This window comes from Delphinus delphis, chromosome 2 (assembly GCF_949987515.2).
Source record: "Delphinus delphis chromosome 2, mDelDel1.2, whole genome shotgun sequence".
NCBI lineage: Eukaryota > Metazoa > Chordata > Mammalia > Artiodactyla > Delphinidae > Delphinus > Delphinus delphis.
In genome coordinates, this window is record NC_082684.1 from 57,463,269 (window position 1) to 57,535,357 (window position 72,089).

Below are 72,089 nucleotides of genomic sequence, written 5' to 3' on the forward strand. Positions count from 1 at the left end.
CTACTACTGGAAATGCACCAAATTATATCTCAGATAAAGTATAAATTTTAAATATTTTCTATTTTTACATAGATAAGTATTTAAGTATATTTCTTGACATTTGCTTTCACCCAATCTCACTCATATTCTCAAGTCTTGGTAATAACTCAGCAAGTAAACTAAAGAGTTAAAAACATCTTATCATGAATGTTTCTTGTGATCTTTTATACAACTTTAGGACAAAGAAAAGGTAGCTAGGAGTTTTCATTGGTAATTCAGTTTTCTGAAGTTGTTATTCATTTTCAAAAGGGATGAGAAGAATAATACTCTTCTCCTACATTCTTTAATTGGTACCTCATCTCCACTATCAATAAGTGATACAAAAATAAACAACAAAAACTAAAACTGAGGAGAACAACCAGTTTAATAATCTACAATATTTGTTTCCTGTTTATGATTCTGAAAATTCTAACAGCTATTTTCCCTCCTTGAGATCCAGTAACAGTTGAAATTTTGTTTTGAGTATTGTAAATACAAGATACATTAGATTTCCATAATCTCTAAGTATTTGCAGGCAGGGAACAATCAAATTACCTTTGGGAGTCAATATATTTTCAAACAAATGCTTTGCCTATAGTAAATACAAGTTTCATACTACTTTCCATCACTACTACCAGAAATTTTCCTGTTAACATCTAGGCATGCCGACCTCCTTATGAATCTCCACCCTCCTTTCCCACCTTACTTCATCTCCAACATATTGGCAATCTCATTTTTAGTACCTATGTGTTGTTTTCTTAACGTCTTTATTATTTAAGTTAATATTCTTTAAAAACATTTTCACATGATGGAAATTAGGTTCCCAGAGCCTCACCTAAATCTTAATGCAATAATATTGCATAGTTAGAAGGTTGATAATTATTCTTATAACTGCATTTCAGTTTCCTCTCATTTATAGATTCGTATTTTTCAAGTACTTAAAATGAAATATTCTTCAACCTTAATGTATTGTTTTATCCATAATTATATTCTAGACTGAGAAATAATATGTTGAAGATAATCTAATAATAGTTCAATTTTTTTCTCTCCAAATGCCATTTCAGAAAATTGTACAATGTAAAATATTCTATTTTCTAACTGCATAAATATTTTTGGTGTAGACATTAACAACAGGTTACAAAAAACTAACTAAAATTGCCAAAGTAATTCATAATGGTATGCAAATTTCTCTAGTACTAAGAGCTTTTCCCTTTATTTTTCATACCAATGTCAAATATTGACATACTTCATGACAATGATGTCACAGATTTGAAAGAATAATCAATAATCATACAACTTAGTTCTAGCAAACATAAAACAAATAACATAAAAGATGCTAATACTTTGCACTTTCTTCTGTCAATCAAATATTCTGACATTTTAACCATAGATTATACACATATTTACAACCCCTAACCTTGGGTAAATTACTCTCTCTGCTTTGTTCCTAAAGAGCTGTTAGAGATACTAAACATCAATGCTGATTTACTGACAATTAAATCTATATAAATTCATTTCTTTTATGTATTTCTAATCCTAAGGCTGCAGGGTACCTCAAAAGTGGGTGTCTTAAAACAGTAGAAATTTATTGTCTCACAGTTCTAGAGGACAGATGTCCAAAATCAAGGTGTGAGCTGGCAGGTTAGTTTCTTCTAAGGGCTTTGAGGGATAATATATTCTGTGCCTCTCTTATATGGTAGTTCCAGGCATTCTTTGGCTTATAGAGGCATCACACCAATCCTTCGTCTTTACATGATGTTGTCTCTGGATCTCTGTCTTCACATGAACATCTTCTTATAAGGACACCAGTTACATTGGATTAGGTGCCCACTCTAATATGACCTCATCTTAACTAATTATATCAGCAATGACCCTATTTCCAAGTAAATCACATTCTGAAGTACTGGAATTTAGAAGTTCAACATTTTTTAAGGGACAAAATCCAATCCATAAAACTGATTTACTGAATTTTAAATGTATCTTAATTCACTTCTTTTATATGTTTTACTAGAATTCTTATACTCTTGTCAAGTACCAAATCCAATTTGTCTATTCCTGGTTTTTAACAGGAAAAGTTACTTGGTTTTATAAAATAGTTAAATGTTATTTATTGCAAATCTCCTAAACTTCTCTATAGCCTACACCTCATTTTCTTCATAGTTAACCAATTGCCACATTGTCGTTCAGAGGAGGAAAACTACTCTTCCCTTCCAAGGATAATTTTTTCACCTGGACATTGACTCTATTCTTTCATAAACTCTCCAGAAGTTTAAGTCATCAATGATTTTTCCATATCTTCACCCTTTCTCTCTAAACTTCTACTTAGGCAAAAATCTCAGCTCTCCCAAAGTAATATCCCTTCAATATTTCTATTCTTTTGTAAATTTTAACAGAAAAATTCTACTAAAAAGAATCTGTAACCACTACTCAGCTTCCTCACTCACCAGATTTTGCTCAACAACTTAAAACGTCCACTGACCCCATCACTCTACTTACTGAGAGTTTTCTTTAAAGCATCACCATTCCTTGAAATGAAAAATGCAAAGGTTTTTCCCATATACTTCATCTTCCTGAAAATCTCCCTAGAAATTGCTGTTGAATAGTCTCTTTTCTAGATCTTTTATCTTGGGCATTATCATTATTCCTTTCTTATTGTTTCTTCTATACCCTTTGTTGACCCCTTTCACCTACTAAATTTTTTTTTTTTTTTTAAGTTTTATCCTTGACCTTTTTCCTTATGTCACTAAACTCACTGCTTTTTTTTTTTTTTTTTCCATCATTTTATTTAAGGACTCTACTGTATGTCAAAAAATGTCAAGTTTCTCAAGTTTGGAAACTTGAGACTGACTTCCTCCTTACCAAGATAACACTTCATGTTTTCTCTATTAATTTTCTATTTGCTTGTTTATCTTCACTTATTTTTTCTGTACAGGTCTGCTTCTTTACAAGAATGTAATCTTTTAAGATCTGGGTCTTCATATTATTCTTGTCTATGTACATTTCCAACAAAGAGTTTAAGTATCCAACAAAGTGGATACTTAAAAATATATGTCCTGAAATCTTTTGATAAAATTGTATATACTAATCACTGTTCCTAATCCTAACTTCACTTTAATAACATAGTAAAAAGCAAAACAGGATAATTATATCTAAAACCAGCATATTAATTTTAATACTCAACTTTTCAGTGGAGAGCCTTCTTTTACTAAGCTGGATAACACTAAAATAGCCTTATCGATTGAAATTTTAAAACATAGGGTACTGCTCATAAAGTAAATATATGGCATGTAATTTATTTTTCAGCATATTATTATAAACACACAGGAAAATATATTTAACAAATTTTCCATAAATGACAAGTTAATTCAAACCTCGTTATGCATTTTTATACATTTTTAAACATTTTTTTGTTAAATATGTAAAGAAAATATTGTATCTTATTTATACATTTTGAGTAATTAAAATAAACTTTATAATTTAAGTTCTGATAAACTTTTCAGTAAGGGGAGTTTTGAAAATTTCTTTTACCCAGCATTTTTAAAATGCCTTTAAACCACAAAATACTATTTTAACTGGTCATCTCATTTATCACAGAAATAATATTTGCTGAAAGATATTGGATATGTTACTTTATATAAAAATCATAATACAATGTATATTCAACAAAATGGCTATTTCATATGTACTGCAATGAATATTCCAGAAATTTATTTTATGTTATATAATTACAGCAATATGAATAAACTAATTCTCACAGGGCCAGTGAATTAATTTAATGTATAAGATTCCTTTGAACAACTGCTTTTTTGCCTGGATATATTATCTAATATTTTAAAGTATACTTCATTTCAGAAAAGCATGAGAATTATATTTATGCCTTTATTCTTAGTATGCTTTCTGTCAGTTCTTACCTCAATTGTTACCACTTTTTATCCTCGTAACACTCACTCTCACACCCTATATCCAGGCATGATAAATAGTATCCTTAAGGCATATTAAGAGCATGTAGTAGTAACCCTTAAATGGGGCAAGCTCATTCCTTAAGAATTTATATTTAAGGTGGATCTGTAACAAAACTGAGAAATCAGGTCATTTGGAAATGAAGAATATCGCCATAGGAAGTCTTCTCCAATGTACATTAGTTAATGCCACATTTTTTATGAAGCAAAAATCTTTAATCTTTTTTTTTTTTTTTTGCGCTACGCGGGCCTCTGACTGTTGTGGCCTCTCCCATTGCGGAGCACAGGCTCCAGACGCGCAGGCTCAGTGTCTATGGCTCACGGGCCCAGCCGCTCCACGGCATGCGGGGCACAAACCTGTGTCCCCTGTGCCTGCATCGGCAGGCGGACTCTCAACCACTGCTCCACCAGGGAAGCCCTTTTAATATTCTTAATATGGTTAAACATGGCAATTAGTCCCCCACACTTCTTTCTTTTCTCTCCCCACCGCCATAGGTATCAATTTGCAAAGAATTCCTAGGCACAGTCCACTAAGCAAAAAGAAGCAAACTTTTGACAAATCCATTTATGTAACAGTGTTACATGACTGAAATCATCCAGGTAACGCATTCTAAGGAAAATGAACCCAGAAGAGTGAACGCTAATGATTGCAAAATTAATTCCTTTGATTAAAAACAAACACACTGTAGGATAACAGTAAAATAAATATTAAATCATTTTACAATCTAATTAAATCTCAACAAGATTTGCCGAGGCTATTGATGGTGTTATTAAATTGTCTCTGAAACTCTTATACAAATTAGAGCTGAACCTGAACACAATATACTAATTCTGAACTGTATCCACATGAAACAGTTGTAATACTCTAATAAAACAGAATTGAACTTTTGTAAGGTCTCTGTTAGTCAAGAGCACTATACTATATAAAATGCATTTGAGGAGATAAAAATTGTTCCGTTTGTGTGTGTGTGTGTGTGTGTGAATAAAAGCTTCTTAAGCACAGAGGCATTCATAAGCATTACATAATCCCATTCATCTCAAATTCTGCTTAAATGATCCAACAATTAAACATAGAAGTACTATGTCTACTTTCATATAATCCCACTACCATTCTAAATGTAAGAGATTCCAATTATTTGTTAGCATAAAATCAACACACACACATACCCTAGTCAATGGTTCATTAATATTATTTAAAATTTTAGTTTTCTAATGGCCTTAAAATTTTATACTCTTTCCTTACAAAGTCTCTAAGAGAATGACTGGATCATTACCCATTCTGTATGGGCCTGAGAACAGAAAGACAAAGAATAAGTGATTTTCTTTGATTCTTTAAGCAAGGAAAGCAAACTGGGAAATTGTTCACTCACTCAGAACTTCATGCCGTTTACCTTGTAATTGGCTGGTACTTCAGGAGATACTCATTTCAAAGTTTACAGTCAATGATTCAGGACTCAAAGCTTAATTTCCAAAAAACTGATTAGTAATCTAATATGTTTCTTTTGCTTTTGGCTGATGATTGAGCATTATTTTCTTTTTCTTTCTTTTCTTTTTTTTTTCGGGGGGGAAACTACAGAAGTAAATCTGACTTAAAATGATTCAACTAACTTATAAAACATGTAGATACAGTTTATGTGTCTGTAGACAGAAGATTTAGCCTCAAATTTAAAACAATCTTAAGTGTTGGTTTTTTTTAAAAATACTTGTTTTGTTTTTTAAAGCATTCGTCTCCATTAGACCAGAAATATAAAATTGCTTAAATAAGTTTTGGGGCTGAAGCAAGGTATTATCTGCTTGTACCCCAGACTGGCAAGAAAAATAGAGAACCAAAAGGATTATATATAAAAGCATTTAAAATTATATCTTATCATTTGTTTAAAATCATTTGACTATTCAAAGTAAAAACAATCTATTATGTGTTTATAAGATACGTAAAATATGGAACAACAACAATCTCACAAAGTGTGTGTGGGGTAAAGGAATTACACTTGTTTCTTACATTGTTCATAAAGGAATATAATATTTGCAGATTGATCAGGACAAATTAAATATGCATAGTGTATTCTCCACAGACTAAAAATTCCAGGAAAGAGGTAAATGAGATATTTGTACACATATGTTTTCATATATATAGTATAAATGTGAGGCATATTTGTGTATATATAATGAATTCACCTAATGTATATAAACACATATATACATCATGTATATATATATATATACATACACACATTTATATAAATAAATAAAAATATATACAAATGGAAATGTATACATGCACACATATTTCCACATTAGGATGCAGAAACCTTTGGGGGGGCATTATTTTGCCTACCACACACATATACACATATATACAAATACATAGATGTACATATGTACACAGGCAAACATACACGTATAGTTGGAAAGAGAAAGATTTGAAAGATACACATCATAATATTAATAGTGGGCGAATTTCTTATTTTGATGCAAAACCCATAGAAACACCAGGCATCAGGTAGAAATGTAGAAACTGACAAGCTCACCATAGATATTTATGGAAACGTGGTAGACAAGAATGGCTAAAACAATCTTAAAGACTTTAAGAATGTCGGAGGACTTATAATACCATATTCACCAATAGTAAGGCTATAATGTTTAAGATTGTGTCATAGTGGCATGGGATAGACAAATAGAGCAATGGAACAGAATTGTATGCTATTTACACGTTAGAGCAATGGAACAAAATTGTATGCCATTTACACGTTAAGTTCAACGTCAAGGACATCAGCTGTTACCTCTCATGATACAGGAAATTCAAGCTGTAGAACAAAATTGTAAACCTAATACCATAAATAGTAGATTGGCAAAATAAACTATATTGTGTATATTATATCAGATTTTAAATAAAACTTTAAGGATGAAGCACATCTATAATCACAAATACAGAAAATGGTTTGTGGTATAGTATTGGAGAAGCAACAGTATATTTCAAGATAGTAATCAGTACTACACTAATGATACTATACTATGTGTGAACCTGTCATGTGTATGAACCCACTGTGTTTAAAAGGTTGCTTATCAACGTGTTAAAAGAGGTCAATTTAATTTTGAGTGATGAGATATCTGAGGCAGTTTTGTTCCTATTGATAGTTTTGGTTTTGCTTGAACATTTTAAGTATGGATTAATTTTTAATCAGAAAAAAATTAAGAAAGCCTTCATTCTGGGTAAAAGCTTAGAGTTTTAATCATATTCTTTTAAAATAAGTAAGATTTTTTTATTGATATAAGTATCATAGGTTGTTATAAATCAGTCAGAAGCTATTTGCACCATTTGTGACAGCACGGAACCAGTTTGGTCAGAATGTATTTGAAAAAGATAGAACTAGGTCAGGCTGCACCTGAGCTGACGAGAATCAGCTGGATCAGAGTTTACTTGCAAAGCACATAAAAGAAACACCAAGTTAAAATTATCACAGAAGTTGTCTAAGATCTGTGTATGTTGGAAAGCAGAGGAAAATATTCCACTCAGGAGAAGGAACAATGATATAAAGGAGGAAGTTTTAGAGAAGCTTTTAGTAAAACATTATATTTCAGTTTATATCATGTATGAAACCTCTAGTAGATTTTTTTAAACCTGCAGTTTTCATTAATGAAACAAAAGATTCAAGCTTACTAAGCATAAAAGCTAAATTCTGATTACAAACTTGGGTGCTTCTTTGTGAAGAGTGTTCACTATCTTATTCTTATAACTGATATTGTAGACCTTATTTGAGCATAACTGTTGAATATTTATAGAACAAGTCAATATGTTTATTTAGAGGAAGAATATGCAAATACTAGTCTCTGTCAATTCTATAATGTTTCTTACAGGGAGAAAAAAGTAGCAAACTTGCTTTGGTAGAAGTCTGGAGGAAAGTGCTTTTACTAGTGATAAACACTCCAAAAGCAATCTCAGGACATTCTGATAAGCCAGAACTTTATTTAAAACATTGTGAAGGGTTATTTTCGGTTGTAGATAACAAGAAACAGTACAGAGATAGCATGAAAGTGATTCCAATTTCTGTTAATTTGAAACAGAAACATGATCTAATTTTTAGTAACAAATTCAATGAGATATTCATGTTGAATAAATAAATCTTCTGTGGTCTGAGTAAATGAAAAAAGTTCATTCTCATCTTTCCCTTAATTTAACTAGTCATTTTTATTCTGAGAAATAGAATTTGCACAAATGTAGTAAAAGTACTATACCCAACATCTGTTCAGGAACAGGTAATTCCACAGACAGACGACTCTGGGTAGCTATACAAAATATGGAAATATCTAAATAATTAATAATATCAATTTAGTAAAAATTACTTCTAAAATTCAAGTCCAAAATCATGTTATTCTCCATATTGTATATCTGCTTTACCTGCAAAAATAAAAATAATTTCACAATGTCCTTCTTTATGCATACATAACACATTTAAACCTCTCAAATGTAACACTTTATGTGAAGCTTTCTGGCTAAGCCAGAAAATAGATGAAACTTTTCAAATATAGTTTTATGCCAAAAAAAAAAAAGGATCCTTATGTTCTCAGATTTCTTTATAGAGACAAATGATAACTGACATTACCATACTTCTGGGAAAATCTAAAACTGTAAGGGGTAAGAAATCTTGTTTGAATTAAAGATGATAAGTTACAAAATTTTTATTAAGCTCATATTTCATCTATATTCAGAAAACAAGATTAATGTAAGATCACTGCTCTTGAATGAAGCTGTCCTAATTAAGTGCAAAACAAGATTAAAATGGATAATAAATAACATTTACTCTGGCCTTTCCTCGTCTATGGGGCCAGAAGTATCTGTTTGATTTATTTCTACCTTAATTCACTCAAATAAAAGTTATGTTAATACATTTGAATTGAAAGGCAGTTCTTGCTAACACTCTTTCATTAATCATTGGATTAAAATCATGCAACCAATGGTACTGTGAGAAAAATAGTAAAATATATGCATTGAAAAACAGAAGATAAAATGAAATGGTATTTTTAAATATAAGAATGAATGGTAAGTTTTATCATTAAACCCCAGAGAAGAATGAGAATTAGCCTTTATTCTTATATCCATGATTATTTGTTGTTTCTAAATCTCAAGGCATTATAAGCCTCATTAATTTTTTCTTCAAGAGGACATGTGTTTTACTCAAACCAAAATGTAATTTATATACTGCAAAGCATTTTCTTACACTCTATCAATAAATTCACTTTGGCAACATCTACCTGTGTTGAAAAGCCACTTAAAGAAATGAAAAATATTTCTGGTATGGCTAATGTTACATCCTCCCTGATGTAGCCACTATGGAGGGTTTCACTCTAGCCTTCTTTTGGCTCACTCAGAGGCCAGTGTCAGGGTTTTCTCTGGGTGGCAGAGACACTCTGGATATGGGGGGTCCTTCTTCATGACTGTCTTGCAAATGTCTAAAATGGCCTTGCTGCTTTCCCCATTTAACAGTTACTATTTCCTGAACTCCTGTCGCTTGATGATTTTGCTAAATAAAAGTACAAAATTATGGGAATCCCTGAATGTTAATACATATTTAGATGCAAGCCTTTTGATTATATTCCCAAATATTCTTTCAACAAATCAGTCATAATTATATATTGTAGTCTGTATATACAGTTTTCAGACAGAACTCCAGGGAATTTTGGACAAAACAGAAATAAGTAAGATTTAGGGCTGAGGAACCAGAAATATTCATTTATACACAGTTCTTTCAAATTTTAAGAAAGATTCGTTTAGGCAGTATATTTCATAGATGCAGCTCATAAATGTGTTGAATACCTTCTCACTATGTGCTCATTACAAGAGGTCCAGTCACATGCCTACTCTCTAAAAGACTTGTCACCTATTTTCCATTCTTGCTCCTATTTTACCTTTCACACAAAATAATTAGTAGTATCATCTGCAATTCTTCTCAATGGGAGAATTTCACTTTACCACAATTTTTCAGGGCCACTGATGAGTGGTGCCATAGTGAAGTAGCTACACAGTTCCACTTATAGATGGCATATGGAATAGATCCCTCTTTATACTAGGGCTGTTATTTTCCTCCTCCATTAACTGATCAGAGGCCATGAGTCTAGTTGACAGAGATATAGCAAAGCAGTAGAACTAGATACCATGTAAGTGAACTACGAATTTGCGCCTTCAGAACCAGTTATAGCCTTCTATTTATGTATCTTTTCCCTTTTATAATGAAATGTAATTACATACATCTAATTTTAGGTTTGATAAATTATATAAATCCCACTCATGATGGCATTTGGGGTTGCATAGTCCCTTAATAGCCATGGTCAGCCATTCAGATTTACTAGGGCCCAGGAGCAAGCCGGGGGATGTTTTTCCCAGAGAAATTGGTAATAGACAACAGAGGACTTGGCCTTTTTCCAAAATTGAAAGGTCTGAACAGTATTTCTCTATTGAGGTTGTAAAGGCTCCACAGATCACCTTGGTCTGTCCCAGACACTTCTACTATCATTGCAGCTGATAGAAAAAGAGGTTCAATTTATTGGGCAACATGTACCACAGATCTGGGCTTCTTTAAAATGGGTTGTCTTACAAGTTGCCAGATAAATAATTGAAGTAGCTTGCCCTAATATGTTATTTGTAGCCCAAAATATTCAGAGGCCCAGCAACATGTCTCATTTTAGAAGATACATCCCAACATATCTCAGACCTTAAAAACTTCATTGATGATTTTGGTCAAACCTCCTTGAGGCATATCTTTTACATTCTGGCACACGTCTTAATAGGCAGATGGAATATTTGCAACTTCCTTCTTTCCAGGTCCAGCTAGCATATGTAATGGGTCAGCTTGTTATTGTGCAGTACCTGAAGCTGACCAAGGAGTCTGGATTATGTTATGAAAGGGAGTAAAGTTACCCTGTGGTCACATCAAGGATAAATAGACTTCTGATTTTATATCACTTTCTTTACTGATTGAGGATGGAAATATAAAATCATTTTCCAGGTCAAAAGCTTTATATCAGTACTAGAGACTGGGGGTCAACCATTAAATATATAAATCTGGAATCACAGCTGTAATTAGCATCAGCATCTCATGAAGTTTAAGATAACCTACTGTCATTTTCTATGATTACATTGGTTGTTACCCCAGGTAAACAAGTGAGGTAATATGGGCTGTGGTAGCAGTCACCACACCTGCATCTTTCAAGACTTGATGGTAGCACTAAATCTCTGCAATACCACCAAATATGTAGAATTGCTTTTGGTTTACATACTGGAAGAATGGGGAAGTTCCAGTGGCTCCTATTTGCCCTTTCAAAAGATTTGTAAAATCTCTTCTACAGGTCAGGGAATCACCTGTGGGGATTCTCTTTGTTACCAATTATTTCTCTTCACACTGTATTTTGATGCTGGTCAAAGAACCAAAAATTCAGCTGTAGTCTCACCAGAACAATATGAGATCTAGGGGTCTCTGAGAGGCTGGATACTATAAAACTCTTAGAGGAAAACATAGGCAGAAAACTCTCTGACATAAGTAGTAACAAGATCTTTTTTGACCCACCTCCTAGAGTAATGAAAATAAAAACAAAAATAAACAAATGGGACCTAATGAAACTTAAAAGCTTTTGCACAGCAAAGGAAGCCATAAACAAAACAAAAGGAAAACCCTCAGAATGGGAGAAAATATTTGCAAATGAAGTGACCAACAAGGGATTAATCTCCACAATATAAAGGGATTAATCTCCATGATATACAAACAACTCATGCAGCTCAATGTAAAAAAACAAACAAACAAAAAAACAATCAAAAACTGGGTGGGAGATCTAAATAGACATTTCTCCAAAGAAGACATACAGATGGACAAAAAGCACATGAAAAGATGCTCAACATAACTAATTATTAGAGAAATGCAAATCAAAACTACAGTGAGGTATCACCTCACACCAGTCAGAATGGCCATCATCAAAAAATCTACAAATAATAAATGCTGGAGAGAGTGTGGAGAAAAAGGAATCTTCCTACACTGTTGGTGGGAATGTAAACTGGTACAACCATTATGGAGAACAGTATGGAGGTTCCTTAAAAAACTACAAATAGAGCTACCATATGACCCAGGAATCTCACTCCTGATCATATATCCAGAGGAAACCATAATTTGAAAAGATACATGCACCCCAATGTTCATTGCAGCATTATTTACAATAGCCAGGACATGGAAGCAACCTACATGTTCACTGACAGATGAGCAGATAAAGATGTGGTACATATGTATAATGGAATATTACTCGGCCATGAAAAAGAATGAAATAATGCCATTTACAGCAGCTTGAATGGACTTAGTCATACTGAGTGAAGTAAGTCAGACAAAGACAAATATCATATAATATCACTTATATGTGGAATCTAAAAACATGATACAAATGAACTTATTTACAAAAGAGAAATAGAGTCACAGATGTATAAAGTAAACCTATGGTTACCACAGAGGACAGGGAGGGGGAGGGACAAATTGGGAGATTGGGATTGACATATACACATTACTATATATTAAATAGATAACTAACAAGGACCTACAGTATAGTACAGGGAACTCCACTCAGTACTCTGTAATGACCTACATGGGAAGAGAATCTAAAAAAAAGTAAGTGGATATATATGTATATATAACTGATTCACTTTGCTATACACCTGAAACTAACACAACATTGTAAATCAACTATATTCTACTTAAAAAAAAAAGAGCAATATGAGATCAACTAGATTTAAGAATCCATTGCCTAAACTCCTTTAAGCTTCATTTTGAAGTTGGACCACAATGGTGAATTATGTCTCTAAGGATTATTATCGATTAAGAGCCAAAGTCAATTATCCACAAAAAGTCAGAATTTTTCTTTCCTAAGGGCACATTCATCCCAACAAGTGGCTGCGGATTACGGGAAGATTTACATGCACATACTTGTGGATTAATGGCAGTGTTGTATTTCAAAGAGGTAGATGTCCCAGAGCCCCATCCCCCATTATTGAAGAGCACAGTGCCTGTCAACTGTCCTGGGTTGACCACTGTGAATTTCCACTACAGTGTATTATCTCAGGATAGGTTTCTTCTATCAGAACTGGAATATGTTGCTTATAAATGTCAAATAAACACCTTTACAGGGTAATCCAGCTATTCCATCTCTAATCAAGTGAATATCACCACAGATTTTTGCATATAAAAACTCTGATCATCACTATTGTGGTAACTGTGCCCATCCCATCTCTGAATATAAACTGTGTCTACCTGGCTTCTACTGTTCCCTTATTCCATTCTCAGGGAGATAAGGAAATCCAACTCTACTGCAGCATTTCCATCATTTTGACCCTACACAGGACTTTCACTTTAGATATTTTCAAGAAGGCTGGTGACACACTCACCAATTTATTTCTGAAGGAAAGGATGGCTTGACATATCTACATTGGACTGTAGACTTTGGGTCAAACAACCTGTGCTTTCAGTAGTCAGCTACCACTAACTTAAATAGAATTATCACTTATCATTCACTTCTTGGTTAAGAATAATTTTATCATTACAAAAGCATGAATGTACTCAGGCCAAATAAACAGTGACATGATGATGTATGTGAGAGTAGCAGGAGTTCGAAACATTGATTCTCATTCACTTAAGAATACAGACTGACTCAACAGAATCATGATTCTATTTTCTAGGGTCTCAGACTGGTGGTTGAAGTTATATGCATCACTGACCTTGCTCAAGGATGTCCTGACATAATCACACTGCCCACAAATGAATACTGTATATTTCATAAGATCAATTCTTAATTGAGAAACACATTAGTTTGGACGAATTTTGTAAACAAGGTTTTCACTTGTAAAATTGTTCCATATAACTAGAGGTTAATTTCTTGAACAATATATATTTTGATGGAAGTTTTTCTTAAAAGCATTACAAGTTTCCTTGTTTTCTTACAAAGAGTATGCTGAACATAATTTAAATATTTCTTCATGGCTACAAATACTAATGAATAAAAACTGTAACTTCTACAATTTTAACACAGCAGTGGTTCTCAAGTGTGATCCTCAGACCAGCAGCATCAGGAACTGGGAAATTTTTGAAAAGCTAAATCTTAGGCCCCACTTCAGATCTACTGACTGGAAAGCTCCCAGTGATTCTGATGCCCATGAAAGCAGGACACAGCTCTGTAGAACTGTTTATGCCTTTGCTAGAGCACAGGCTTTAGGGTCAGGCACATTTAGGTTTAAATGTGGATCCTGCTGATTCTTAACCATGTGATCTTGGGAAATTTATCTAACCTACCCAAAGCCCAAATTCCTCTTATGTAAACTCAGCTTTACGGAATTGTGAGGATAACATGAGCAATTAAATGTAAATGTGTTAATATAGTGCTTCACACAGTAACAGTTTAATGAATGTTTGCAATTTTTTAAAAAAATTATAACATACAGCTATTTTAACAATTCTATTCCCTGATAGTCATTTTATACAGACTTGTCCTCACTTTTTAATGTACATTTTAACACATACTTATCAAAATTCTACAATTTTATTTTTTTTTAATTTTACCATGCAGTTTCTATAAATGAAGAGCTAGACTGGAAAAATTTTAGTCCTGTAAGATTTTGAGCTTACTCTTAGATAACTGAGATAGCCAGAAATCTTAACTCTTACCTATTTTTATATATAAAAAAAAGTCTTCATATAGAATATTCCATTTTATAGTTTGGTATTGTCCCAATTAGGCACATAGGAAAAACATCTTAAGAGAAACTTGATTTCTAAGTGTATGACAATAAAGAAGGATGGAATTCAATCTAAAACAAATTGCAGAATTATAATTGTTCTTTTACTACATTCTTCCATTTTCAAACGCCTGGGAAACTTACAAGGTTAAATAAAGAGAAATTATTTTGTAACAGCCAACACTTTTAATTAGGTTTCCCTAAGGCTTGCAGAGTTAAAGAACTTAGCAAACAAGTGTAAAACTGATTCTTTTTCAGTAGATGGGAATAGAAAGATGTATTAGGTCTCAATGGTGAGAAGAAATTGAACTTCTTTGAAATAAAAACTAAGCAGATACTATTGTTTTGGTTGTTTTCTATCACTGAATGTCAAAAGAAAAGCCTTCCATCAGCAATTCTAAACTTTTAAATGGATTTTGAATCAGCTGTCCAACAAATACAGAAAGCAATACCTTCTGTAACCTTTCATAATTCCAGAGCTGGGAATTAATAGTCATTATTCCTTTTCATTCATGAATTAAAAGTCAACATATTAAATGTGAAGTATCAATATTTCCAAAGATATCTTTTAACAATGCCTGTATTATATTGAACACTTAATAGGTCATTTAAAGAAAAGGATACATGGTATCACAAATTCATTCCATCAAACATATTATTTCAACTTATATTGAATTGATGTTGACTTGGAGTATGTTGTATGTGGAAACCAAGTATGCGATACCATGTTTACTCTTTTTTCTTCTCTGGTCAATGTTGTTCTTATCTTCTATTTAGAAAAAAGATCAAGAAGAGACAGAGCAGGAAGGTGAAAACCATAAATGTGGTTATATTACCGTTCTCATCTTTGGCTCCATGAAAATATCAAGACTAGACTCCTTTGCCATTACATAATTGGCACAAGCCAGTCTTTAAAAATCTATTTATAAAATTAGATTATTCTACTACTTAAGGCAATCACTCTTCTCTTTTGCCTCACACACTTTTTCAACTCTCTAGGGATTTTGTCCCATTACAGAATATTTTTTCTCTGGTATACTTAGTATAAAACAAAAATCACCCATATTTAAGTAGCCTTTGCTTGGCCTACTTACAGTCCCATTCAATTTATTTTCTTTTCCTTATAGCCATGCTTCTAAAAAAAGGAAAAAATATTTTATTCTACCAATATTTTCTTAGCTTCCCACTCACTTAACCACTGCAATCAATCAATCATCAATCAACAGAAATCCACTAGAATTCCTTATCTGATAGTCAGCATAGGCTAACATTATGTTGCAGTAACAAATAATCACAAATACTCATTAGATTAAATTAACAATAGTTTAATTCTCACACAAAGCTGGTAGGGTCCCAGGTTGATGGAAGCTTCACCCATTTGTAAAAGTAACTTCTCAACACAAACTTTTACAATGAAAATATAAGAGCATGGAGAATCTTACTGGATTTTTTTAATTGTATCAATCTAAAAGTGAGACTCGTATTTACCTTTTGTGGACAAAGCAAGTGGTGCCTTATTAAGAGGAAAGTGATACATTGAAGGGAAAAAAACTTTAAACAAAAAGTAAAAAGTGATGATTTTGAAAATTCAATCACATGACAAAATACACTAATATTAAGAAATTCACTGTCAAAAAAGCATGTTCTAGAAAAAAGTCAAGGATGTGGCTGTACTACCTTTCGCAAGTACTTCAGAAAGATCAAAAGTACAGAGCATATAGTTATTTAAAAGGCTTGTTGGGAAGTTTAGTTTGAGGCTTTCCTGTTTCCTCAATCTAAGCAGGGATCTTAGGAAACTTGGGTCATTATCCCTCAGTCACCTCAGTAAAAGCCAAAATAGAGATAATATGACCTAGGAAAGATTTTTTGTTTAATGGCATGGATCCCCATCACATACCAGGAGATGCACAAAGTTACTGAGAATTATAAAGCAACAGAAACACTGCCGGCTTGGATTGAAAGGGACAGAGACAGTACAAAATGAAAGGTCTTTGGACTCCAGAAATTCTACTTGAAGGAAATAGGATGATAAAACTATTCTGCTACAAAACCCCTCTATCTTTCATGAAAAAGGAAGGATGACTCAGAAGATGGAGCAGAGTACTCTCAGGGTGGAACCAAGAACCATAGAGGATTATTCCTAGGCCTCACAACCTAATGGGGTTTTCAAGACTGGATTTCAAAATGTTTGGGAACAGTGACTGCATTTTTCCTTCAGTTTTCTCCCTTTTTGAACCAGAATGTCTATAACTGTTTTCATATGCTTGCTCTCCCACTGCATTTTGGAAACACATAATCTGTTTCTTTAGTTTCACAGGTCAGGTCCAAAGATAGAATGGAATTATAATCAGAATGGATTATATCCAAAGCTTCACTCATACCTGCTTTAGAGGATTAGATAATAAAGCTTGGGAATTTAAAACTGGTAATACTTAGTTAAGGTTTTGGACTTTGAGTTGATGCTGCAATAGAGTAAGAATTTTGGGGCCTCTGGGTTGGGGTGAATATATTTTTCATGTGCTGTAAATATGAATATTTGGGGGCCAGAGGGTGGACTGCAATAAGCAGGATAATGATTCCACGAAATGGCTATACACCCTAACCCCTGGAGTCAGTGAATACGTTACCTTACATGGCAAGAGGGACTTTGCAGATATAATTATGATTTTAATTTTAAATAGAGAGATTATCCTGGATTTTCAGGTAAACTCGATATACCCACTTGGCCTCTAAGAAATGGAAGAACAGAAGTCAGAAAATATGTGAATATAGAGCAAGTAGCAGGCAAAAAAGTGGGAGAGGAACTAGAACCACTTCTCATGTTGAAGATGGAGGAAAGAAATCATGAGCCAAGGAATGTGAGTGGTCTTGAAAGCTGAGCACAGGCCTCACACTGACAGCCAGGAAGGAAATAGGACCTCAGTCCTGCAACCACATAGCATTGACTTCTGCAAACAACTTGAACCTAAAGGAAACAGATTCTCCCCTAGAGACTCCAGAAAGGAATGCAGCCCAGCCAACACCTAGATTTTAGACTTTGGAAAATTATGTAAGATTTGTAGAAATGTGAGGTAATAAATTTGTGCAGTTTTAAGTGGTTAAGTTTGTGGTAATTTTTAAATGGCAATAATAGAAAACTAATGCAAATATACACACACACACTCATTTCTGTGTATAGTATATATACTTATACCTTCACATGTTCTTGTATATAGTAAATGTTTTCAGAACATTTTTAGTAAATGTTTCATCAGTAGTATATGATGAATAGCATTTTTACTATATCTGTTGTGAAAATATCTGTAGACTCTGAGGGTAGTAACTTGTGGAAGTGTCAGACAACTTTATTAGAAACATTGGAAGAAGTAGCCTCCTCAGATGCAGAGCGTTGATCACATTTAGGGTTATAGATAAGCTATCATTAATTCTCCAACACTTGGCCTCATCTCATTTCTTTCCTGTCTACCTCATAGAAAGTGTTACTCTAGCATTTGAACTTCTCACTTTCAATTAACTAATAATTTCACATTTTTGTATTTTAGAAAGGAATTTGAGTAAGAGGAAAATTAAAATGATGGTAGGGTGCAGAATAGTTTCTGAGTTCATCGTAAATATCACAAGAAACTGTATCAGTATAGAAACTGGTAACAATTTTTTAAATAACTCTTTATTTTAAACCATGTTAAATAATTGTCTTTTGTCTTTATAATTTATTTGAAGATTTTTGAAGTCCATTTGCACCAATTTACTTTACTAAACATTAAACTATGTGGTATTTTACTCAGAAATAAAGGTGCAAGATTATAAACTGTCAATCTTACTGTATACTCTTTAATGTGACTCTTTTAGAGGTATTTTCTTTTTATTATAACAGAGAATTGAAAGACAAAAGGCCAGTGGCAATCCATCACTAGTGTGAGAAAAATCCAGTAATAAGAAAACTGTAATAAAGTTAAGTAAGAAAGCCTGAGAGCCTGGCTGTATAGTAATAAAGATAAAATAAATGGGCTTGAGAAAGATAAGAGTTATCTACTTTAGTAAGCAAGAAATGGTCACAATTGACAAGAGAAGATAGCAGTCTACATGGAGAATTAGCCTCAAGTTTAATAAACAAGTAGAGGATTGAAAAAGTTTACACAACTGGAATAGAAATTACAAAGCCTATCTTCATTCTGTGTCAAAAGAAGAATAGTAATTGGCCTGGGATGCTTTGCCTAAGAATATATATTTTCAAATCAAAAGTGACAACTGAACAGCAGACATGCAGATACAAACTAATCAATGCTTTATTTAAAAACATTAATTTTGTTACAACACATTCATCTTTTCTTAATCATTTGTAGACACTTTTGCTATATATGTGATTCTTTCTTTCATATTTCTTTGAACAACTGGTCTTGAAATAAACAGGTTTAAAAAAAATGTTTTTATCCAGATTTGGCCAAACTTACAATCTGATATACAACTATTAAATTTGCCAGTTTTTGCCACTCTGCCCTAAAAATAATTGGAAAATGTCAACATATTTAAAAAAAAAAAAAAGGATATCATGTATCCTTTATGTCAAAGAGATAAATTTTTATGTTTTACCAAAGTTTTTCAAGGGATATTTTATAAAAAATAAAACTTTTCTTCCTGATAACAAACATATTTCACCTGTTGATGAAATAAACCTCTCCAGATGAAAAGGAAAAATAGCATAAAAAAAATAAAAGTGAAACTGGTTTTCTGTCCTCATGATTAATATATTTCATTGTTGATGAGAGAATTATTTCCTGTAATAAAAGCTGTACTGTTTTAGGTTTTATGGATAATCGAAATGTACTTTGGATAATCTATTGTTCTGTACATATTAGGCCGCACAACAGAAAAATGATAGATCTGTCTGCCAACACACTACAGACAAGTTGGTTATTATATTCTGAGGAAATTGTCATCCAAGGGTGCTACCAATCTTTTAGAAGATTTTATTATCCTGTATTTAATGGTAAAAGGTAATTTTGACTGGGGAAACAGAATCTTCCCAGGTATTCATAGTGGACTGGCAAGAACTACTTTATTATTAAATATGAAAACTAATAGATATCATTTGATCAATTCTCGAGTACTGGAAATTATTAATTTTTATATACCAAATCACTGTTCTTCAAAATTATGGTTGTTGTTGTTATTATTATTCCAAGCATGAAGTCAAGTGAGTGATCCATTTACATAAACACATCTCCATTCATTGCTCTTCTAAGCTCTCATTCTGGCTCTTACATATCTGCTAAACCTGTCCATCTGGTCACAATGTTTGCCAGTTCATAGTTTGGTGATATGGTATATATCATTTGAAAAGGATTCTCTATATATTCCTTCAATGCATATAACCTCCTTCAAGAATTTGGTAAAAAATTCACTTCCTCTTTGTGACCATAACCTCCATATGGTTATGGTCACATAACCTCCATAACCTCCTTCAAGAATTTGGTAAAAAATTCACTTCCTCTTTGTGACCTTATTTCCATAACTCTCCTTAATCATTCTCTATTCTGTAGCAGTAGATATTAATTAATATTTATCTCTGATGCCACTTGATACATTATTTTGGAAATCTTCCCTGTCGTTTCCACTGGTCATATTCCTTATTTTAGGTCTATTTTCAACTAACAATAAACTCAAAATCATAATTACATTTCACTAATTATGATGACCTGTTTCCAAGTCCTCCATTTTTTTCTATTGATGTTAGATGGATGCTTTCAAAATATTGCTGGAACTGGGCATATCAATATGTTACACTATCTTCCAAGATCCTATGCAACACTTTAAAAATTTTACTCAGTCTATTAAATAATATTCTACTTAGTTAGATAACAGTATCAGAAGGTATGTTCAACCTTTCATGTTTGTCAGTCACTGCTAGAATGAAATGCCCATAGTATTAGATACAGAAATGGAGGTCATATTCCCAAAAGCTAACGAAAACAAAAGTTTATTTTGTTTAATGCTACTCTAATATAGTTTTATAGGGTTCTCTGGGAGACAAATACTTTCATTTCTAGTTTATGATGACTTAAACTCAATTTTCTGAATGTTACAACTAGAATTAAAATTTTATCCCAGTATATATATATATATATATATATATATATATATATATATATGTATATAATAGAAAAAATAAACAATATTTTGGAGGGCATCCAACAAGTGAAAACGTTCATGAAATGAGATGTCTATTTCTATCTTGTTTATGAAATCCTGCACCCTAGTATATGTTATAAAGGTGACCATTTTTTATGTATTTATTTTAAGCTTAGTATTGGACCATTATAATTTTTAAGTAGTTCAGTAATTAAGACTTTCTATTACCAAGATTTTCAATTTGGAATTCTAATATGGTAGTGTGAATTGTAAAGCATTATTAATATGTATCAAGCTCAAAATAAATGTATGTAATTTATAGCTCAAAATAAATGTGTTATATTATTCACAGATGTTGCAAAAATTAAATTTGTAATATATCAAAACTCTGCTTTTTCATGTTTACTACAATGCTTTCTAAACCTCAGCCAGGCCAACCCACTTATCAACTGTTCCACATATTTTTTAGAACATGTTGACATACTGTTTTGTAACTGTTGCTTTTATTTAATATATGTAAAAGATAGTCTTATATCCAAGTGTGTGGAAAAAGAAAGAATACCAATTCAGCAGTCTTTCAGAAAATGTTGAAGTTTAACCAGTTTGTCATTTGCTGGGCTATTTCCACTGTAGATTAGAAAATTGCAGTAAACACAAAATATTCTGAGAAACTTACATTTACAGAGTTTATCAAAAAATGAGTGTCAACTGACAAGAGTGACAACACTGAATGATTTATACTTTCCATTTCAACTTGAATGAAATTGAGCAGAGACTTCTTGGAAGAAAAATTTGGTTTCATTATAGTTGTACATACTAAAAATCATTGAGAATTTAGCTATCACATATATTACAGGGCACTTATTCAGTGTAAGAGGCAGTAAGGTAGCTATGTAACTCCAGGAACCAGATTGTCCAAAAGTGAATCCATGAAATATAATAAACAAAATCTGGCTTGTGATTTTAGACAGTAAACACATGCAATATATCAGGAACTAAAACATTTCACAAAAGAATTCAAAATTGAGGATTATTATGGAATTACATAAAAATTAGAAAAAGCTTTTGGGACCATAGATGGAATAATGGCAAATTTTTATTTTAAGAGTTAGTACTGATATGTTGCTATTGTTCAGTACCATTTAGACTTATGCATATACCAAAATACATGACAGAATCATATATTTAAGTGAAGAAAAGGGAAAAGGTTTAATTACTAAAATCAGAGAGGCCTGGGTTCAAATCTCAACTCTGGTATATAAATTTGGGAACTTGGGCAAGTGGTTTCTCTTTTATTAGTCTCAATTTTCTATTCTTAAAATAAGAGTTATAGCAACTACCTCACATTTATGAACATGAAAATTAATACACTGTATATGGAGTCTATTATATAGTGTACACAATCAGAAATTTTAAAATACTGTCTCTTTCCTTATTTAACAATTAATCTCCTGAGCACTCTCTCATCTCTAGGCAATTTCTCATTTCTTTTTCCATGATCCAGTTCACATCAAGCAGTTGGTAAGTTTCAGAGTATGTTTCCTTGTCCCTTGGTCTCTGCACAAGCTCTTGCCTTTGTGAGAGACTGGAGAGGGAGCAGTTTGGGGTGCAGGTGCTGGAACTTTGTCTCTGAATTCAAATTCTGGCTGTACAATTATTGACAAATAATTAATCCCTGTGGACCATAGTTTATCATATGCTTGCCACATTAGTTGAGTGTGGATTAAACAAGATAATGTACGTAAATTATATGTAAACTGCTAATAATAGCAGTTTACATATAATTTATATGTATACTTGATAAGTGGGCAATAAAGGTAACTTTTAGTATTTTTAATAAATGCCGGTATTTTATTTGCATGACACTTGAGATCCTAATGTGCTCTTTAACATACACATATGTTTATAAAGTTGGGTATTATAAAGTGAATTTTAACTTCAACAGTTCCACTTCTGCTTCTACTCATTCGGTGCCCATTTTTTACCATGGCTCTTTTTCTCTCTTCACTATGTTTAATTTTTTCCTCTCTACTCGGTCCTTGTTCCTTGCTCTTTTAAAAATTTAATTTATTTTAATTGAGTAACATTGATTTATAACATATGTTTCATTTTATTTGTACTTTTGTATACCTTACAAAGTGCCATCACCATACAGTCTATCCCTTTACCCATTTCACCTTCCCCCTTGCCTCTTCCCCTCTGGTAACCATTAATCTGTTCTCTGTATCTAAGTGTGTGTCTGGTTTGTTCATTTTTTAAAATAGTTTTTTAATATTCCACATATGAGGGAATTCATATGGTATCTGTCTTTCTCTGTCTATATCACTTAGCCTAATGCCATCAAGATTCACCCATGTTGTTGCAAATGGGAAGGTTTCATGTTTTTCATGGCTGAGTAGCATTCCATTATATAATTATATACATATACCACATCTTCTTTATTCATTCATTGGTTTATAGGCACTTAGGTTGTTTCCATATCTTGGCTATTGTAAATAATGCTGTAATGAACATGGGGGTGTGAATATCTTTTCAGATTAGTGTTTTCATATTCTTTGGATAAATACCCAGATGTGGAATAGTTGGATCATACAGTAGTTCTACTCTTAATTTTTTGAGGAATCTTTATACTGTCTTCCACAGTGACTGCACCAATTTACATTCCCAGCAACAGTGTATAAGTGTTCCTTTCCTCCACATCCTCACCAACATTTGTTCTTGCCTTTTTGATAACACCACTCTAACAGGTAGGAGGTGATATTGTGGTTTTGATTTGTATTTCCCTAATAACTAGTGACGTTGAACATCTTTGCATGTACCTATTGGCCATCTGTATTTCTTCTTTGGAAAAAATGCTTATTCAGCTCCTATTCCCATTTTTTAATCAGGTTGATTTTTTGTTGTTTTAGTTCTATATATATTTTGGATATTAATCCCTTATTGGATAAGATATGAAGTATCTTCTCCCATTCAGTAGGTTGTCTTTTCATTTTATTGATGTTTCCTTTGCTGGGTAGAAGAATTTAGTTTGATGTAATCCTATTTGTTTATTTTTGCTTTTGTTTCCTTTGCCTGAGGAGACATATCTATAAAGATATTGCTAAGACTGGGGTGAAAGAGCATACTGCCCATGTTTTCTTCTAGCAATTTTATGATTTCAGGTCTTACAATCAAGTCTTTAATCCAGTTTGAGTTCATCTTTGTGTATGGTGTGAGACAGTGGTCTAGTTTCTTGTTTTGCATGTGACTGTCCAGTTTTCCCAGCACTATTTATTGAAGAGACTATCTTATCTCCATTGTATGTTCTTTTCTCCTTTGTCATAAATTAATTGTCATATGTGTGTAGGTTTATTCTGGGCTCTCAGTTCTTTTCCATTGATCTATGTATCTGTTTTTCTGCTAGTTACAAGCTGTTTTGATTATTATGGTTTTGTAGGTATAGTTTAAAATCAGGGAGTGTTATACCTCCAGCTTTGTTCTTTTTTCTCAGGATTGCTTTGGCCATTGGAGGTCTTTAGTGGTTCCATATAAATTTTAGAATTTTTTGTTCTATTTCTGTGAAAAATGTTCTTGAGGGCATGATAGGATTGCATTGAATCTGTAGATTGCTTTAGGTAATAATGACATTTTAACTGTTAATTCTCTCAACTCATGAGCACAGAATATCCTTTTATTTGTGTCTTCTTCAATTTCCTTCAACAGTATCTTATGGTTTTCAGTGTACAGGTATCCCACCTTCTTGGTTAAATTTATTCCTAGGTATCTTATTCTTATTTTTGCAATGGTTAATGGGATTGTTTTCTTAATTTCTTTTTTCTGATAGTTTATTGCTAGCATATATAAACACAACAAATTTTTGTATATTGATTTTATAGCCTGAAACTTTACTGCATTAATTTATTATTTCTAAAAGATTTTAGGTGGAGACTCTAGGGTTTTCTATGTTTAGTATTATGTCATCTGCAAGTAGTGACACTTGTACTTCTTCCCTTCCAATTTGGATGCCTTTTATTTCTTTCTCTTGTCTGATTGCTGTGGCTAGGACTTCCAATACTATGTTAAACCAAAGTGGTTAAAGTGGGCATCTCTGTCTTGCTCCTGATTTTAGAGGGATATCTTTCTATTGTTCACCATTGACTATGATGTTAGCTGTAAGCTTGTCATACAGCTTTTATTATGTTGAGGCATATCCCTTCTATACATGATTTATTGAGAGCTTTTATCATAAATGTGTGTTGAGTCTTATCAAATGCTTTTTCTGCATCTACTGAAATGACCATATGGTTTTTATCCTTTATTTTAATAATATGGTATATCATGTTGATCGATTTGTGGATGTTGAACCATCTTTGCAGCCCTGGGAATTAATCTCACTTGATCATGGTGTATCTTTTAGATGTATTGTTGAATTCAGTTTGCTAATATTTTGTTGAGGATTTTTACATCTATGTTCATCAGGTATTGGCCTATAGTTTTCTTTTTTGTGTGTTGTCTTTGCATCATTTTGATATCCAGGTGATGTGGGCCTCATAAAATGAGTTTGGAAGTATTCCCTTCTCTTCAACTTTTTGGGAGAGTTTGAGAAGGGTAAGTATTAAATCATCTTTGAATGTGTGGTAGAATTTACCTGTGAAGCCATCTAGTACTGGACTTTTGTTCTGGAAGAGCTTTTTGATTACTGACTCAATCTCTGTATTAATGAACAGTCAATTTAGATTTTCTATTTCTTCCTGATTCAGTCTTGGATGGTTGTATGATTCTAAGAATTGTCCATTTATTCTACATTGTCCAATTTGTTGGTGTATAGCTGTTCATAATATTCTCTTACAATCTTTTGTATTTCTGTGGTATCTATTGTTATTTTTCCTCTTTTGTTTCTGATTTTATTTTTCAGGTCCTTCTCTTAGTCTAGTTAATAGTTTGCCAATCTTGTTTACCTTTTCAAAGAACCAGCTCTGAGTTTCACTGATCTTTTCTACTGTCCTTTTAGTCTCTATGTTATTTATTTCTGCTCTGATCTCTATTATTTTCTTCCTTCTACTAATTTTGAACTATTTTTTGTTATTCTTCTCATTCCTTTAGGTGTAACTTTGAGATTTTTCTTGTTTACTTAGGTAAGCCTATATTGCTATAAACTTCTGCTCTTATTACTGCTTTTGTTATATCCCATAGATTTTGGTATATCATATTTTTATTTTCATTTTTCTTCAGGTAATTAGTGATTTCTCCTTTGATTTCTTCATTGACTTATAGATGTTCAGTTGCATATTGTTCAGTGTCCACATATTTGGGAGTTTTCTCACTCTCATCTTGTAGTTGATTTCTAGTTTCATTCCATTGTGATCAGAGAAAATGCTTGATATGATTTCAGTCTTTGTAAATTTACTGAGACTTGTTTTGTGTCCCAATGTACGGTCTCTGAGAATGTTCCATGTGTACTTGAGAAGAAAGTGTGTTCTGCTGCATTTGAATGGAGTGTTCAGTACAAATTTATCAAATCCATCTGGTCTAATGTTTCATTTAAGACTTGTTTTTCTTGTTGACTCTGTATAATCTATCCATTGATGTAAGTGGGGTGTTAAAGTCTCCTGCTATTATTGTTTTGCTTTCAATTTCTCCCTTTAGATCTGTTGTTAATTGTTTTATATATTTTGTTGCTCCTATGTTAGACATATAAATTAGTCATGGTTATGTCTTGATGAATTAACTGTCCTGTTTATTATTGTATACTGTTCATTTTTGTCTCTTTTTACCTGTTGAAGCTTGAAGTGTATTTTGTTTGATATGAGTACGGCTACACCCACTTCCTTCTGATTGCTATTTGCTGTAGTGTCATCAACCATCCCTTCACTTTTAGCCTATGGTTGTCTTTTGAGCTAAGGTATGTCACCTGGAGGCAGTATATAGTTGGGTTTTGTTTTAATCCATCCAGCTACTCTGGGTCTTTTGATTGGTGAATTTAATCCATTAACATTTAGGGTGATTATTGATAGATGAGGACTTAGTACTGCCATTTTATCTTATGTTTTCTATATCTCCATTGGTTTTTTCCTTGTGTTTCTGTCTGCCATTTTGGTTTGGTAGTTTTTCTAGGATATTTTTCTCAGTATCCTCTTTTTTATGCTTCCTGTCTCTGCTTTATGTTTTGTGGTTACCCTGGAGTTTGCATAAAATATTTCATAGATAAAGTAGTCCTTTTTCTGCTGATAGAATCTTATCCTTATTTACCTATACAAGTTCTGCCCCTTTCCTCTTCCCCTTTTGTTTTTTTTTGTCTTACATTATCCCTCTTTATGCTGTGAATTTCTTACCAAACTGAGATAGCTATAGTTATTTTTCTGCTTTCTTTTTCCTACCTTTAACCTTTATAAAAGTGTTTAAAAAACCTATTCTGATAGAGTTCCAATTTTCTGGTTCTGTCTGTTTTTGACCTTGCTCAAAGTTTTGTGTATTTTAGCCATTTTGTTTCTGGTAAAAGGGTTCCTTTCAAATCTCTTGTAAATCAGGCCTAATGTTGATGAACTCCCTCAGCTTTTGTTTGTCTGGGAAAATCTTTATTTCTCTTTTGTATCTGAATAATAATTTTCCTAGATAGAGTATTCTTGGGTGACAGTGTACAGTTTTATCTTTCAGTTTTTTGAGAATATCATTCCAGTCCTTCCTGGCCTGTATGTTTTCTGCTGAGAAATATGCTTATAGAATAATGGGGGTTTCTTTGTGGGTTATCATCCTTTTTTTCTCTGGTTGCCTTTAAAATTCTTTGTCATTGTCTTTTGACAATTTTAATATCATGTATCTTAGAGAAAGACTTTTAAAATTAAGGTAATTAGGTATTCTCTTAGCTTCATGGAATTGTATATCTAGTTACTTGCCTGAGTTTTGGAAGTTCTCAGTTATTATTTCTTTAAATAATTTCCCTGCTCCCTTTCCCTCTTTCTTTCTTCTAGGATACCCATTTTACTAACATTACCCTTCCTAAAAGAGTCAGATAACTCTCATATAATTTCCTCACTTTTTTTACATCTTATTTCTTTTTCCTCTTCTAATTTTATCATTTCTAGATTTCTGTCTTTGAGCTCATTAATTCCCTCTTCCATATGGTCTGCTCTATTTCCCATGCTTTCTAACATGCTCATGTTATTTATTGTTTTCTTCAGCTCAAAAATTTTTGTTTGGTTCTTTATTAGAGTTTCAATATCTTTGGTAAAGTATTCCTTATGTTTATTAATTTTATTTCTGAGCTCATTAAACTGCCTTTTCTGAGGTTTTTTTTTTTTTTTTTAATCTCAATGAGTTGCTTTATGACAGCTATTTTGAATTCTCTATCAGTTAGATTGCAATATCCCATGACTTTAAGTTTGGTTTCTGGAGAACTGTCATTATCCTTTTATAGTATACTATGGTTATTTATGTGTTTGTGTATTTGTTCCTCTGCATGTGTATCTGATATTAAATGTCAGGTTAGGAGTTAGATTCCTTTTTTTGGTTTTCTTGTTGGTGGTGTTTTCACACAAATTTTTGGTTTCTCTTACCTGAGTAGCCTCTGTTTATATTTGAAAGTTATATATCACCACCTTCTGGAATACAAAAAAACGTTTCTAATAGTCATCTTAATGAGTTATAAGAATCAAAGAAAACATAAAAGCTTAGTTAAGGCGGTATCTGCTACTTCAAATGTGAAAGCACAAGTACGCACCTCAAAATATGAAAAATCAAGGAAATATGATATTGCAGAATAGATAATTCTCCAACAATCAAAAACAAAGGCATAGAATATTGCAATCTGAATGATAAAGAATTCAAAATCATTGTTATGAAGAAATTCACCAAGGTATAAGAAACCTCAGAAAGACAATTTAATAAAATCCAGAATAAAATGAGTGGACAGAAGGAGGGTTTTTTAACCAAAGAGATAGAAATTATAAAAAAAAAAAACCAAACAATTTCTGGAGTTGAAAAATTTAATGAAGGAGATGAAGAATGCAGTAGAGAGCACCTGTAGCAGGGTAAACCAGATAGAAGAATGAATAAATTACTTCAAGAATAGGAATATAGGAAAACAGTTAGAAGAAAGGAAATAAGTTTTTTTAAAAAGTAAATAAAACCCATGAGTGCTATTCAGAAAAGCAAATATTAGAATAAAGGGAATTCCAAAGGAGAAGAGGGAGAAGGGAGTAGATAGTTTATTTAAAGAAATAGTAGCTGAGAACTTTCCAAATCTGGGAAAGAACTTGCACATAAAAGTCCATGAGGCCGTAGGATCTCAATGCAAAAATACCTTCTCCATGACACATTATAAAAGAGCTGTCAAGAATCAACAATAAAGAAAGAAACTTAAAGGCAGTCCAGGGAAAAAAGAAAATAACCAACAAGGGTACCCCATTAAGCTACCAGCAGATTTCTCAGCAGAAACTTTACTAGTTAGGAGAGGTAGAATGACATATTCAAAGTATTAAAAGATAAAAATGTCAGCCAAGAATAATTTATCAGGCAAAGTTATCATTCAGATAGAAAGGAGAAATAAAGCCTTTTCCTGCCAAACAAAAGCTGAGGAAGTTCACCATCACTAGACCTGCCTTGCAAGAAATACTTAAAGGAGTTCAACTGAAATAAAAAGATGCTAATTAGTGACATGCAAACATATGAAAGTACACAACACACTGGCAATGGTAAAGAATAGATATTCAGAATAAGAAAACTGTAACTCTGTATTACAATGATATGTTAACCACTTAACTATAGTGTGAAGGTTAACAAAAAAAGAGTATTTAGAATGATTTAGCTACTATAATATGTTAAAGGATACACAGCATAAAAACATGTAAATTGTGGTCAAAATTATAAAAGGGGAGGAGTAAAGGTGGAGCCTCATAGGAAAACAAAGATAAGTTGTTATCACCACAAAACAGACTGTTTTATCTGTGAGATGCTTTATGTAAGCCCCATGGTAACCAGAGTAAATATCTAGCCAACTTAAAAAGGTAAGCATAAACAGAGGGAAAAAGCAACACAGAAGCACAAAACAACAAGAAAGGAATTAATAAGATGGCAGTAGAAAGTCTTTACCTATCAATAAATACTCTTAATGTAAATAGATTAAATTCACTAGTCAAAAGGCACAGAGTGCTGGATGAATCAAAACAACAACACCACCACCCAACTATATGCTGCCTCCAAGAGACTCATTTCAGCTCTAAAGACACACATAAGATCAAAGTAAAAAGATGGAAGAAGATATACCATGTAAGTGGAGACTAAAAAAAGAATGAGGGTAGCCATCTTTATATCAGACAAATAGACTTGAAGCCAAAAATGGCAACAAGAGACAGAGAAGGTCATTATATATTGATGAAGGTGTCAGTACATCAAAAAGATATAACGACTGTAAATATATACATAACCAATATCAGAGCATGTAAATACATTAAGCAAATACCAACAAATCTGAAGGGAGTAATGGAAAATGATACAATATTAGTAGAGGGCTTTAATACCCCACTTTCAGCAACAGATAGATCATCCAGACAGATAATCAACCAGAAAACAGAATTAAACCATACTGTAAACCAAATGGAATTTATGGACATATATATGGAACATTTCATTCAACAGTAGCAGAATACATATTCTGCTCGAACATACATGAAACATTCTCAAGGATAGATTATATAGTAAGTCACAAAAAATATCTTAGCAAATTTAAGAAGATGGAAATCATACCAACTATCTTTTCTGACAATAATGGTATGAAACTAAAAGTCAGCAACATGAGTGATGTCAAAAATGTACAAATGCATGGAAACTAAACAATACTTCTAAACAACTAATGGGTCAAATAAGAAGTCAAAAGAGAAATAAAAAATATGCCAAAACAAATGAAAATGAAAACATACCAAATACAATAGGATGATACCACAGCAGTTTTTAAAGGAAAGCCTATAGTGATAAATGCATATATTAAGAAATTAGAAAGACCTCAAATAAACAACCTAACTTTATACCTCAGGAACTAGAAAAAGAAAAAATTAAGCCCAAAGTTAGCAGAAAAAAAAGGAAATAATAAAAATTAGAGTGGAAATGAATGAAATAGAGACCAGAAAAACAATAGAAATTATAAACAAAACTAAGAGCTCGATTTTCAAAGATAAGTAAAACTGAAAAATTTTTAATTAGACTAAGAAAAAAGTCAGAAAAAAATAGAATAGAAATCATCACAACTGATATTACAGAAGTATATTGAATCATGAGAGAATACTATGAGTAATTATATGCTAGCAAATTTGATGACCTAGAAAAAATGGATAAAATCCTTAAAACACAACCTACCAAGACTGAATCAGGAAGAAATAGAAAGTTTGAACAGACAAATAATGAGTCAGAAAATTTACTCAGTGATCAAAAACCACCCCAAGACCAGAAAATCCCAGGGCCAGATGGCTTCACTGGAAAATTCCAACAAACATTTAAAGAGAAATTAATGACAATTCTTCTCAAACTCTTCCCAAAATTTAAAGAGAGGGAGTAATTACAAATTCATTCTATGAAACTAGCATTACCTTAAAGCCAGATAAAATATTAAAGCCATGTAAGGAAACTGCAAGAAATGACAACTATGGACTAATATATCCCTGAGGAATACAGATGCAAAAATTCTCTACAAAGTATTATCAAACTGAATTAGGAACACATTAAAATGATTATGCACCATGACCAAGTGTGATTTATGCCTGAGATACAATGATGATTCAACATACACAAATTAATATACATAAGACATCACATTAATAGAATGAAAGATAAAAATGACATGATTATCACAATAGATGCAAAAAAGCATTTAACAAAACATCTTCTTATGGTAAAACAGCAAAAATCCTCAACAGATTGGGTGTAGAAAGAATGAAACTCAACATAATAAAGGCCACATACAACAAACCCACAGCTAACATTATACCTAATGAAGAATAACTGAAAGTTTTTCCTCTAAGATCAGGAAAAAAACAAGGATGCCCACTCTCACCACTTCTATTCAATATAGTAGTGGAAGTCCTTGCTAGAGCAATTAGGTAAGACAAAGATATAAAAGTCACCCAAATCAGAAGGGAAGAAGTAAAATTTTCTTCATTTGCAGATGATATGATTTTGTCTAAAGCAAGTTCCAAAGATTCAACCAAAAAACAGTTGCAAACAATCAACAAATTCACCAAAGTTGCAGAATATAAAATCAACATAGCAAAATCAATTGCATTTCTATACACTTATAAGGAAACACCTGAAAAAGAAAAGTTAACAATCCTATTCACAATGGCACTAAAAATAATAACATATCTAGGAATAAATTTAACTAAGGGAATGCAGGATTTGTACAACAAAAACTCTATGACTTTGTTGGAAAAAATTCAGGAAGACACAAACAAATGGAAAGACATCCTATGTTCATGGATAAGAAGAATTAATATTGTTAAAAAAGTTCCACTACTCTAAGCCATCTATAGAGCCAACATAATTCCTATCAAAATTTCAATGTCATTTTTCACAGAAATAGAAAGAAACATTAATTAAAATAGTATGGTACTAGCATAAAAAAATAGACCAATGGAACAGAATAGAGAGCACAAAATTAACCCCTGACATATATGGTCAACTAGTATTTGACAAGCAAGCCAAGAAAACCCAATGAGGAAAGGATAGATTCTTCAGCAAGTGGTAATGGGAACACTAGATAAACACTTGCAGAAAAATAAAATTAGACACTTATCTTACACCACTCACAAAAATTAACTCAAAATTGGATAAAAGGCTTAAAGTTTAAGACCTGATACCATAAAAGTCCTAGGAGAAAACATAGGGAAGAAGCTCCTTGACACTAATCTTGGCAATGATTTTTTGGATACAACACAAAAAGTACAAGCAACAAAAGCACAAATCAACAAATGAGTCTACATCAAACTGAAAATCTTCTGCACAGCAAAAGAAGGGGGGGGGGGTTGAATCTATGACAACCCCTATATGAGACCCCTTAGTCACTTGCACATTTATATAATTTTGGTTAATATAATTTATTATATGGTTTCCATATACTTTATTATCCAAATAAGGTCCTCTATTGAGATTAAAGCTATTGATTATATCAGGAAATAGGCATAAATTGACATTGTCCAGAGAAAACTAGAACTTATGTCACTCTGTATAATGAATGGAGAGGTCATCATTGAAAACACAGGAAATGGTGACATTTCCTATCACTTATATTCATAAGATTTTCTAATTCATATCTATCTTTTTTCCCTTAAGTTTTAATACCATTATCTCCAATCTAAGAATACATATTGATTAGGCCAGAGTTATGCCTTGGATAAAATGTGTGTGAAATAAAGCAACATTTCCATCTAAAGGTTTCCTCCATCTCTGAGGAGATAAGATTCTTATTGTAATATAATATTTTAGAAACTACCATTACCAAAAATTCAAGAACACTTAAAGCAGCTGTTTTGATATGTCGTCATTTCTGCATAGAACCTAGGACCTCTGTGGGAAACAGAAAATTTTTAAATTGTCCATAAGAAGGGATCAGATATATACTGACAAGGCTGACCAGGTAGTGATGATAAGCACAAATGATATCCCCTGATCAAAATCATCACGAGTGAGAAAATTACTGGAAAAGCAGGCTGGGCTGAGGAGAAAAGCCAAGAGACCAAAGACAACAGAGATTCCAGTACAATTAATGACCTCCTGACCTGCTACAAGCATATTCTCCCCTTGCTCAGTTATTTAGTATTCTGTTCCTCAAATGCCTGTATTCCTGGGAAGGAGAATGGCTATGGGATATAGCTGGAGATGTGTCACTAGGGAAATGGAAACAGAAACACACAGAGTCAAGTTTCCATGAACTCAAAGTTAATAGGGGCTTTGAATCAGTTTGCTCCTCCTGTAATCCTACAATATATCTATTCAAGATATGATGGCATTATTACAGTTTTTCCAAATTCTCTCTTTCCTATTTCAGTCATCAATTTTGTTCATAATAACTACAACTGTATTTTGTTTTCTTGTATTCAATTCCATTTCAATTCTCAAATATAAGCTCCTGAACCCAAAATTCTTACTAAAACAAAGCCATAATTTATATAATGCCACTGTTTACAAAAATCCAGAGTTTATAGAATAAAAATGAAAACCATTCCATCAAGGCATAAGCCCAGAAACTAGCACAACTTCATTTACTCCATATTATACTGGTTAAAACAGCCATAAAGCCCTCCCAAATTCAAAGACTGGAGAAGCCAACCCCATCTCTTGATGAGAGGAATGTCAAGGTTTATGATCTGTTGAGAGTATATCATTATATCCAAATGTAGAAGTTACGGAGGCAAATAACTGTTTAAAGCCAAGATCTACTACTAATTAGATGTGAGATTTTAGAAGTCATTAGACATCTCATTCTTAGTTTCTGTAATAATGGCATAAGGTCAGGGTGAAGATTAAATAAGATAATGAACACAAAATGATTAACCAATGACTTTCCAGAGAAGGTACTCATTAAAAGTTATTGCAACCTATACTTTAGCACAATCCCTCATGCATTTTGCACTGTGGCCCAGTGGTTCATAACTGGAGACAAATTTTTCCCTAGGAGGTACCTGGCATGACTGCAAACATTCATGGATGACAAGGCTGGAGGATGAGTGCTACTGGTAGAGATCTTGGAAGCTGCTAAACATCCTACAATGCATGGAACAGCATACAAAGAATTATCTGACCCAAAATGACAACTGAAACACTTATGCAGCAAAAATGAAAAATGTAATAGCCCCAATGTCCTCTAAACTCTCCTGTTTTCTTGATTCAAAACATTCCTTCTGTGCAACAATTCCTTCTCTTATTTAATGGCACTAGAAATGCCATTTTTAGTGGGACCTTTATTGGGCTGTCTGAGTCAAATGCCTTTTCCTCAAAAAAACCCTCCACCTTCTCCTTGAACCAGAAGAAATCTTTCTATCCTCAGTACTCTCAAAGTACTTGATACATTGATGGCAATTCTCCTTCAATATTACGTTTGCATTTATTTACTACCTGTGTAGTTATTTTTCTTGTTATTAATTTGGAAAGTCATTTAAGCCAAACAACATGTTTTAATTGTCTTTGAACATGCTCTTCTCATCTTTCATTACTTTTTATAAAGTATTGAATGACCTAGACATTCAAAAGCTACAATTTAATTAATTTATGCTGGAGAATTAAACTATGCATTTAAAGTATATCATGAGAAGAAGATGGAGTTTGGGAAAATTATTTGAAAATCTGAAGTATACAGAATTTTATATTAGATAATTCACTTTCATTATAAAATTGTAGCTTACTATAATTTCAGTTTTGAGATGTTCTAGCTTTCTCTATTCATCTTGGAACAAAGCTGAAATTGATGAGAATTTGATAATTGAAATAGCTTTCTAGTTACTCAGAAAAATAAAGAATGCTTTTTCTGGTTAAATTTCTAGAATGTCTCACATAGAATAATTTAATTTCCAAACAGCTTACTAGAAGATACACAAATATCAGGATCAAATGGGAAATACTAGCTTGGTGATCATTGAATTTATTTTTACTAATATGGAACTGGAATACTCTTCTAACAATAGCACTTATTTATGAGCACTGAATCAATTCCTGGGAGCCTAAAATGATTTAGGAAATGATGTTCAGCATGTTTCCAAATATGTTTAAATATAGTTATAAGCAGAAACCTAAGTTAGATTTAAAAATAATCTGGGAGGAGGAGATCAAGATGGCAGAGCAGGAGGACCCTGGGCTCACCTTCCCCCATGAACACATCAAAAATACATCTACGGGCTTCCCTGGTGGCGCAGTGGTTGAGAGTCCGCCTGCCGATGCAGGGGCACGCGGGTTCGTGCCCTGGTCCGGGAGGATCCCACATGCCGCGGAGAGGCTGAGCCTGTGAGCCATGACCGCTGAGCCTGCGCGTCCGGAGCCTGTGCTCCGCGGCAGGAGAGGCCACAACAGTGAGAGGCCCGTGTACAGCAAAAAAAAAAAAAAAAAAAATCTACATATGGAGCAATTCTCACTGAAAACAAACTGGAGACTGGCATAAACAAAGTTATAAAGAATGATCTACACGGAGTCAGGTAGGAAGGGAAGACAAGCAATCAATTCAGGACCTGTACCTCTAGGAGAGAACACAGAAAAGAAGGGGAATTGCATGGGTTCAAAGATCCTCCCTGGGAGAGAGTAGTCTGAACCACATGTTGGACACCCCAGCCCTGATATCCAACACCAGGAAGATGAATCCCCTTAGCTGGCTTGAAAACCATTGGGACTAACAGGAGGAGTGTACGAAACCTAGACTGCTTATTAAGAACCTGCTTGCTTATACCCAGGAACAAGGTGGAGGGAGTAGATTGAGACTGCTCAAGACTCTGGCCAGTTTCCTGCAACTTCCCAGCTCCTCCAGCTTTGGCATGGCTTCCCTCTGGGGTGAAGGCTACACTGCAGAGGAGAGTTTGCAGTCAAGGGGGATGGAGCAGGCTCGGACCTGGCGCTGCGTCTGAACAGGGTGGGGGCTGTGGCTGCTGGCACTTGCAGAGGCGGTGGATCCGGAGCTGTCTCACGCTCTCACTGGTATGCTGGGACTATCCCAGCCTGTGCACAAGCTGACACCAAATGCCCACTCCAGCCCCTCTTGCTCTGGTGCAGCTCCCCACTAGGGTGAAGGCTGTCATTGCTGAGGACAGTGCGTAGTTGTGGGAGCTAAATCTGGCTTGGACCCGGCACTGCACCTGAACTGGGCAAAAGTGGCCATTACTGGTGCTCCCAGAGGCAGTGGGCAGGGAGTGGTCTGGAATTCTGACTGGTGTGCTGGGATTGCATCAGTGTGTGCCCCAGCAGGCATCAGGTGCTGGCTCAGACCCCTTATGCTCTAGCACTGATCCCCTCTGGAGTGAAGGTGCTGAGGCTGGGAGGAAATAGAGTGTACACTTAGAGGGAACAGAACCAGCTCAGACTTAACCCTCACCTCTTCAGCTCCAGCACCTTGGGTCCTGCTCTTACCCCCAATAGAACACTGTCAGCCAACGATCATAGGAGAAGACTTGGCTCACACCTTGTTCTAGCTCTAGCCCCTCTATCTCCAGCCCCATGTCCCATGAAGGTAACAGCTGTCAGCAAACCCTGGAAGGAGATATGACCTATGCTCATTTCAGATCTAGCGCTCCCACCAAAGCCAGTGGGCACAATTACACTGCAGAGGGAAGCTCCCACACAAGAATATATTTTCAAAACCAGGACAGGTAACTGTTTCACTGAATTTCATAGAGACAGAGTAAGGTAGGCAACATAAGATAGGGGAATTTGTTTCAATTAATAGAATAAGAAAAAAACTTTAAAAAAAACTAATAAAATAGAGATAAATAAATGACCAGGTAAAGGGTTCAGAGCATTAGTATAATAGTGCTAATTGAACTAGGAAAAAGGATAAATGAATACAGTGAGAATTTTAACAGAGAACCAGAAAATACAAACCACCAGTCAGAGCTGATGAATATAATAACTAAAATGAAAAACACACCAGAAGGAATTAACAGCAGACTAGGTGATACAGAAGAATGCCTAAGTGTTCTGGAAGATAGAATAGAAATCACCCAAACAAAACAGCAAAAAGAAAAACAAATTTTAAAAAATGAGAATATTTTAAAGGACCTGTGGGACAACATCAAGAATACTAACATTCACATAATAGGGGTCCTGGAGGGAAAAGGGTAGAAAACACAGGCAGAACACTCTGACATCAATCACAATAATATTATTTGTATCTGTCTCCTAAGGCAAGAGAAAACAGAAGCAAAAATAAACAAATGGGACCTAATTAAACTTAAAAGCTTTTGCATAGCAAAGGAAACCTTCCACAAAATGAAAAGACAACCTATAGAATGAGAGAAAATATTTGCAAGTGATATGACTGTTAAGGAGTTAATATCTAAAATATATAAACAGCTCATACAACTCAACAACAAAAAACCAAAAACCCAATAAAAAATGAGCAAAAGACCTGAATAAACATTTTGCCAAAGAGGACATACAGATGACTAACAGGCACATGAAAAGATGCTCAACATAGCTAATCATCAGAGAAATGCAAATCAAAACCACAATGAGCTATCACCTCACATCTGTCAGAATGGTAATCATTAAGAAGACCACAAACAAGAAACACTGAAGTGCATGTGGTGAAAAGGAAACCTTCCTACACTGTTGGTGGGAATGTAAATTGGTGCAGCTACTATGGAAAAACGGTATGGAAGTTCCTGACAAAACTAAAAATAGAACTACCATATGATCCATCAATTCCACTCCTGTGTATATACCCAAAGAAAACAAAAATACTAATTTGAAAAGATACACACACTCCAATGTTCATAGCAGCATTATTTACAATAGCCAAGATGTGGAGGCAACCTTAGTGTCCATCAACAGATGACTGGATAAAGAAGATGTGGCATATATATATATATATATATATATATATATATATATATATACACACACACACACACACACATACACACACACGCACAAGCACACATACACACACACACACAAAAAAAATGGAATATTACTAAGCCATAAAGGAATGAAACTTTGCCATTTATACAACATGGATGGACTTGGAGGGCATTATGCTTAGTGAAATAGGTCAGACAGAGGGAAGACAAATACTGTATGTTAACACATATATGAAATCTAAAAATAAAACGAATGAATATAACAAAACAGAAACAGGTTCACAGATATAGAGAACAAACTACTAGTTACAAGTGGGGAGAAGGAAGGGTGAGGGGCACAATAGGGGTAGGGGATTAAGAGGTACAAACTACTATATATAAAATAAATAAACTACAAGTATATATTGTACAGCACAGGGAGTACAGTTAATATGTTATAAAGCTGTAAATGGAGTTTAATATAAACTATAAAAATATTTGATCATTATGTTGTAGACCTGAGACTAATTAATGTTGTAAATCAACTGTAAGTTAATAAAAAATAAAAATTATCTGAAAAGAAAAATATTAATCCTAGAAAAGTATAACTCTACTAGATACATTTTTGCAGAACTTACTGCCTTAGATTGATACAAAAATGATTTCTTTATTCACTGGCACAGAGTGTACATATGGAAACCATGATAAGGTAATTTCTGAGTGCCCATACTGTTCATACCTAACAAATATGGGTATGAAAAAGTAGCTGTAAATTTAGTCATTACTCCTGAAATCAGCTCAGTCAATCAGAAATATGTGTTTAAATACCCCCTCCTATTTGCAATGTTTTCTTATGAAGAGTATAGTTATTTTCTCACACATTTCTAACTAATCTATAACTTATTTCTATAGAATTTTCACTGCATATACTTTTTTTTTTTTTTTTTTTTTTTTTGGCGGTACGCGGGCCTCTCACTGTTGTGGCCTCTTGCTCTGTGGAGCACAGGCTCCGGATGCACAGGCTCAGCGGCCATGGCTCACAGGCCTAGCCGCTCCGCAGCATGTGGGAATCTTCCCGGACCGGGGCACGAACCCGTGTCCCCTGCATCGGCAGGCGGGCTCTCAACCACTGCGCCACCAGGGAAGCCCCACTGCATATACTTTTAATTTTCATTTTGAAACTATCTTTCACACCCGATGCTATCTGAAATCAGGCTGCTTTATTGTGATTTCTTTAGAAATTATAAAAACTCTTTCTTCCATCCTTCAATCTATTCCTATAGATTATAAACTTTTAAAGTATGATATCCATTTTTGTGATGCATATCCATTATACTACTTATCTGTCATCCTATATTTAACTATATGGAAAATGGTTAACTCAAGGATAAATCAATAAAACTTATTTATTAAAATGAGTGCAAAATATTACGTAAGATATTATCTGTTCTTATATACTTAATGATATTGACTATATTATGACTATAGACCATAGACATAATTGATGGCAAATCATCATATTAAAAAAAATCTATGCTTAAGGAAAGATCTGAGGAAAAAAGTCATGTCATGATATATGAAACCTGGAAATGGATTATTTCCATGGCACACAAAAGGTTACATAAATATTTTATCCTCTTCCCACATTTTCATGGTATTACATTTATTGGCTATTAAATTTTTATAAAAATCCATGTTTCCTGGACTAACAAATACCACCTTGCATGTCCTGTGAATGTGTGTCCTAGAATACACACTTCCATAAAATCTATACAAAAGCAAGGTAGAAAGTTCAAAACCAATCTATTGTAAATATGTGCCTACTAAAATGTTTGTTTAAATTACATCAATAAATGAAAATAAAATAATTGAGTTTTCTTCAGAATATTGACAGAGCAGATGAATGTTTTTGACAAGAAGTATAAAAGCATCAGTCAAAATATTATTAAACTTCAAAAACAATGCTCAACGATTTTTGTAACTTCTATGTAATGAAGAGGATATCAGTGATCCAACTTTGAGCCACAATATGGAACTGCTAGATTTCAAACCTTCCTGCAAGTCTGGAGCATGATGGGCAGAAACACTAGGGTTTCTTTAGAAGACAAATACTTTCTAAAGTAAAGAAACACTACAAAATTTCTGGTTCAATTTGACCTGAAAAATCTAAGTACAACAAACATAATATGTTGGAATTTCTGGTAAAAAGTATTTAAACACACAAATACTTTACTTCCATATATGTATGCTCAACTATAGGGTATACTTATATATGTTTAAATATAGAACATATATTTTGCCATGTACATATGTATGTATACATATACAGATATATACATATACATATATATGTGTGGGTATCAGAAAGTAGTTATGGCTCAGAGCAGTGATATAACTATATTAGAACAATTTCTGTAACATATAAAGCAGATAGGAACATTCCATTAAAACTCAACAGATACAGACTATTTGAAATCCCGTGTAGAAGAGTTAATTACCCTGGGCTTAAAACCCCTTCCGTATGACCACCTTCCCCAACCCAAACATACTCATAAACACACAGAGAAGCAGATTCATCATTAAGGTAACAATAACAAAAAATGTACTCTCCCAGAAAGAACATCCAGCTAGGCTGCAAAAAAATAAAATGGATAGTATGAAATATATCCTCATTAAATTTGGAGGTAATAATGTATTTTTTTAAAATGGTATATATTATTGTGTTTTGACATTAAAAAAAAAAAAAACCTTTCTGGCTTGGGAGGTCTGCCCTTCCAGGGGCAAAGGGCCTCTGGAGTATGCCTTTGATGTGCAGCCTAACCAATCCAGAGCCATACTTCCTCAATCTGTCCCATGCACCCCAAGAGCCAATATTCTTCTGCCTTAATCATTCCAGGGCCAGGGAACAGGCAACTAGGCACCTCCCCACCCCCACCCCCCCATAGCTTAGAGCCTGCCAAAATCATTCAAACTAGCCAATCATAAACTGTTACCCCACCCTTTTTGGCCTTTCCCTTGGAAACCCCAGTGAAGGCTCTGGCCTAATGCTTTCACCTCCCTCTGTATTCTGCCTCCTGACCACCCTGATGCTTTTCATGTGGCCTTGCATGGCATGCAGTGCCTGCTGTCTTGAGGACCTGTGAGTATTTAAACTTCTTTTCCCGAGCCTCTCTGTCTCATCTCGTGGCTGCACCTGAATGACCATCTCATAGAAGAATACAAATAACGATAAAGAGAAAATGTCAAAGGTGAGCTCAAGAAAGAGAAAGAGATGTTGTCTATCTTTCTATCCATTGAGAGAAGAGAGAAAGAGAAAAGTTTGGCACAGGAGGTACCAAGTTACTGTCAGATGAATCTGAATAATACCAATTGAGTTATCACTTGGCCGAGAATAGCACAGATATGCCAAACTCCATAAACTTCTGTCATACTAGTAAGTAATAAATTCAGCTTGAAGGTAGGTATGTTGAAGAGATTCTGATCTATACAAACAAAACTGGAATATTTTATTAGCAGTAAAAAGAGTAGTAAGTATATAATGAAGATTTTGATAAGTTTGCTGGTCTAGAAAGAAAAATAGGGCAAAATGTTTTCCAACTACTAAGGGGGAAATGCTGTATTTGAAAGTTTATAAAGGTGCCTATTTCAAATTAATGGGAAGAGTAGGCTGGTAAATAAATGCCTTGGGGACAATTGGGTGTCTAATTAAAAAAAAGAATCTCTACTTTATATAACTCAGATAAATCAACCTAAGTTACTGATATCACCCAAAACACACAGATACAAATCTATGAAAATGCTGGAACAAAGTAGAGGACTTTTCTTATGATTAGGGATTCCGACCCCAGAAACATACGTAATATATGTAGATAATTTATGTATTATTGGACTTTTTAGAATTTGTATTTGCATCAGAATTTGTTTTGGTTTAATACTGTTATAAGTGGTATTAAACTGTTACTATAATAATAGTTTATATACTATTTTTTTGGTATATTTTAAATATTATCATAATAAAACTAATTCAATTAAACCCACAGCTTATTTTTAAGATCCCCTTTTAAAGAGTCTGTACTGACCATAACAATTATATAGAATGTTGAAATTGTCTAAAGGAAAGTCTAGAAATTTATGTCTGGACAGTCAAACCGATTAAAAACTGTGGATGTAAACTGGACCTAAAGGAGCACCCTAAAATGATCATTTGTCTTATATAATACATTGCATTCTGATTAAATTAAGACAAAGTCTCACATATATGTGTATAGGCTGGAAATCTGTGCTTGAAAAAACAAAAATCCAACCTCAGCCAGCTTAAGCAGAGGTGAAGTATGTGAAGCTCTTACCTAGGAAATGCACAATGGGGTCTGACTACAGGCACTGCTGAATCCAGGAGCTCAGCCATAACACATGGACCTCTCTTTTTCTCCCTTCAACTCAGCTCTGCTTTCTCTGAGTTAAATTCATTCTTAGGTAAACTCTCCAAGAAGCTGCAAAATCAGTTCCCTCAATTATAGGTTAACTTGTCCTTAGAGTTTGTAGTCTCATAGATGAAGTGTAATTTCTTCCAAGAATTCATATTAATCCTAGGGGAAACAAACAAACAAACTCTACTACAGCTTGAGTTTTGTGCCATCTCTGGAGAAGAAAGATGGAGCCAACTGATTTAAAAAACAATAAAAAAACAACAAAAAAACCCCACCCAAACATGGAGTGAGTGAATTGCACATGCCAAAAGCGTAGGCAGGCCAAAAGAAAGAAATATCCTCTGTGATACGTAAAAGGGGAAAATAAACAATACATTATTAATCTCTGGGAAAGCAAGTGATTTAACTATAACAGAAGATGAGGAATTAGGAATAAGGGGAAAAATAATATTGCAAATTATTATTAAATATTCCCATTTTAAGTTGTTTTACAATATATATATACTAATATTATTGTTATAACTCACATGAAATAAGAACTGTAAGTGTAAATACAAATCTAAAAACAAAAATATTGAGCTTCTCTGGTGTAAGACAGCAAAGATGCTTCCCTCCCTGGGCTTTTTCTTTGAACATTTACTTTAGATAACCTGTAACTGTAATGCTTTCTCTGCCCCTTTGAGGTGTATATAAATATTTTAAAAGGCTAAATAGATCCCCAGCTAGCTTTATAAGCCAGAAATCTTTTTCTCAAGGACCTGGGAAACATCTTTTTGAGAAGTAATCAAAAAGGATTGTACCCGTATCTCCCATTGCCCCTAGGACGGTAGGAGCCTAACTTTAGCCTGTGCTGTGCTGTAGGTTGAAAACCTTCCTACTGTTTTAAGAGATGAGAAACTTGTTTTTCTTTTAGAGAAAGGTAATTAGCAAACACATGAGACTATCCCAATTAGCAGATGAATTTAGAATGACAGTGTATCACAAGTGTTTCCATGAAGTTCCCTACTTAAGGACTAGTTATCATTTACTTTGAGAACATGTGTGGAATGGGTTGCATATGCTCCACGGTGCAAACTAATGAGACTTCTATCTTGCAATATCTTTAGCCAATTGCCTATGATATATTAATACATTGTATTTTGATTTCATGCTTATTTAAAAATAGAACTTTTCTTTCTCTTCTATATTTGTGGAGAGGTTGGCAAGAGGCTGTTTTTAATTATATATCCCCAACAGAACATTATTTTTAAAGTGAGCTAAAAAGGATATTGAAAGTCTTAGTGCAAATCAGCACTATCCAATAGAATTGTAACACTAGCCGCATATGTAATTTTAAACTTTATAGTAGCCAAAAAAATAAGAAAAAAAGAAATGAAAATCTTGTCTGTATTTTACACTTACAGCATTTCTCAAATCAAATGTTAAATTTTCTTTGGAAATAATTGTATTTAGATTTTTTTAATGTACAAGTGAAAAATAAATTCATATAATCAAGTTATTCCATACTTAAGAGTTTTCTAATCACTCAAAGATCAGTTTTAAAATTTCAAAATAAAAATCAGAGCTTCAGTCACAGTAGCCTCATTTCAAGCACTCAGTATCCACTTGGGGCTGGCTGGTGGCTACCATATTGGACATAACAGGTTCTAAACTTTAGTCAATGGTACCAACAACAGGAGATGGTAGATAGCAGAGCCCACAACATAGGCAATCAGCAAGAGTACAAGACAATATAGACAAGAGCGGCAGTTCTGGAACCCTCTTTGGCTATTAATAGCATAACTGACACTTGGAATTGTTGATGAAAAGAGACATAAGCCAGTGAACTGCAGAGAGGAACACAGAGACACTATGTAGAAAAAACTAAAATGAGATTTTGGAGCATATATGACATGTTCTCTCAGGATTCATGACACTAATTTGGGAAAAATTAGGAGGGTCTCTGAGGAGAATACTGAAGATGCCTTGGAAACAGTGCTTCTATAAAGCATTCTTATTATGTCACTTTGTATTCAAAGTGGTGTAGTGTAAATGACACAAATGTTAAAGGGACTCTTTTTTTTATCATATTTATTGGAGTATAATTGCTTTACAGTGTTGTGTTAGTTTCTGCTGTATAACAAAGTGAGTCAGCTATATGTGTACACATATCCCCATATCCTCTCCCTCTTGTGTCTCACTCCCACCCTCCCTATCCCACTCCTCTAGGTGGACACAAAGCATGGAGCTGATCTCACTGTGCTATGGCTGCTTCCCACTAGCTATTTCACATTTGGTAGTGTATATATGTCAATGTTACTCTCTCACTTCCTCCCAGCCTACCTTTCCCCCTCCCCGTGTCCTTAACCCAATTCTCTATGCCTGTGTCTTCATTCCTGTCCTGCCCCGAGGTTCCTCAGAACCTTTTTTTTTTTTAGATTCCATATATATGTGTTAGCATACGGTATTTGTTTTTCTCTTTCTGACTTACTTCACTCTGTAGGACAGACTCTAGGTCCATCCACCTCACTACAAATAACTCAATTTCATTTCTTTTTATGGCTGAGTAATATTCCATTGTATATATGTGCCACCTATTCTTTACCGATTCATCTCTTGATGGACACTTAGGTTGCTTCCATGTCCTGGCTATTGTAAATAGAGCTGCAATTAACAATGTGGTACATGACTCTTTTTGAATTATGGTTTTCTCAGGGTATATGCCCAGAAGTGGGATTGCTGGGTCATATGGTAGCTCTATTTGTAGTTTTTTAAGGAACACTATACTGTTCTCTATAGTGGCTGTATCAATTTACATTCCCACCAACAGTGCGAGAGGGTTCCCTTTTCTCCACACCCTCTCTACCATTTATTGTTTGTAGATTTTTTGATGATGGCCATTCTGACTGGTGTGAGGTGATACCACATTGTAATTTTGATTTGCATTTCTCTAATGATTAGTGATGTTGAACATCCTTTCATGTGTTTGTTGGCAATCTGTATATCTTCTTTGGAGACATGTCTGTTTAGGCCTTCTGCCCATTTTTGGATTGGGTTGTTTTTTTTTTTTTGATATTGAGCTGTATGAGCTGCTTGTATAATTTGGAGATTAATCCTTTGTCAGTTGGTTCCTTGGCAAATATTTTCTCCCATTCTAAGGGTGGTCTTTTGTCTTGTGTATGGTTTCCTTTGCTGTGCAAAAGTTTTGTTTCATTAGGTCCCATTTGTTTATTTTTTTTTTATTTCCATTTCCCTAGGAGGTGGGTCAAAAAGAATCTTGCTGTGATTTATGTCATAGAGTGTTCTGCCTATGTTTTCCTTTAAGAGTTTTACAGTGTCTGGCCTTACATTTAGGTCTTTAATCCATTTTGAGTTTATTTTTGTGTATGGTGTTAGGAAGTGTTCTAATTTCTTTCTTTACATGTAGCTGTCCAGTTTTCCCAGCACCACTTGTTGAAGAGGCCGTCTTTTCTCAGTTGTATATTCTTGCCTCTTTTATCAAAGATAAGGTGACCATATGTGCATGGGTTTTTCTCAGGGCTTTCTATCCTGTTCCATTGATCTATATTTCTGTTTCTGTGCCAGTACCATAATATCTTGATTACTGTAACTTTATAGTATAATCTGAAGTCAGGGAGCCTGATTCCTCCAGCTCAGTTTTTGTTTCTCAAGTTTGCTTTGGCTATTTGGTGTCTTTGGTGTTTCCATATACATTTTGAAATTTTTTGTTCTAGTTCTGTGAAAAATGCCAATGGTAGTTTCATAGGGATTGCATTGAATCTCTAGATTGCTTTGGGTAGTATAGTCATTTTCACAATGCTGATTCTTCCAATCCAAGAACATGGTATACCTCTCCATCTCTTTTTATCATCTTTAATTTCTTTTATCAGTGTCTTATAGTTTTCTGTGAACAGATCTTTTGTCTCCTTAGGTAGGTTTATTCATAGGTATTTTATTCTTTTTGTTGTGGTGGTAAATGGGAGTGTTTCCTTAATTTCTGTTTAAGATTTTTCATCATTAGTATATAGGAATGCCAGAGATTTGTGTGCATTAATTTTGTATCCTGCTACTTTACCAAATTCATTGATTAGCTCTAGTAGCTTTCTGGTAGCATCTTTAGGATGCTCTGTGTATAGTATCACGTCATCTGCAAACAGTGACAGTTTTACTTCTTCTTTTCCAATTTGGATTACTTCCATTACTTTTTCTTCTCTGATTGCTGTGGCTAAAACTCCCAAAACTATGTTGAATAATAGTGGTTAGAGTGGGCAACGTTTTCTTTTTCCTGATCTTAGAGGAAATGGTTTCAATTTTTTACCATTGAGAACGATGGTGGCTGTGGGTTTGTCATATATGGCCTTTATTATGTGGAGGTGAGTTCCCTCTATGCCTACTTTCTGGAGGGTTTTTATCATAAATCGGTGTTGAATTTTGTTGAAAGATTTCTCTGCATCTACTGAGATGATCATATGGTTTTTATCCTTCAGTTTGTTAATATGGTGTATCACATTGATTGATTTGCATATATTGAAGAATCCTTGCATTCTTCAGATAAACCCCACTTGATCATGGTGTATGATCCTTTCAATGTGCTGTTGGATTCTGTTTGCTAGTATTCTGTTGAAGATTTTTGCATCTATGTTCATCAGTGATATTGGCCTGTAGTTTTCTTTCTTTGTGACATGTTTGTTTGGTTTTGGTATCAGGGTGATGGTGGCCTCGTAGAATGAGTTTGGGAGTGTTCCTCCCTCTGCTACATTTTGGAAGAGTTTGTTAAGGATAGGTGTTAGCTCTTCTCTAAATGTTTGATAGATTTCGCCTCTGAAGCCCTCTGGTCCTGGGCTTTTGCTTATTGGAAGATTTATAATCACAGTTTCAATTTCAGTGCTTGTGATTGATCTGTTTATATTTTCTATTTCATCCTGGTTCCGCTCGGAAGGTTATGTTTTTCTACGAATTTGTCCATTTCTTCCAGGTTGTCCATTTTATTGGCATAGAGTTGCTTGTAGGAATCTCTCACGAGCCTTCATATTTCTGCAGTGTCAGTTGTTACTTCTCCTTTTTCTTTTCTAATTCTGTTGATTTGAGTCTTCTCTGTTTTTTTGTTGATGAGTCTGGCTAATGGTTTATCAAGTTTGTTTATCTTCTCAAAGAACTGGCTTTTAGTTTTATTGATCTTGGATATTGTTTCCTTCATTTATTTTTCATTTATTTCTGATCTGATCTTTATGATTTCTTTCCTTCTGCTAACTTCGGGGTTTTCTTCTTTCTCTAATTGCTTTAGGTGTAAGGTTAGGTTGTTTATTTGAGATGTTTCTTATTTCTTGAGGTAGGATTGTATTGCTAGAAACTTCCCTCTAAGAACTGCTTTTGCTGCATCACAGAGGTTTTGGGTCATTGTGTTTTCATTGTCATTTGTTTCTAGGTATTTTTTGAATTCCTCTCTGATTTCTTCAGTGATCTCTTGTTTATTTAGTAGTGTATTGTTTAGCCTCCATGTGTTTGTGTTTTTACAGTTATTTACCTGTAACTTATATCTAGTCTCATAGCTTTGTGGTCAGAAAAGATACTTGATATGATTCCAATTTTTTAAAATTAACCAAGGCTTGATTTGTTACCCAAGGTATGGTCTATCCTGGAGAATGTTCCATAAGCACTTGAGAAGAATGTGTATTCTGTTGTTTTTGGATGGAATGTCCTACAAATATCAATTAAGTCCATTCTGTTTAATGTATCATTTAAAGTTTGTGTTTCCCTAATTATTTTCATTTAAGATGATCTGTCCATTGGTAAAAGTGTGGTGTTAAAATCCCCTACTATTATGGTGTTACTGTTGATTTCCCCTTTTATGGCTGGTAATATTTGCCTTATGTATTGAGGTGCTCCTATGTTGGGTGCATGAATATTTACAATTGTTATATCTTCTTCTTGGATTGATCCCTTGATCATTATATAGTGTCCTTCTTTGTCTCTTGTAATAGTCTTTATTTTAAAGTCTATGTTGTCTGTTATGAGAATTGCTACTCCAGCTTTCTTTTGTTTTCCATTTGCATGAAATATCTTTTTCCCATCCTCTCACTTTCAGTCTGTATGTGTTCCTAGGTCTGAAGTGCGTCTCTTGTGGACAACATATATATGGGTCTTGTTTTTGTATCCATTCATCAGTCTATATCTTTTGGTTGGAGCATTGAATCCATTTATGTTTAAGATAATTATCGATATGTATGTTCCTATTACCATTTTCATAATTGTTTTTTATTTGTTATCGTAGGTCTTTTCCTTCTCTTGTGTTTCCTGCCTCTAGAAGTTCCTTTAGCATTTGTTGTGAAGCTGTTTCGGTGGTGCTGAATTCTCTCAGCTTTTGCTTGTCTGTAAAGTTTGTAATTTCCCCATGAAATCTGAATGAGATCCTTGCTGTGTAGAGTAATTTTGGTTGTAGGTTTTTCCCTTTCAGCACTTTAAATATGTCCTGCCACACCCTTCTGGCTTGTAGAGATTCTACTGAAAGATCAGCTGTTAACCTTATAGGGATTCCCTTGTATGTTATTTGTTGCTTTTCCCTTGCAGCTTTTAATATATTTTCTTTGTATTTAATTTTTGATAGTGTGATTAATATGTGTCTTGGTGTGTTTCTCCTTGGATTTATCCTATATGAGACTCTCTGTGCTTCCTGGACTTGACTGACTATTTCCTTTCAAGTTTGCAACTATAATCTCCTCAAATATTTTCTCAGACCATTTCTTTTTCTCTTCTCCTTCTGGGACCCCTATAATTTGAATGTTGGTGCATTTAATGTTGTCCAAGATGTCTCTGAGACAGTCTTCAATTCTTTTCATTCTTTTATCTTTATTCTGCTCTGGGTAGTTATTTCCATTTTTTTTATCTTCCAGGTCACTTATCCATTCTTCTGCCTCAGTTATTCTGCTATTGATTCCTTCTAGAGAATTTTAAATTTCATTTATTGTGTTTGTTTTTTTGTTTGCTCTTTAGTTCTTCTAGGTCCTTGTTAAACATTTCTTGTATTTTCTTCATTCTATTTCCAAGATTTTGGATCATCTTTATTATCATTACTCTGAATTTTTTTTCAGGTAGACTGCCTATTTCCTCTTCATTTGTTTGGTCTGGTGGGTTTTTTACCTTGCTCCTTTATCTGCTGCATACTTCTCTGTCTCCTCAGTTTGTTTAACTTACTGTGTTTGTGGTCCTCTTTTTGCAGGCTGCTGGTTTGTAGTTATCATTGTTTTTGGTGTCTGTCCTGAGTGGGTGATGTTGTTTCAGTGGGTTGTGTAGGCTTCCTGGTGGTGGGGACTGGTGCCTGTATTCTTGTGGGTGGGGCTGGATCTTGTCTTTCTGGTTGGCAGGGCTGCATCCAGCCGTGTGTTTTGGAGTGTCTGACATTATGATTTCAGGCAGCCTCTCTGCTAATGGGTTGTGTTGTGTTCCTGTCTTGCTAGTTGTTTGGCATGCGGCATCCAGCACTGGAGTGTGCTGGCCATTGGGTGGATATGGGTCTTAGCATTGAGACAGAGATCTCTGGGAAATCTCTCGCCAGTTGATATCATATGGGGCTGGGAGGTCTCTGGTGGTCTAATGGTTGGATCTTGGCTCTCCTACCTTAGAGGTTCAGGGCTGACACCAGGGCGGAACACCAAAACCCTGTCAGTCACATGGCTCAGAACAAAACGGAGAAAAAAGAAAAAAAAATAAATAAATGAAGTAACTAAAACAATTATTAAAATAAAAAAATTAAAATACATATATAATGATTAAAAAAGAGAAAAAGAAGAGAGCAACCAAACCAATAAACAAATCCACCAGTGATAACAAGCACTAAACACTAAACTAAGAGAAATATAAAAATCAGAAACAAATCAGTTGCAGATAGCAAACCCCAAAGCTACAGTTGCTCCCAAAGTCCACTGCCACAATATTGGGATGATTTGTTATCTATTCAGGTATTCCACAGGTGCAGGGTATGTTAAGTAGATTGTGGGGGTTTAATCCGCTGCTTCTGAGGTTGCATGGAGAAATTTCTCTTTCTCTTCTTTATTTGCACAGCTCCTGGAGTTCAGCTTTGGTTTTTGCCCCACCTCTGCATGTAGGTCACCCTCAGGCATCTGTTCCCCGTCCAGACAGGATGGGGTTAAAGCAGTAGATGATTAGGGGGCTCTTGCTCATTCAGGCTGGGGTGAGGGAGGGATACGGTAGCTATAATTGGAATGCAGGGTGACCCTGTGGTGGCAAAGGCTAGCATGACATTGCAACAGCCTGGGGCATGCTGTGTGTTTTCCCAGGGAAGTTGTCCTTATATTATGGGACCCTGGCAGTAGCAGGCTGCACAGGCTCCTGTGGTAGTGGGTGGGTGTGGATAGTGACCTGTGCTTGCACACAGGATTCTTGGTGGCTGCAACAGTAGCATTAGTGTTTCATGCCTGTCTCTGGGGTCCGAGCTGATAGTTGTGGCTTGCACCCATCTCTGGAGTTTGTTTAGGTGGTGCTCTGAATCCCCTCTCCTCGCGCACCCTGAAGCAATGGTCTCTTGCCTCATAGGCAAGTCTAGACATTTTCCTGGACTCCCTCCTGGCTAGCTGTGGCACACTAGCCCCTTTCACACTGTATTCACACAGCCAAACCCAGTGCTCTCCATGGGATTTGACCTCCAAAGCCCAAGTCTCAGCTCCCAGCTCCCACCCGTCCCAGCAGGTGAGCAGACAAACCTCTCAGGCTGGTGAGTGCTGTTTGGCACTGATCCTCTGTGCAGGAATCTCTCTGCTTTGCCCTCTGCACCCATGTTGCTGTGCTCTCCTCCATGGCTCCGAATCTTCCTCCCTGCCACCCCCCATCTCCGCCAGTGAAGGGGCTTCCTAGTGTGTGGAAATTTTTCTTCCTTTACAGTTCCCTCACCGAGGTGCAGGTCCCATCCCTATTCTTTTGTCTCTGCTTTTTCTTTTTTTTTTTTGCTCTACCCAGGTACGTGGGGAGTTTCTTGCCTTTTGGGAAGTCTGAGGTCTTCTGCCAGTGTTTAGTAGGTGTTCTGTAGGAGTTGTTCCACACGTAGTTGTATTTCTGTTGTATTTGTGGGGAGGAAGGTGGTCTCCATGTCTTACTCCTCCACCATCAACATTTTTTTTTTTTTGAATGAGAACTAGTACAAACTGTGTGGATGCCTAAACCAATAAAATAATACAGGCACATTCATCTGATCTTTCAAATAAATGTTAACATTAATAGTCCTGTAATGAACTTACCATCTGTTTTTCTATAAACAATTATTATTCTGATTATGCTACGCTTACAAAAAGTAGTAGAATAGGACTTCTGTGGCAGTCCAGTGTTTAAGACTTTGCGCTCCTAATGCAGGGGGCACAGGTTTGATTCCTGGTGGGGGAAGATCCTGAATACCATGTGGCACACCCCCCCCCCGAAAAAAGAAAGAAACAAAAGTAGTACAATAAAGAATTTGGAAGAATGATGTTGTTTAATAGTATAGCAGTTTAAAAGTATAAAGCTGTCTGAAGTATAGTAAAGGCAAAGATTAAACTATTAAACTTAATAGTGCTTATATGCCAATGACATGAATTCAGGAAAATTGGCATACATTAAGGTCAAAAACATTATGCTCAAAAGACTGATCTAACATCCCCTACTTATGAAGGAGAGAGCCTTATCTTGTGTGTCCTGCCAATGTGCAACTTGAACCCACTTAAGGTATAGCACTGATTAGATTCTTCTTTATGCTCTGTGGCCCCAGCTGATAATAGTTAAGATAGCATGTCTAGAACAAAAGTATTCTGAAGTATTATGTTAAACTGTGGATAGTACTCCAGGGGATTGCAGCAGCAGATGCCCTGCCTAAGTCTACTCAGCATAACATATCTCTACATGCAGTCCACTTCTGACTTCAGTATCTGGGACTTTGCCTTAGGGTTCTCTCTTGGCCCACAGGTCAGATTTAACTGGGAATTGATGCTATGAGGATAGACCCACAGAGTTCCACAGAGAGACTAGTCTCCGGGTGCCCACAGTGGATACTTGCCTGATGATACATTCTATGTTGGCTTCCTGCAATTCCTTCTCACTGTCCCAATCGCCTACTAGCACTTCCCAACAAACAATTTATACTCAAGTCTTTGTCTCAAAGTCCACAAACTAAGGCAGAGACACATTCACAGACCTGGAAAACTCAGACATGGACTTTATTTCTCTGGTCAATGAACTGTCTTTTAGCAAATCCTAAAGAATAAGGATCAGTAACAAAGCCTAAACTAGGCACTTAAATACATAATTAGTTAAGCAAAACATTTGTTTGTTTAAAGAAATCAGGTATCAGTTATTGCTCCCATAAAATTATCTACATAAGCATTCATTCAATGTCCTTAGTAACTTTCTGCATTCATTGATCAAGTGATAACTGAGATCCAATATTCTACAAATGGTATTCAGATATTTAAAATAAACAGAAAATCACACTTATTCCACAGGATTATAGCAGGAAACATTTTTAGGTCAATAAATTCTCTTCTGTAGAATTAAAACTGTGACCAGTACAAGACCAAAAGGAGGGAATTACTTAAAGTATTAAATTGTATATATTATTCTTTCTTTTCCTTTTCTCCCAGAAAAAATATGGAGGAGTTGCAACATGTCAGACCTTTTTTCCAAGTATTTGTGATATCTAAGTTTAAAAAAACAAAACACATCATTGCCTTTGGGAAACTTATATCCTAACAAAGGCAAGTGGTAACTTCCAAGTAAAGTACTATATGTATAGTATTTGGTGGATAGTGTTAAGATTTATGGGATTCATTGGAGTTTGGAAATAATAATGACCTATCCTTGCTCTGTATTTTTAAATGGTAAGTTAATTTACTATGAATTTGAGTACAATACATTGTAAGGGAGCAATTATAAAATTAGGGAGGCAAGTTGAGAAACTACTCAGCCAATCAATACACATTTATTGAGTACCCACTATTTTTCCAACTAATATTATAGTAGAGGAAATGACAGATATCCTCATCTTGTTGTGTTTACTGTCTAGCACTGAGTGACACAGACACAAAAATTATATGTGTAATAAAAATTATATTATAAGGTGATAAATGCTGTAGAAAAAGTAGAGGTAAGTGTGGAGGATTACATGTATGAATGACAGAATAGACTTAAACGGTCTACCAAGTTTACAATTAAAAGAGACACACACATGTACAAAGACACACACCACAAGGCACAGAGATCATGAAATTTCAGAATACACACCAAAGATAAAGAAGAGAACACAAAAGCTCCTAGAAAGAAAAATAATTAAACTTTCTATGGTTAAGGATCAGAAGCATTAGACACTATAACTAAAATATCTAGAAGTAATTTAAAATTTTGAGTAAAAAATTATTGAATATGATCTATACTAAGCCAAACTACAAATAAAGCATCTGGATAGATGTTTTATATTAATTTCTCAAGGAAACAATATTTTCCATTCACCTGTTCTCAGGAAGCTCTGAAAGATTAATTAGATTTGCTCCATCAAAATGAAAGATGAATATACAGGATGTAGGAAACAAGGGATATAACTCCAGTGAGAGGAAAAGAAAATTCCTAGAACAGTGACAGCTGTGCTGCAGGCCCAGAGACAAACCAGTTTACAAAGGGTAGAAAGGTTCTAGGAGAAATGAGTCCACAAGTAAAAATTAAATAGTTCCCTTCACATGACATATATATTATTTACATTATATATAAATAAAAAATATATACATATATATACTTTTTTCACCAACATCATACATTGCCAATATCTATCATACACTCTTCACACATTCATCAACATCAACAGAATTAAGAAATTTGAAAACATATAGAGAAAGAATATATGCATATTTTTCTAAAATTTTTAAATGAATCTTACACAAAAATTTTAGGAGTATGTATCAAAGATTTTTTAAATCAGCAGAATAAAATTGGTTCAAAGTAGAAACTGAGAGGCTGATTTTATATACAAACATAAAATCAGACTCTCAATTTCAAGTGTGTGTGTATACATACACATGTATGTACGAGTGTGTGCATATATATACTTAGCGTATTAAAAGAGGAGAGTTTCTTAATGAACTTGTGCAAAAAACCACATTGCTACAAAAAGTACATAGAACTCAAAGTACAGTAGTCCCCCCTTATCCATGGGGGATATGTTCCAAGAACCTCAGTGGAATCCTGAAACCACAGATAGTACCAAACCCAATATACACTATGTTTTTTCCTTTACATGTATACCTATGATAAAGTTAATTTATAAATTAGGTATGGTAACAGATTAACAACATAATTAGTAATAAAATAAAACAATTATACCAATCAACTAATAAGTGTTATGTGATTATGTTCTCTCTGTCTCAAAATATCTTGTACAAATTTAAGGCCTTTTTCATCTTAACTTGTACTTATCACACACAGTGGCTGTAGCTTTTACAGTTTTATGCTAGCAAAACTAGCACAAATTTATGTTTCCTTCTTCACAATTTCACAGATAGCAGATTTGTTCTTATCATAGATTTTAGCAACCTCAGCATATAATTTTTTTTTCTTTCCTTATATAAGTCCAGAACTTTCAACTTTTCACTTAAAGGAAGCACTATACAGCTTCTCTTGGGCATATTCAAATTGACTGCATCACTACTCTTGCACTTTGAGATGATTAAATAAAATAAGGGTTACTTGCACACAAACACTGCCATACCATGACAGCCAATCAGATAACTGAAATGGCCACTCAGTGACTAATGGGTGGGATACACTGGACAAAGGGAATATTCACATTCCAGCGGGGATAGAGTGGGACAGCAAGATATTTCATCATGCTTCTCAGAACAGTGTGCAATTTAAAATTTATGAATTGTTTATTTGTGGAATTTTCCATTGAATATTTTGAACCATACTTGACCATGGGTAACTGAAAACATGGAAAGCGAAATTGTGGATAATGAGGGGCTACTGTATTTGTTCCAAAATATTAAGGGGTCAGTGGTAACCATTTATCATTTAAAGGAAGTTCCACTGTAGTTTGAGTAAACATAGCCTACTGAGTTGAGGTGTAAATATAGGTGAAGGAGGATGAGAGCAGGCTTCCCCCATACAGAAAATACAGTATTTAAAAATATGACAAAAAATATTCCAAAGCAAATAGCCACAACTAGCAATATCTCATCAGTTTATCATTCCCTTCAGTCCTGTGTAACTAATTCTGCTTGCAATCTGCTTGCATGAAGTTTTTCATTTCTAAACTAACAAGAATCCTGGAAATTCTGAGTCTGTATTGTGGTACAGCCTGAGAGTTGTTTAAATTGTGCCACTTTGAACCCCAAGGTCTGTATCCAAGACTTTATTTATTCAGTTATCAATAGTTAAGGATACCTGATGCAGTCCCTCTGAGACTGTATCACTTTGTTGAAGACTTAATTTCTAGCCTACAGCTTTTAGCAGAACATTCAGGCAAGTGCAAGAAAAAAATAAACACCAACTGTTAATGATAAGACTTAATGACTCCAATTAACTCAATATAGTGATCAACAGTATCAAATGATGAAATGTAAAATAATCTTCTGGGATTTATTTCATGAGGATTTGACCAATATTTATCTTGAGAACAAGAACATATTAAGACAGCAAGGACATCGCCACCTCTCCAGGGACCTTCAATCCTTCCTGTAATGAATTTATGTCAATGATATTTTACCTGTATTAATTAGCCTAGGGAAAGCTGAGGTTCTTTTTTGATTTTACAAACTCTTTCCATAAAGATTTTGGCAGTAATCTTGAGTTTATGTGTGAATATGGAACATATCAAACAAGCTTAGCTGTTTATTTAAATACACAATTATGGAGATAACTTACTAGCAGAAATAGACTGTGGCTACTGAAAATGGGACGTGAGTGGGGAATAATAACCAAGGAGATAGCTGCTTTCAATTTAAGATTTGCAGTAAAACATAACTGTTTAACCTATGTTTATTGTTACTCTTTTTTAAATATAAAAAGATTGAAAATGAAATAAAATGATTACAAACACTTTTTGAAAACTTTGTGAAACAGGATAGACAAATGTGAAGCTGAAGAGACATAGTGTCAAAGGTTTTTTTTTTTTAATTTTAAGATGGAAGATATTACAGCATGATGTTGTTAAGATAAAAATAACAGTGTATTAGTCAGCTAGAGCTTCTACATACAGTTTTAAGAGAAAACTAGATGATAAAGTCAGGGGAGATCATTTGGAAGGGCGAAGTTCTCAGTATGTGGAAGAAGAAAAGATTCAGTGTACAAGTTGTATTGCACACAGGAGCTGGTAAATTAAATAGTATTTACTATAAATTCAGAAATACAATTGTAACTGATACTAAAAAGTAATTTGATAAAATTGGACATCCTTTCCAGAATAAATTTTTTAAAAAGTAACAACCAATTAAAAACAGTTAAACTAGAAATAATAGGTATAAGAAATAGGAATGCTAGTTTCAATTATATCTACATATTTCTATATGTAGAAATTATTTATCATAATTTATCATAATCATAATAATTTATTATTATCAATTATATCTACATATTTCTATATCTACATTGATCTAATCATGTAACCTAGGAAGGCCCCAACCAGTAATGATATGATGTGGCATTATAAAACTGGGCACTGTTACTTCCAGACAAGTTGTTGCTTCTATGATACTCTGGGTGTCAGTGTGGATGACAGGGTGATTCTCTTTCAACATAGGGCCACCATTCAGTCACTTCTCAATGTTCAGCATCATACTGGCCAGGGGTAACTAAGTAAGTCCCCTCTATCTTATATAGAATTGACTGTTTGTGGTCCATCTGTAGGCAATAGGAGTAATTTAATTTTTAACATTTATTTTATTTTTCTCCTTGGAAGCCTAAGCCAGCTCGTTGCCTGGCACTGCTCCTTCCAGGCCATTTGCCAGTCTTTGTGCTGAGTGAGTCCTCAGCCCTGAGCGTTGGTTAATCATCTGAAAGCAGTTCTGGGGACTTCATTACTGTTTTGATTCAGTAGCTGACGAATAGTAGCAATAATGGACGAATGTGGGTGAACAAGACAAATTAGTGAAATGATAGACTCCCTAGTAAATGGCACTGGGTCACATTGTTAACAACGTATATGAAAAGAATTAGATTATTCATAGCATAAGCTAAGTTTTAAGGTTTCAGATATGTTGAGGTGTTGAACATAAAGTTAAAACTAAAACAACAAGAAAATACAGGTGAATATTTATCAATGTATATCACAGGGCATACTTTCGTAAGCATAAAATCAAAGAAATTATTAATGAAAATATTGATAGATTTGATGTCACAAATACACATTAAATTTTAACGTCAAATTTAATGATGAATAGTTAAAGCAAAAAACAACAAAAATAGCTAAAACGTTTATCTACTAAATATATACACATTTCTAACAAATCAGTATGAAAAAGCTGGGCAATCAATTGGTAGTTTAAAAAAGAATAAAGAATGAAAAATTAGGTAGAAAAAATAATACACGTGATTATAATGTTTAGTCCATTAACAAGAATGAGATATGCAACTGCACATTCTTTTGTTCCCTTTTGACAAAAACACTGTTCTCTTCTAAGCAAAGAAAAACCTACTCTGATTTCTTAAACTTTGCCAAGCATACTTCATGGATTTCTCCTTTATCGTGTACATAATTTATAAGCTCACAGCACTTGATTTTCCCTCATGCCATCAGATCTTACTTGGAGTATCTGATACCCTACATAGGATGGCAAAAATGTCCTGCAGTGCATAATCAATTTCCTGGGCTCCAGGGATAGATGGACACAAACATGTAAATGCTGTGGTGAAATAATTGGTAATTGCCTTGCTAATGCTTTGAGAGAAACAAGTGCAATCATGCTGACAGCCTGTAGTGTTCATGGAGAATTACAGAATCAATCTTCTTGTCTGAGAGACCACTCTTGCTTGTTCCTTTGCACACTCCAGGAACTGACACTCTCAGCAGGAATGCCATTATCAGTCTGGAAGTGTTTCAGTTCTTATAATTCTTTCTTGCTACATTCATTCAAGACTAGGTGAAAGCTTTGCTCTTTTCCTCTTTGCTTTTGAAATACTAATCCCTCTCTTACCTCACCAGAGATGATATTTCTCATTCCTTTTTTCTTTTTTTCCCTGTGCTATACATAGGCCCTCGCCAGCCATCTACTTCATACATAGTAGTGTGAAAACTGGACAGCTATGTAAAAGAATGAAATTAGAACACTTCCTAACACCATACACAAAAATGAACTCAAAATGCATTAAAGACCTAAATGTAAGGCCAGACACTATAAAATTCTTAGAGGAAAACAGGCAGAACACTCTTTGACATAAATCACAGCAAAATCTTTTTTGACCCACCTCCTAGAGTAATGAAAATAAAAACAAAAATAAACAAATGGGACCTGATGAAACTTAAAAGCTTTTGCACAGCAAAGGAAACCATAAACAAGGAGGAAAGATATTTCTGTCTCTAAAAAGCTCACAATGTAACAGTTTGAGGCAAAGTTCCAGTCATTGGTCTGGCTTTGTATCATGGAGTATATAGTATTGCCTAGACCACATAAAACCTACTGGAGACTTGGATTGTCAGGAGTTTTGAGTATGGTTCCTCAGACTCAAACTGAATTGTTTCAGTTTTCCAGTTCCTCAGTAATCTAGTACTAATCTTACATACATGGGTAATCTTTTTCTAAAACACTGTCTTGGCATGGGGGCTCTCATCACACACAAAAAGTCAAGATGAATTGAGACATAGTTTCCAGCTGAATTACTAAAAGCAAAGACCATAATCATAAGAAATAACTGGAATAAAAATTTCTACTAAACTGAATTTTTAAGCTTTAAGCACTAATACTAAGACCAAAACAAGCAGGTGTGAGATCTCAATCAGTGCAGAAGCATTGTACTTTAAGAAAAATAAAACTATTTAAAAATTTTAATTTGACACACATTTATATCTATAAACAATTTAATTTCCAGTGTTTCAACTTTTCAGCTGGGTTATTTTGTGGAACAACTTCTCTCAATTTTTTTTTTCTTCAAAATGAGTGAGAATATCTGCATATTCTGCCGTAAAAAGTTGTTACGGCCAAAAACATGGAAACCTCCTGGTACATAATATGCACACAATGAAAAAGCACTAAAAAATTACTGAGATATTTTGTACACTTTTGTCATTATTAAAAGCATTACACAAAAAAGATGATTTTACTTGTCTTCTTACATAGTTGTTAATCATGATTTAAACTTTTAATAATGTAAGATTAACAGTGTGGGCATAACTTTACCACATTGTAAAGTGTTCATGTTCTCATTCATCCTTTAATGACTACTTGCCTTTGTAATAAAGGCTGTTTAGTTTTGCCTTTCTGACTTTTCCTCCCCTGCTCTTGCTATCCCACTCTTGGCTTTCACATTTTACTATTTTCAACCTGCTTTCTATGACATTTATTTTTCTCTTTCTATTATACTGTGAATTTTGAAAAAAAAAACCTATACTTGTTAAAATAATATACTAGAGAAGAGAAAGTTTCAAGTGGTGACTCCATCCCTTAAACAAAAATGCATTAGACATTGTTATACACACATGTGCACACACACATTATATATATAATATGCTCTATGTCATATATTTTGGGGTCTCAAGAACATTTTTGTTCCTGCTTTTCCTACCAAACTTTTGAACAGCTAATGTCAATTACCATATAGATAGTTGATATATTTTTTTAAATTGAGGTAAACATTGCAAATGATAAGATGAGAAAAGTAACAGAATATTGAAGGGTCATATCACTAAATGCTTATTCAAATTAACTACAAAACAGAGTCAAAACTCTTGGATTCAGAGGTCATTTTTAAACTACAGCTTTCATTGTCATTGATACAATGTATCAACCTTAAAAGGATTTCACCAGTTAACAATGCACTCATTTGCATATATGTATTTGTGTGTGTCATCTTACTTTAGCCTGTCATAACCAGTGTGTTACATGGCATTGCTTATTAATAGGTATCATTTAGCAGTTCCTCACTCTTGGTTTCAAAAGGAAATAATTTTGGAGTGATTATTTCACAGCTGAAATATGCAATATATTATGTTTTGGCAACTAAACTAAAGCCTTGGTGTTGAGGTTGCATGGGGTTGTTATTCTTGATCAACTGAAAAATATCCTCACTGAAAGACAACCACACCAGGGAGTTTGCAGAACTCCAGTTATGTTCCTCCAGTCATTCTGTTAACTGATTAGGAGAACTATCCTACCACAGAATAGTTAGAAGATAGGTTTGGTAAAAGCTAGTCTTACAGATTTTTCTATTAGTAAATTTTGAGAGCAATCGTATTTTCCGTCAGACTGAGCAAAATGACCAACAAACAAGTAGCTATTCTGCAAATAGAGTATTTCCAGATTTTGCTAGTTGCAGTGTGACAGCTATAATTGAGAGTAAAATGCATGTAAAGTCAATTCAAACAAATGTATGACACAGAGAGAAATACATGGGATTTACTTGCTGGAAAATAACATAGAGGATATTTTTAATGTATCGCTTTAAACTGATTCATGTTTACTTATAGTTATTAACTCACTTTGTTATTTATAATACATTATCCTTACTGTTTACTAGAAAATTTTATATTTTGATGTAATATACAAATGTACCTAGAAGGTATGTAATAAATACTTACACTGATTCTTCTACAAAATAAAAGGAAAAAAGTCACAAACTTATTTTTCAAGGACCAACATAAGCATAATACCAAAATCTGACAAGCACATTCTATAAAATACAGGTTAATGCAATTCATGAATGCAGACGCAAACACCCTAAATGAAATCAGCAAACCAATTCAGTACTCTCTAAACGGGACTACACAATTAATTTTGGTGAGAAAGAGAAAAGCAGCCTCAGCCATCCAGGGACTGGCTTGGCATTGTCATCTAAGACTTGATATTGCTAAGAGCTAGATTTTTTTTTTTAAATATAAATAATTTCACAGCACACCAACATCAAACAAAGGCCACTCAGTGATCATGGTGAATCAAGACCAAAAACACCCCCCAAACCCCCCCCCAAAAAACCACTCCATTGTCATGTCTGACAGATAATTATCTCCAAACTCATCAAGTTGTATGTATTAAATATATACAGCCTTTGTATGTCAATCATGCCTCAATAAAGTGGTTTAAAAAATGACAATTGTTCATAACACAGAATAGCCAAACATTCCTCTAGATTGGTTAATATGAGTATTTACCATTCCATTACGATGACAGCTTGACGGCTTTAGACTTGTTTCATTCCTTTCACTTTATAAATTAGACTTATTAAAATATCCAATCATAAAATTGTCCCCATGTCCTGAAACCGTCCAATACATAACAAGTTCTGGCTTCCTGGTACACTCCTGAAAAATCACCTAACCCACCCAAATCCTTTATGTTCTTTCTAACAGCACCTTACTACAGCATCCTGTGGTTCTCCACTCTTTTTGTTCTCCCTTGCTGGAAGAATCAATAAACCCAATTGTCCAAACACAGGTGTCTTCATGGTGGTCTTTGGCTCAAGGCCAATGACCTCAGAAATGCAAAGATAATTTCATAGTCCCAAACCAACTAGTGTAATTTAATACATAAATATAAGAAAAATTATGATTATCTGAATATATGAAGAGAAAGAATTTGATGAAATCTAACATCCATGAATTTTTTAAAGCCTTAGTAAATTATATTTAGTTTTCTTTATTAGATATTAAGGTAGGAAGGAAAGGCAAATTACCTAATCTGATAAAGTTCATATATAGATAAACAAAACAATAGCAACAAAAACCTGTAGTAATCGTACATAATAATGAAACACTAAGAGCTTTTTCTCTGGGTCAAGGGCCAAGTAAGATATGCTCACAATGACTATTTTTAGTATGTACTGTATTGAAGGTCTTACCCAATGATATAAGAAAAAATAAAATGAAAGGATTGTAAGGAGATGCCATGGCAGATGACAAGATAGTATAAGCCCTATAGACAAAATCAATTGTATTTTTATACACATGCAACAAACATTTCTTGAAAAGATACCATTTAAAATAGCTTAAAAGTGCCCATAAAAACTAATGAAAGATGTACATGATTTCTATGTGTTATATCTTTAAATAATAATGTTTAAAGACAGCATTGTAAGAAATTAAAGAAGATAAAAAAGAATGATATGACTTTCTCTTGGATTGAGTTTAATATCAATTCTCTGAAAATTCTGATTGACGTGTAAACTTGATGCTATGAATAATTTTTCTAAAAATGTCAATCCAGTTCTAAGATTTATATGGAAATGCAAAGGACCAAGAATAGATAAGAAAATATTGGAAAAAAAAAAAAAGAAAGAAAAAGAACAGGTACCAACAGCTTTAAGTTACAGTAACTGACAGTGTGTTATTGGTCCAATGATAAGCAAAGAGACACATGACAGAATAGAGAGGCTAGATGCTTACCAATTCATGTTTGAGCATCTCAGTTGTAAAGAAATTAGTGCTGCAGAGAAGTGAGGGAAAGAATGGTCTTTTCAATACCAGTTCTGGGACTGTATTATGTCTATATAGGAAAGCTGTATTAATATCAACTTCACACCACATACAAAAATCAGTTCCATGTCTACAGTTGGTACAATTCTGAGAGGAGAAACAACAAATCTTCCATGAAATAATATAGGAGAATATCATAACTAGCTTGAGTTAGGTAAGTATATTTGGGGGCAAAATTAACCAAAAAAGAAAGACTGATACATTGAACTATATCAAAATTTCAAACTTGTATTAATCAATTGACTCCAGTAAAGGGTGAAAAGAAAGTTGCCAAGTGGAAGTTGACAATGTATTAAACAACAAATATTCACATCTAAACTAGATAAAGAACTACAGACCCATATTATAAAGATCAGAAACCCTAAAGAAAACTAAACAACAGATTTGAAGAGGTACTTCACGAAGGGGATTTCCAGAGCCAAAAATACATGAAAAGGTGAAGAATATATTTTAATTTGAGTAAACCATAATTAAAACCCCATTAAGAAACCACTACACATTATGCAATATTTAGTCCAGAATGTCTACAGTTAAGATGACTGAGAGTACCAAGTGTTAGTGATGATGCAGAGCAACAGAAGTTCTCATACACTAGAGGCAGCTGGGAACATAAATCGGTGCAACTACTTCAGGAAATCGTTTGCCGTTAACTTCTAAAATTGAATCTATGTATAACCAATGAAACAGGAATTCCACTTCTAGATATATTTCCAACAGAAATGCATACACATGTGACCAAGAAACATGTACAAGCTAGTTTACCACAGTATTTTCCATAATAGCACCAAACTGCCAACAACCTGAATATCGATCAACAGTAGAATAAGTTACCATATATTCGTATGATGGAAAAATCCTTACCAATGAAATCAACTATAACTATATAAAAGAACATGTATGTTACAAATATAATATTGAAAGACTCTAGTCACAAAAACAGTTTGCATCATTCTTTTACAATGAACTTCAATAAAACAGTTCCACTTTTTTGTTTGTTTTGTTTTGGCCATATATATATATATATATTTTTTTTTGCCATGTCGTGTGGTTTGCAGGATCTTATTTCCACCACCTGGGATCGAACATGGGTCCCCAGCAGTGGGAGTGCAGAGTCCTAACCACTGGACCACCAGCAATTCCCAGTTCTAGTTTAACTATCATCTTAAGAGATGCATATAAAAGTGATTTATGTGTTTGTAGTCTTTTCAGGACCAAGCAAGGCTTAGTTGGATATTCTGATATGAATTAATGCAATTTAAATGCAATTAATAAAGTTCTCAAAATAGTTTAACTTTTCTTTCAGTACTATCATCTCATCTGGATAGTCTACAGTGAGGATTATTTCACTTGTTTTGAATGAATGAAAAGGAATTTCCTATGTACTGGCATGTTTCACACTTATAGTATGTTACTGAAATTATTACGTCAGTTCATCTGTATTCATTAGCACATCATCATTGTTATTTGCTTCATTTCATCAAGGGTAGTGATTATAGTTTATCTCCTTTGCCTGGTAAGAAATCAACTAAATCATGAGTATAAAATTTAACTTGGTTTTTCTAATGCACAGCAATCACATTAACATGTGCAAAGGCATGATTTTAATTTTATAACCTCCAGAAAAAGTAGGTCACTTTTTGAATTTTCAGTTACCCTGAGAAATAAAGCAAAATGGTAGATTTGAAGTGTTTTTTACTTCTTCAAGTTGAAAATTATATATGCTTTTAAGTCAAGAAGACAAAATTATATTTGGTTTGGCCAACTGTAACTGAAAAAGATGGCACTTTATTCTTTCTTTGATGCAATAAAAAGTATATTTGTTAAGGAGATAATATTTCACTGAATTAACATTTATGTTCATTCTGGCTACTAATATTAAATGGAGAGAAAAGATATCTATTTCCTCACTTCAGTGATAATTTCCTAAATAGATTTTTCAATAGTTAAGAATATCTAGTGGTGTATTATATGCACTATTTTTATGTAGTTATATTAAGTAATAATGATTCAAAAGCTAGAATGATATAAATCATGCCTGGCATAATGAATGCATTAAAGCAACGGAATCACATTTATTATTCCTAATAATTCTTAGCAAATAGTGCTTGTGTGATTAAACAGCCTATGTAATTTCTAATAATGTTAACCTGCAAAAATAAACATTTTAGGTAAAGATTTAATATAAGATGGAAATAATCACTTACTTCTATACAGTTTCTTCTCAAAAAATTTCCCAAGCTTTGAGTTATAAGTGAAAAATAAAATTTATATTTATGTGTGTGTGTGTGTGTATATATATATATATATATATATACACACACATATATATAAATAAATTATACATATGATGACTGAACATATGTATACATTGTGAAATGATTACCATGATCAGGTTAATATAACACATAGATCACCTCACATAATTACTCTGTGTGTGTGTGTGTGTTGAAAATAATTAAGATTTACTCTCAGCAAATTTTAAGTATACAATATTATATTAACAACTCTGGTCACTATGCTCTACATTAGATCCCCAGAACTTATTCATCTTTTAACTGAAGACTTGTATTCTTTGATGAGTATCTTCCTATTTTTTCTATCCCAGTCACAGGTAGTGACAATACAGGATGTTTTCTCATCTCGTGGACAAAAGAGGATGACTGAAATGCCGCTCATTGTTCCACAGTTAGTTCAATGCTGTATTTCGCTGCAGTCTCTTTGGGAATTTTTTTTAACCATATCAATAAGCCAATTGTGACCTAGTTGCTCAGTGGCATTGAATTTCCTACTACACACAAACCAGTAGAAAGGCTATAAGATTTATGATGTATCCCCAAGATGAAAAGAGACACACTTAAAATTGTTTTAGATTAAGTTTTTTTTCCTTCCTTTTAAGTAATATGTTATTAGGTAGTCTTGGTTAGTATGTAATCAGTCATTAACATATACTTTAACATTTGTTTTAAAAAAACTTGAAGGTTTTAGTAGATATTCATTCAAAACCATCCTGTTTAAAGGTAATAAAAAGATAAACACATCTTTTCATTAGGACAAAAATCATTAGTACTGTTTATTCTTCGTAAAAAGAAATAAAACCAAAAGGTAAGATGAAACTGAAATAGAAGGTATTTATTTCATTCTTTAGCACAAAAAAGGATGCATTTGTATTTTGACCTGTATTTTCTTTTTTTTATTAATGAAAAGTTAGTGTAGCAAATGTCTTAGTTATGAAGATTATATTCCAAATAAAAGAAAAACAAAGTTTCAAAGAAAATTGCATTTATAAGGAAAGAAACTATTACAGAACTAACAACAAATCATGTATCTGTTTATTTGTGATAAAAGCATTCACTCTCTTAACTTTCATATATAACATATGTCAGTGTCAATTATGCTAATCATGTTGCACACTTTATCCCTAGAACTATTTATCTTTTTTAAAAAATCGTGCCATTTCTAACTGGAAGTTTGTACCTTATGACTATTTTCATCCAATTCCCCATCTCCTCACCCCCTTCCTCTGGTAACCACAAATCTGATCTCGTTTTCTATGAGTTTGTTTGTTTTTGAAGTATAATCGACCTACAGCACTATGCTAGTTCCTGTGCAAAATATAGTGGTTCAATATTTCTATACATTTCAAAATGATCACCATGATAAGTTTAGTTACCAACTGTCACCATATAAAAGTATTACATAACTGACTATATTCCACTGTGTTTTCAAAATGGGTAGAATATACTTTCACTGAATGAAGATGGGATGGCATTCTAGCTTTGGGAACAACTCCAGATTTCCCTGTATTAGAAGATTATTCAAGTTTCCACTGATTCCCCTTGCTCAGAAGTGCATGAGATTTAAGTTATATATTATATAAAGTTACTGTGAGTTTTTGTATGGGGATAAAAATTCTGTTAAGGTGTGGATGTAGTTGGCTTTTGAGAAAATGTACAAGTGACAGTCTTGGAATGATATTTGAGGAACTTCAGGTCTAAGTTATTGATAATTTTGATTGGACATCTCTCTTCTAATTTCTTCTGCACCTGATTTGGCTATGTCTCTGTCTATGACTCCATGTATCTTCTGTAACTTCTGCTTATTAAAAGCTGTTATTATGTAATTTTATATATAGAAATTCATAAATATATCATATTTTTAAATTGAAAGTTATAAATTATAAAATGTGTTTATTTCTCATTTAAGAGAGTGATCCTTGCTTTCTTTTTCTGGCATTAAATGTCATTTGATGCCTGGATAAAGGGCTTAGGAGTTTTAATTTCAGGGACTTGATACCATGAGTACTAACTTTTTCATCTGTGAGGAGCCAGGACCCTGCTTTTTGCTTTTCTTCCAAATATACTCCAGTGATTCAATGGCATTTCCTTCTGCAGAATCACATTATTCAGCCAGGCTTATTAAATCTTTTTCAGAAGAAATGTTCGGTTTCCTGAGAGTAATTGAAAACTTCAAGGCACATGTTTTCAGATATTGAAGGAGTCATCCTCTGCATCTACAGCAGGCAGAAGTTATAATTCATTACACTGGGGTGTTTGTAGGCTGGTTTCCTACAGCTGACCTTTTCTAGTTACTTATTTTCTTTGAGGCATATCTGAAATATAATAAACACATTTATTTCAAAGTCTTTGCTTTTATAAAAAGTCTTAAAACAATGTTGCGCACATACACCTCAATGAAACAGACTACTTTTAACCCCAGTTTTATTCACAATGGAAAAGACTTTAGATTACAAATGTCATCCAAGGAAATTAACACAAATGATTCTTCTGTTAATAACTATGTTTAGTACCTAAGGCACACATTTCAGGACTTTTGTGGAAAAGCCAAGGCTTACAAATGTATTTAAGAAAAATTCAAGTATTTTAATGTATATTTCTTGCTATAAGTTGACAAGTTCTCTCATATCTTCAAAAGCCTACGTACTTGATCCTCAAGCATAAGCCCTTCTCCTATATGTTCTCATTTGTCTTTTAATATACAAGATACATATTTTATTTTACATGATGCCTTTCTGGGATATTATATAGAAATAATGAGGCAGAGATTAATTTTATGAAACTGTAAAACTGACCATTCAACTGTATTTTAATAGTTAAATAATACCCCTATTATCATCTTTCTCTCTCTCTATATATATATTTATTTATTTTAAACATTTTTATACTAAATTTTTTGGGGACCAATGTGAATATTTTTATTTTTCTGCATGGTCAGGGCTTTCTGAGCAGAAGTTGTTGGGATCTGGGTTAAAGGATGACTGAAGGGTAACCCTAAGGTAGAACTCTCAGGGGAGGTATTAAGAGGCCTTTATTTCATTCTCTCAGGCCCATTCCTTTACATTCTAAATGGTTGTACAAATGTTCCCTTCCTCCCTCCAGATAATTTTTTTATACTAGGGAGCAAATGTTGGGGTAGCTATGCAAACTACCCTATAGAAGTTTCAGTGTTCATACTTCCAGATTCCTCTACTGTGGTGCAAAACCACAGTAGACATGTGTTTTCATCATTTGCCATGGGAGACTGGCACTATTGTTACTAAGAGTAAAGAGTTGGTCTGATCTCTGATGTAGCGATATTGTGTTTCATGTCAGGATAAAATGTATACATTTAAGATATTAAATTCTGTGAAAAAAAATTTATATATAAAATTTAGATTTCTTTATATTATAATAACCTTATTTTAGAGGATTGAAAGATTGGCCAAGATGGCAGAGTGAAAAGAGTCTGAGTTCACCTCCTCTCAGGAGCACACAAAAATCAGAATTATTTGGAGAACAACTATTGGTGAAAAAGTCCAGAACCTACCAGAAAAGATCTACAACTAAAGAAGGAACCATAATGAGATAGGTAGAAGGGGCAGAGTCATGATAAATCAAGTTCCATACCCCCAGGTGGGTGACCCACAAATCAGACAGAAGTGAGAGTTCTGAGCCCCACATCAGGCTCCCCAGCCCAGGGGTGCTGCACTGGAAAGATGAGTCTCCGGAGGTTGAAGACCAGTGGGGCTTAATTTCAGGAGTCTCACAGGACTGGGGGAAATAAAGACTTCCCTCTTAAAGGGTGCACAAAGAACTTCACATGCTCCAGGAACCAGGGCAAAAGCAGTAATTTGGTAGGAGCCTAAGCCAGACCTACCTACTGGTCTGAAAGAGTCCCCTGGAGAGGCAGGAGGTGGCTGCAGCTAACCCTGGGGACATAGACAATGGCAGCAGCCATTCCTGGTAGATCCTTCTTCCACGTGAACACTGGTGTTGGTGGGAGCCATTGTGCAAACCTCCCTATAGCTCATTAGTGCCAAGACCTGGCCCCACCCAACAGCCTGTAGGCTCCAGTGATGGGATGCCTCAGGCCAAGCAACTAACTTGCAGACAGGATGCCTAAAGACTTCCAGAGCCCACAGCCACCTCTAGACACCCCTCTAGACACAACCTTGCTCACCTGAGGGCCAGGACCCAGCTCTACCCACCAGTGAGCAGACACCAACCTTGCTCTCCAGGAAGCCTATTCTTGCCTCTGGATCAGCCTCACCAACCAGAGGGAAGACTTCAGACTCAAGAAAACCATAATCTTACAGCAGGTCAGATCCTGCCCTGGGGCCAGCTGGGCCCCAGCCTTGCCCACTAGCAGACCAACACAAGCTTTGGGACACCCTGGAAACTGTATCCAACTGTGTCAGGAACTGCCCCCAGCCAGTGATCTGACACCACTCTGGGATCCCTGGGCCTTGCAGCTAGACTTCAGGACATGGCCAGCACTAGCTCTGGAGCCTCCTGGGGTTCTGCAGTCAGCTGCCTCATGACCAGGACCCACCAACCAGCAGCTGCCAGCCTCCACGCAAAGTGGATCCTGGCAACCAAATGAACTAGGGCCATCCAAGCTTACAAGACCACGCACACAGTCAGCCTGCCACAACAGAAGGACCCACACAGCCCTCATGGGGGAACCCCTAGAGCATATAGCTTGGGTGACGAGGCAGGAGTGTGCATTCCAGCAGCAGTGTGCTGCTGGAATGCACAGGATGTCTCCTGCAGAATGTCACTTTTCCAAGGTTGGGAGACATAACTAAGTTACCAGATACATAAAAATACAAGGAACAACTTAGGCAAAATGAGGTGGCAGAGGAACATGTTTCAGAAAAGGAACAAGAAAAAACCAAGAAGAAGAACTAAGCAAAGTGAAAATAGGCAAGAAAGAAAGAAAGAATTCAGGGTAATGATCTTAAATATGACCAAAAACTCAGGAGAAGAATGGATGAGCAGAGCAAGAAGTTAGGATTTTTAACTAAGAGTTAGAAAATATAAAGAACCACCAAACAGAGGTGAAGAATACAAAAACTGAAATAAAAAATACACTGGAATAAATCAACAGTACACTAAATGACACAGAGAAACAGATTAGTGAAATGGCAGACAGTAATGGAAATCACTGAAGATGAATAGAAAAAAGAATGAAAAGAAATGAAAACAGTTTAAGAGACCTCTGGGACAACATCAAGTACACTAATATTCACACTATAGGGGTCCCAGGAGGAGAGGGGCTGAGAATGTATTTGAAGACTTAATAGCTGAAAACTTTCCTAACCTGGAAAAGAAAACAGTCACCCAAGTCCAGAAAGCACAGAGAGTCCCATACAGGATTAACCTAAAGAGAAACACACCGAGACACATTGTAATCCAAATGATAAAAATTAAAGATAAAAAGAGAATATTAAAAGCAACAAGAAAAAAGCAAGAAATAACACACAAGGGAAGTCTCATAAGGCTATCAGCTGGTTTTTCAGCAGAAACTTCCAGGCAGACTAGAAGGGAGTGACATGCTATATTTAAAGTGATGAAAGGGAAAAACCTACAACCAAAAATATTCTGTCCAGAGATATTCTGTCTATATCTCTCATTCAGATTTGATGGAGAGATCAAAAGCTTTACAGATAAGCAAAGTTAAAAGAGTTCAGCAACACCAAACCAGCTTTACAAGAAATGTTAAAGGAACTTCCCTAGGCAAAAAAGAAAAGGCCATAACTAGAAACAAGAAAATTACCAAATGAGAAATCTCACTGGTAAAGACAAACATAAAGTAATGGTAGGAAATCATCCATGTACAAAACTAGTAAGAAGACAAAAGTAGTAAAATCATCTATATGCACAATAATCAATTAAAGGATACAGAAAACAATTAAGGTAAAATATAATATCAATACCAGTAATCATGAGAGGAGAAGAGTACAAATGCAGGGCCTTTAAAATGCATTTGAAATTAAAAGAAGCAGCCACTGAAAACAATCACGTATATAGATTGCTATATAAAAACTTCATGGTAACTACAAACCAAAAACCTACAATAGACATGCACACACACACACACACACACACACAGAAAAAAGAAATCCAAATATAATACTAAAGATAGTCATCAAATCACAAGAAAAGTGAACAAAGAAGGAAGAAAAGACCTATGTAACAACCCCCAAACAATTAACAAAATGGCAATAAGGACATACATATCAATAACTACCTTAAATGTAAATGGACTAAATGTTACAATCAAAAGACATGGCTGGGGCTTCCCTGGTGGTGCAGTGGTTGAGAGTCCGCCTGCGGATGCGGGGGACGCGGGTTCGTGCCCCGGTCCGGGAGGATCCCGCGTGCCGCGGAGCGGCTGGGCCCG